This window comes from Zingiber officinale, chromosome 6B, assembly GCF_018446385.1.
Source record: "Zingiber officinale cultivar Zhangliang chromosome 6B, Zo_v1.1, whole genome shotgun sequence".
NCBI lineage: Eukaryota > Viridiplantae > Streptophyta > Magnoliopsida > Zingiberales > Zingiberaceae > Zingiber > Zingiber officinale.
The window spans coordinates 7,809,147-7,881,235 of NC_055996.1; the positions used below are offsets into that span (position 1 = coordinate 7,809,147).

Genomic DNA, 72,089 nt, shown 5'->3' on the forward strand with positions numbered 1-72,089 from the left:
CAGGGCGCCCCAACCAAGGCTATAAATATAGCCTTGGTTCAGAAGCTTTTTCAACAACTCAATCAATTCATTCTTTCTACACGTGTACGCTTTCTCTGTAGTTAAACTTCTGTTTTCTGCGCTTCATCGTTGTAAGAGGTTTCTCCGCCTGAAGGAGTTTTTAGTACGATCATTCTCCTTGGATTAACAACCTCCTCAGTTGTAACTAAGTCAACTCTGGTGCCTCATATTTTTTGTTTTAAGTTATTGCTTTTCGATTTTATGCAAGTGTTAGTTTTAGAGTTTGAGAAGGGTTTGCGTTTTATTTTTAGGCTATTCAACCCACCTTCTAGCCGGCCGCCACGATCCAACAACTATCACAAAACTCAGCAATGCTATCATAAAATTCAGCATAACAATCATCCCTAAAGTAATTTCCACAAAATCCAACATCATTATCTACATATTTGAGGAGGGGATGAGCAGTCTAATCACATAGTTCCTTCACAACTCTGAAAGAAGATTGAACAACACATCAATCTTGTCCTTATCTATAATGAATATATTAGCTGCTTTGAATACATCACCAATAGGAAGGCTAAGATTCATTAGCTCAGCAATCATATCTTTTATTTTTTTCTGAAGTCATTTTTTCCCATAACTTCTCTTCTGCCATGACGTTTGTAATGATTGTAAAATTTGCATTAAAACCATCCACAAAAGTATGAAATCCATTATTTATGTCTTGTAGTTGTGTCCCAATATCCAAGTGTACTACTGTTGGTTTTTTTTTCTTTGCAATTTTATCTCCCATTGTTAATTGTTATTTTCATTTTGTAGTTGACTTTGTCACATCAATGTTGTGTAAAGTAGTTGGGGTTGATTCTGATTTAAAATACACATTATTGTCTTCTTCATATTCATTTGAAGAATAATAGAATGTGCCCAGATTTTCACCTCCACTTTCATCATTTTGATCAACTTTCAAATTGCGAATAACATCTATATACCCTTGGACAACAACATCAGTAGCTCTATCCCTTCCATAGACTAATTCTAGTTGATTCAAATATGGAAATTTGAAATCCCACATTCCTTTTGCCTCCTTGTGAGTTTGCAAAATAGAAAATATAAGTGATTGAAAACTTAAGAAAATATGAAATGAAAGATTTGAGAGAGTAAAAAATTTTAGACACTAATATATAAAATTACCTGACAGTAGCTATCAAATCATTATTTTTCACATGCTATTTTTTTCTCCACATCATTCCATTAACATTCACTTTGCCTACACATGTCATTAATAATATGAAGTCTTATCTTTAACCACTTGATCTTTGATTTAAGATGAGGTGTAACTTGTTTTGTAAGAGTAGAGATCTTGCTTAGACATCTCTCCTATGCACCTCAGCCATGTAATTACTTTTAAAACCACCATCTGTCATCCACAAAGGATCACAAGTCATATCTTGAAGAGTTGCAATTAATATTTGGACCTCATTTACTATCCAGAAGTATTTATTTCTCCCACATCCTTGAACTCTTTGTCTTGTTCCATCCTAACATATAATAATGTGATACCAAATTTACAAGTCAAATCATTAAAGGTAATGAGTAAAAAGGACCATAGTTACAAAAAACTATAATATGTGATACCAAATTTATCAAGAAATAAATTTTATTTGATCATAAATAATATATAAGTCAAAATAAAATAATTATTGAAATAAATGAATAACAATTAAGTTCACAGAACAGACGTCTTCTTAAACATGACAAATATGTTGAAACATTTATAAAAATACAATAATAAAATCATTAATATACCCCTTGCCTATAAATGGTCAAGGATATGATTTTTCTCTCCAATGATTAAACATTTCAAGTGTCAATGTATTTCTAAAGTTGGTCCATTCTTCTGTTGGGGTGATACTTGTCACATATTCATCGTAGTTCCAACTCTTGTGGATTAAAACTCCTGTACTTTAGAATTAGACTATGTAAAAGGCAACATGCTAAAATAATACACGCTTGAGTTTTAATTTGGAAAAATGAGGGGGGTGCTAATATTTTCTATCTCCCTTTTAGCAACCCAAAGCATCTCTCAATCACATTTCTGGCCTTAGAATGTTTCATATTAAAATACTCTTCGGCTGTATGCGGTCGGTGATCATGAAACTCATTTAGATGATACCGTTGCCCTCGAAAAGGAGCTAAAAATCTATTTGCATTATAATATCTAGAATCCACAAAATAATAACAACTTTCAAGAATAAAAAAAATATTTCTCATTAATTATGAATTTGAATGAAAGTTTATATTAAAAATCTAACTAGCTAGCGCATGACCAATTATACCTCGAGGAACTTTAAGACCATCAGGCCTAATTATAGCATCTCTAAGCACACGACCATCATGTGTAGAACTCTCCCATGCAAGTAAAACATATATAAACTGCATGTTTGGACAGCTAACACCCAATACATTTGAAGCTATATTTGTTTTTCTAGTGTGATATCGAGGTTTTTGATCAAAAGGAGGTGTGACTTTGATTAATGTATTATCCAAAGCACCTAAACAACCCTGACATTTAAATATTTGAAAAACCAATAAATAAGGTGGTTTATTTGTTTCCATTAAGTTATAATTTTAAGAAATACAAATGCAAAGTACCTTGAAACACCGCTAACGATCATCTTAACAATCTTCAGTAATATGAACTGGGTTTTAAGCAAAATGGAATGCAATTTCAAGATTGCTAGAAGATAACTATTAAAATGACGGTTAATAGTTTCTCTACTTCGTAAAAATAATAGACTCATTGCCATATTTTTTTGTGGTGAGCCAAAACATACACAAAAATAGCAACTACTTCTTATAGAGACATATTTTTGGTGTCTTTTAAATCTCCAATATCTCTTACTTTGTCACATAATATTTCAAAAGTGCATCTATCCATTCAAAGCTCAGTAATACAAGAAATATCAGATTCTTGAATGAGTCTAAACACCCAATTTATTCTCTCAATTTTTTTGTCTTCTTTGGTTTTAAGTGGAGGCCTCATGATATCCAAATGTAGCAATAACAATTGGTACCATATAACATATACAACACTAAACACATTCACCATGATGTTATAATCCGAATATTTTGAATGATTTTGTGTCTTCTACTAGCAATAGAAATACATAACATTATCTTCTACATAGCAATAAAGAGAAATTAACATAAGAGGTTACATACATAATAAGAAAACTCACTTAATTCAACCCCAATCTCACTCATCTTGAATCCATCCATTATGTATAAGATAAAATCATAAAAAATATATATATAATCTGTAATGACAGTATCATAATAGAAAGTCTTTTAACTTAAATAAGATAAGAAAAAAAAGAAATCAACCTGAGATTTTGCTGAAGCAAAACTCAAATATAAACCTTTAGAAATTACACAACAATCAATTAACACTGAGAATGCAAGAAGGGATAAACAATCCCACTTTTATAATGATTTTAGACAAGGACCTTCAGCATTATCACAAAAATTTTATCCCAAGCCAAATAAAATAGCAACTCAAGCATATCATCACATCTCAACACCACATTCCTATCATATTTCAATGACAAGTTATTATAACTCAAGGTACAAAACTCTTGTTTACCTGAGTCTATCGAATTTAGGTATCAAGAAGCTCCAAGAAACAATTTTAAATTTTATTATCAACTAATATATTGTTTTCTAAAGTTTTGATGATGGATAAATTCCAAATCTAAATGCCAACACCAATGATTCAATACTAACACACAATTGAAGGAAAAAACTTCATGCCTCTTGACACAACAAGGCATTTAAAAAGAAAGAAATAATCCGTGCTGATAATCATCTTATCTAAAACTGCTTCGAACAAATAACCAAAGACCCTTTTTCTTTAGTGAATCGATTCAACAAACGGAGTAAAAGGCATCTGAGAGTTGACTGCCCATAGGGAAATGAAGAATCATCTAGAAATTCTTTGAAACAACATCTATTCACTAACTATGATCAATCAAGGAAACTCAACACAATCCATAAGGAACAAAACTTTCCTCAAGGCGACAAGATTCATGGGTAATGAATCAAGAATTCAAAAAAAAAATAGTGAAACAAATAGCAAGTGAATCATCAGAGGGTTTAGGGTGAGCTTCCTAGCTTATTGTGGAGTGTGGTGGCAAGGGAGGAAGGCGATGTCAAAGAGGAGGAGACGACGGACGCACTCGAAGAGCCTAAGATGACTTGCATCGGAGAGGATGTTGTTGTCGCACGAAGTTGGGGATGCTATTGTCGCACAAAGTCGGGGACGCTATTGTCGCACGAAGTTGAGCTTAGGGCAAAAAAATGGAACGTAAAAAAAAAAAATCTTTTATCGAGAAAAAAAATCGCTCGAATGGGAATGAATTCTAAACCCACCTATTTCATTGTGTTTTGTCCATTCCAAATTATTTAGGAATTATTCCAAAATTTTTATTCTCAAACATATTAACTAAACACCATGTATTTCTATTATTTCATTCCCTGATTCTCAAACCCCTAAACTAAACGTCACCTTAGAAACTAGTAGAACATCTTGTCATTGCCCAAGAGCATGTAAAGACTTTTCGTGAGCAATAATAAAATTGTCTTTTTAAGAAAAAAGAACTTGAAAGAAGAGAGTGTTGAGGATCAGTGGCCGGCTAGAAAGGAGTTAAATAGCTTGATCACCCCAAATCATTAGTTTCTCTACAAATCGTTAGTTTCATAAGCGGAATAATAATGAATACAAAGTAAAAGAGAAAACAATCAAACTCTAACACGTTTCCTTTTACGTGGTTCTGAGATTGCTTGCTCCTACTCTATGACTTGTCCTTGAGATGGACGAACACTCAATTCTTTAGTGGATTAGTCCTTGGCGATCTCTAGCTAAATGAGCTCCTTCTCGGTAGAGCAAAAACCTTCCACAAAGAAACTCTTCTTCTTTACAAGACTGGGAATTAGGTGTAGGAAGAAGAGTGTAAGCCTAGGAAGTTTGAATGAAAAGACTAGAAGTATATCAATTAAAACAGTAACCTCCTTCAATGCCCTAAGATCCCTATATATAAAGAGGAAAGAATTGATTACACATCAACTCATTTCCTACGCGCCAGTCGACTAACAAACTCATCAGTTGACTGGTGTTGTCGTTAGATGTAGCTAACAGCTACTTCATAGAATCAAAGATTCTACCAAAGGTCACCGACGGTCACTTACCAATCGATTAGTAAAGATATCAATTGACTGGTTGCTACTGGCTGAGCGAACAGAACACCTCTATTCACCCTGAGTCGATTGTTCAGTTGACTGGCAAACCCATTAGTTGACTAGTCTCAGTTACATACTCAACTCTCATATTCTCTAGAGTCGTCCTTTGAAGCTCTCTTCCTCGGCCTTCATCCCTCAGATGCACTCAAGCCTTTGGCTCTTCTCCATGCATCCTTCGTGTTGCCTTGAAGTCTGCTTCCCTCAGCTCCACTCTATTACTCCTCATCCAGCAATCCCTCAGATGCACTATCCTTCACCGATCACAAAGACCCGAACTATAGGATGAACTTTCCCCAAACTTGGCCACACCAAGTTAACCATCAAGTCATGCATGACTCAAACACATAGGAAATCAATATGAAACCTAATTTAAACTCTTTGACACACACATCAAAACCATGATCATTCCTGATCAAACCTAGGTCGATTGTACCCAAAATCTTTCCCTTTTTGATGTGTGACAATATATTTAAGTTAAGCATAAATAGCAACTTGAAAATTACAAGCATAATGTAAAATATGAAGCATAAAACCAAGCTCCCCCTTAACGTATGCTCTAATACTTTAATTTTCAATTTTTTTCAAAAATATGGAGAAATAAGTTTCTAACTTAAACCTTCCCAATTCTCCCCCTTTGACACCATCAAAAAGATTCTACCCAAACAACCATGCACAACATAGTATCAATTTTGACTTAATTTGAACCAAGTTTAATTTCTAAAAATACAAGAAAAATGATGAAAAATACAGTCATCAGTCGACTGCTATCTGATGTAATCGATTAGCACAAAGAAATCCAATTTTTTTTTATTTTTGAAGTCAACTTTAGAAATGCATAAAAAAATTTAAAAAATTAAAAAAATCATGAAATTTTAAAAATATATTTCTTTTAATGTTCTTTAACCAGGAAAGACATATTTTCATAAAAAGTTAATATATTTTTGAAGTTTTGACAAAAACTCAAAAACCTTGAAAGCATTCAATTATGTATCAATTTGAAACCTAGTTTTGAATTCATATATTTCAAAAAAACTATACCACAATAAATAAGATATAGAATTTTTTTAAAAATATTTAAAATTTTTAACTATGATCTATGGGCAAGATGCCCATTAATTAAACATTTGCTTTCCTCATAGTTGGTCTATGATCACTATTTTCATACATTTCATTATTCAACAATATGTCATAAGCATAAGTAAATTATGAGTATCATCCTATCATCTTACATCCATGTTTAGAAATATAATATAAGTCATTGTAAGATGAAATAAAGGTAATATCTACTTAGCCCTTCTTATCATAAATTTCTATCAAGGCTTCAATAATATGTCACAAGTATAAGTTAATTATGAGTATCATCCTATCATCTCACATTTATATTTAGAAATATAATGTAAGTCATTGTGAGAAGAAATAAAGGTAATCTCTACTTAGCCCTTCTTATCATAAATTTCTATCTACCAAGACTAAGTGTTCCCTCTTAATGTCTTAAGTCAACCATTTTCAAAAAATTTAAATATGACTTCAATGGTTGACTAACCCAAAAATCCTCTAACCCTTGAAAATTGACTTTGGTACCCAATAGAAGTTCTTCCTAATTGGGTTAATTATAAGATCATTTTTGTCATGAAATGATATCAAAAGAATTTAAGTACTGAGCCCCTCTAATTACACTAATGCAGTATAGAAATGACTTAGGTCATCTCCCAACGAATACAATGATGAAATGATAAATATAGGATTATTTGTTATTATGTTTTTGGATTTTTGATATGGAAATAGGGGTTTGGGTTTTGATTCTAAGCCTAACAAAAGAGTTTAAGCTAAACAAACTATGAATTTGAACTAATTGATAGTTAATAAATGACTAAACTACTTAACAAAAATTCAAACACAACTAAACAAACAAAATACTAAGTCTATGGAATTAAACTCAACAACTAGAAAAGAAATCTGTTCTACAATTGAAGTGCAGGAAACTAAACAACAAATGCAAGAAATGAAGTGAACCAATCCCTCAATCGTAACCAAACATTACAAGTAAACCCTCTTGTGGTCGCACAAAAGGTCGGAGACGAAACCCTTAACTTCGGTCGTCAGGGAAGAAACAGAAGTAAGCTCTAAACTCTGGAATCAATCTAAAAATTGCAATCTCCCTCAAAGCAACCCTCTCCAATGAAGCTTACAAGAACAAACCAAAACTGAAAATTCAGATATAGAATTTGAAATTCTAAACTGACCGAATGAAATGGGATGCTGCGAATGAATGGAGAGCTACCAAGAATCACCAGAGAACCCCTCTGATGATCACTAATGAAGGAATGTAGAAGATGCTGAGATGCAGCGGAAAATGCAGGGACGATCTAGAATTCAGCAAACTCACCGCCAAAACCCTCTTCGGTGAGTTTCCAACTAATCGAAGATGATCTAGTAGCTGCCTTTAGCCTCCACTCCAAAGTTGTAGCTTGAGAGGGAGGAAGGAAGAAGAGATCGGGGGTTGCGGAGAAGAAAATCGTGGATGAACAGTAACCTGAGTCGTTGTTCATCCGTGAAAATTTTGCATTTTATACCTAGATTTTTGAACAGGATTGAAATATGGTTTAGCACTTGGTCAGTGGAGATTTTAGGGTTTTGTTGAGGAGGATTTGACTTGGGTTAAGTTTGATAGGTAAACTCCTTGAGATGGATTGAATCAATTTGGTTGAGCTTCTTCATCAAGTTGGTTAAACCAAACTTGTTTGTGCTTTGGCCATGTACCAATTTGGATCCACTTAAATGTCCTACAAGACCAAATGCAAATCATGAGAAATAATATCATGAATTAAGAGAAGAGATATAATTTAGCTCAAAACAATTCTCAATTTGTAAACAGTCTATTTTGTGTCAATTAACAAATCCAATTAGCTCAAAATCATCCAATATCAAGCAAAAAAATGTGTCAAATAAATGAGTTATCAGTTAACTAAATACTCCTTGGAAATCTATTTTCTATCTATAATTTTTGTCTTTAATTACTCTTAACAATTAGACAATGATAGGACTTTTCATTGTTGGATTCCTTATACCGTAAACCCTTTTTGTTAAAATTTACCCTTTGGCTCCCAATGATCATGTTTAGGGGTTTAGAGCCAATTTCAAAATTTTCAAGTACTTTGATAAGGTATTCTACCTTTTCCCTTAAATCTTTATTTTCTTTTTCTAAGCATGATACATTTAAACTAGAAGAAGAAGCATGCATATTATTATCCTTAAGAGTCATGGATTCTAATTTTTCTTCAAGCCCGCTAATCTCATTTTTCAAGGATTTTTCTTTTTATCTTTAAATAAATCTTCATTTATACTTGAAATAATTTTAACTAAAGTATGAGTGGGTAGATTGTATACCTCACTTATCGAGAAGTCTGAATCTGATGTTTTCCCTCAACCTTCACTTGAGCTCCTTTCCTTTTCTCTTTCAGATGAAGTGTAGGTTAAATCATCAACTCTCATTAAGGTAAAATGAGAGACATGGTGTTTTTCTTCTTCCGAAGATGATGGATTATCCCATGTTGCCTTTAGATTTTTGACCTTCTTCCCTTTTTCTTTTGTTTTCTTCTTTTCTTCCTTTTTCTTCAAAAGAGGACATTGATCCCTCATGTGTCCTTCTTCTTGGCGATTATAGTAAATAATCCTCCTAGTTCTACTCTTGCTTCTTGAATTTTTCCTAGCATGAGATTTGTTAGTAGAAAAATTCTTAAATGTTTTTCTCATTTTTCTTACCATGTACGCCTCTTGATCACTATCCATTGAGGCGCTTGATCCTTCGGAGTCGGAAGATGGTGGGGATGAGAACTTTCTCTTCTTACCCTTTTCTTTGTTTGCTATGAAAGCTATCCCTTTGATCTATAAGTTTCTCCTTCTAACCCTTCAACTCTGGTTTCATGAAGCACCATTATTGAGAAGAATTCATCTAGAGAAGATTTCTCTAGGTATTTTGAAATGTAGAATGAATTTAAAATTGAGCTCCAAGTTGTGGTTCTTAAGAAAGCATTGATGGCTTTCATCATAATATCACGATTGAAGAGTTTCTTGCCTACACTTGTTAGTCCACTCAATATTTCTTTAATTTTAGCACGAAGTGAAAATACTTTTTCTCATTTTTCAAGTTTGATGTTATTGAGTTGAGTTCAAAGAAGGTCTTTTCTTGCTAATTTTGCATCCAATGTACCTTCATGAAGCTCTACTAGCTTTTCCCACAAATCCTTGACACTCGAGTAGTTTCCAATCTAGGTTACTTCTTGCTGGGGAAGAATACTTAGGAGGTAGTGCATTGCTCTTGAGTTTACTACGTGCACTTCCATTTGCTTCTTAGTCCATCTTGTTTTGTGGATTATCTCATTATTTTCATTCCTAGGTATCTCAAAACCACTTTTCATGATTAGCATTGTATTGAAATCAGTTTCGAAAAATACATCCATTCTCTTTTTCCAATAAGAGAATTCTCCTTCGAATTTGGGTGGATGAATGCTTGAATCAACCATTTTGTTGAAAGTGCTCTTCTCGGCGATTAGCCCATTGAAGGGCGTCCTCACACTGATACCACTCATTGAGGATCAGTGGTCGACTAGAAGGGGGTTGAATAGCTTGGTCACCCCAAATCGTTAGTTTCTCTACAAATCGTTAGTTTCTTTAGCGGAATAATAATAAATACAAAGTAAAAGAGAAAATAATCAAACTCTAACACGTTTTCTTTTACATGGTTATGAGATTGTTTGCTCCTATTCCACGGCTTGTCCTTGAGGTGGAGGAACCCTTAATTCTTAAGTGGATTAGTCTCCGACCATCTCCGACTAAATGATCTCCTTCTCGATGGAGAAAAATCTCCCATAAAGAAACTCTTCTTCTTTACAAGATTGGGAATTAGGTGTAGGAAGAAGTGTGTAGGCTTAGGAAGCTTGGAGGTAAAGACTATGAGTATATCAATTAAAATAGAAACCTCCTTCAATGCCCCAAGCTCCCTATAAATAGAGAGGAAAGAGTTGATCACACATCAACTCATTCCCTGCGCACCAGTCGACTGGCAAACTCATCAGTCGACTGGTGCTACCGTTGGATATAGCTAACGGCTACTTCGCAGAATTAGGAATTCTGCCAACGGTCACTTATCAGTCGACTGGTCACTGCTGGTTGAGCGAATAGAATGTCTCTGTTCACCCCTAGTTGATTGGTCCCAATTATACACTTAACTCTCATCCTCTCTGGAGTCACCCTTTGAGGCCCTCTTCCTCGGCCTTTGTCCCTCAATACACTCAAGCTCGCAGCTCCTCTCCATGCATCCTTTGCGTTGCCTTGACAAAGTCTGCTTCCCTCAGCTCCACTTCATTGCTCCTCGTCTAACGATCCCTCAGATGCACCATCCTTCACCAATCACAAGGACCCGAGCCATATGATGAACTTTCCCCAAACTTGGCCACACCAAGTTAACCATCAAGTCCTGCATGACTCAAATACATATCAAACCAATATGAAACCTAACTTAAAATATTTGACACACACATCAAAACTATGATCGTTCTCGATCAAATGTAGGTCTATTGTACCCATAGAGAGGACCATAAATATTCATGAATCAAATGTGATATTTATACTCCAAAGGATGATCTCGAAGATCACATGAACTTGGTTGAAAGTTTTTCAAAGTGTCTCTTTTTTAACAAATCGTCTAAGGGCACCCTAGGTTAATTTATTATCAAAAAGATGTCTAACCCCTTGTAAAATAACACAATTGTTCTCTATTATAAAGTAATAGCTTATTCTCATTATTATCTCTCTCATATTTTTTCGTCTAAATTAACGTGTTATAGCAACTACGCACCCATAGCTGCAGCACAGTTATAACAGCTATGGTATCGTAGCTGCTACAACTTAGCTACCATAGAGTTGTAGCAACTATGATTTTATAGCTGCTATAACATAAAAAAAAATTTAGGACTAAAATTGTTCGGAGCCTTTAAAAAGGATTTAAACGATATTTTTTAGTAAAAAATCTGGTCGTTACAGATTTCACCCCATAGTAAGTTGTAGATATCTTAATGAGTTTTGATTTGATATATTATGTGTCCTGTAGTTCAACCTGAGTGAAAAGGTATGATCTTTCAAATTTTAAAATTTAATATTCGCATTGTAACATCTATAAAACCGTAGCTTAGATTGATATATTGTGTGTCCCATGGTTTAATCCGAATCAAGAGTTATGGATTCTTAAATTTAATTTGTAAGTGTAACAAGTATGATTTTGTAGTTATTACTGTTGGAACCCTAAGGTTGTTTTGGTGTGATCAATAAATTAAGTTAGGTCCTGTGTGTTTTTAACCTTTTGTCTAAGTGTGCAGGAGCTTAGGAGCACAGGTAGTCGAGTGGAAGACGCGACTAGTGAGAAGGACGGCACGCGGTGCGTCCGAGGGACGAGGTGCTGCGGAAGAGTACACCGTCAGACGAGAAGGAAGCGTGCGGTGATTCCGAGGGACGAGAAGCCAGAGCGGAAGACTGCTCGAGGAGCAAGAGACGCAACTAGCGAGAAGGTTAGCACGGGGTGCGACCGAGGGACGAAGACTGCGGATGAGTACGCTGGTGGACAAGAAGGAAGCACACGACGATTCCGAGGGACAAGAAGCCGGAGCGGAAGCCTGCTCGAGAAGACCGGAAGTTAGGTTCGGGTGAGCCCTATTCCAGATGGTAGAGAACACCCAAGCGAGCGAAAAACTCGGCCTGAGGCAAACGGAGCCGGAGAAGAAGACCCCGGTTGGAAAAAGTCAACGAGGTTGACTTTTCCAACTGGGGCGCTCGGAGTTGTCTGGGGCGCCCGAAACCCTCCGGGGCGCCCGGAACCCTTTCAGGCGCCCGGAGTTGACTTTTTCACAGGATCGAGTTTTGACTCGATCTAAACATTGGGGGTTAAAGTTTATCCCCCCCCCCCCCCCCAAGGGCACTCGGAACCCTCAGGGCGTCCCGACCATAGCCTTGGTCCAAAAACTTTTTAAACAATCAGAACTCAAGCAATTCTTTCAACACTTGTGTACTTCGTCTGTAGTTTAGCTTCTTTTTGTGCGCTTCATCGTTGTACAAGGTTTCTCCGCCCGAAGGAATGTTTAGTGCGATCATCTTCCTTGGATTAACAACCTCCCCGGTTATAACCAAGTCAATCCCGGTGTGCCTTGTCTTTTCTGATTTATTTTCTTTTAGCTAATTTATGCAAGTGTTAGTTTAAGAGTTCGAGAAAAGTTTTGCGTTTTATTTTCAGGCTATCCAACCCCCCCTTCTAGCCGATGGTCGCGGTCCAACAAGTGGTATCAGAGCCAAGGCACTTCAGGAGGACTGACTGCCAATTGAAGCAAATATAATGGCCGGACCAAGCATCTATCCGCCGAAATTCGAAGGGGATTTCGCTACCTGCAAAAAGCGAATGCAGGTATTCTTTACAACTAATTTTGAATTAATTTTAATAATGGAATTTGACTTTGTAGCTCCAGAGGGCAAAGAAAAATATCCATGGACGAAAAAAGAACAGGTCGACTACGTGGTGAACGGCAAAGCAAAATACCATCTGCTAAGCATTCTTCCGCCACAAGAAGTCAACCGGATCGGGAACTACAACTCGGCAAAGGAATTTTGGGAGAAATTCCTTGAGCTGCATGAAGGAACGTCCGAAGCCAAGCTTACGAGATGGGATCTACTTCGCAATCAGCTCACCAGCCTGCGACTTGGGGAAGACGAGACAGTTGCGCATCTGTACTCGAGAATCAAAGAGATCATCACCGGATTGTCGAATCTCGGAGAAAAGGTAAGTAACCGAGATTCGCTAAGGTACGCTTTAAATTCTTTTTCGAGAAATCCAAAATGGACATCACTAGTAGATGTCTTTTACATTTCGAAAGATTTAGAAAAAATTACACTAGAAGAATTTTTCTCGACATTTGAAGTGCACGAATCAAGATGTGCAGGTACGAAGGAGCCCAAGAACAACGTCGCCCTCAAAACATCGAGAGACGAACCTGAGTCAGAATCTTCTCTCGACGACGAGGAAATGGTAATGATGGTAAGACGGTTTAAAAAGCTTTGTAAAACTAGAACTACTAACCATCCGCATGGCAGAAAGAAAAGAACCATCCGCTGCTACCACTGCGATGAAGAAGGGCACGCCAAGGACAACTGCCCCAAGATGAGGAACAAGGACAAGGATAAAGGTAAGAAGCCTGTCCAAAAGCGCAAGGTCCTAAAGGCGACATGGGACGATACGTCGTCCGAATCGAACGTCGAGGCATTCTATGAACTCACATTAATGGCGAGTCATCAAGACGACGACTGCGATTCAAGCTCTTCGGAGATGAGCATCGATGAAGGGGGAGCTACGTCAGAAGAAAGAAGCAGTTCAGGGGGAAACAAGGACAACGAGATCGACAAGGTAAGTGAAGTATGATCTCTTCCTCCCGATAAACTTTTTAAGTTTGTTAAGTTACTAACTAGAGACTGCAACAAGTTAGAAAAAGGAATTAAGAATTTAAAAATAATATTAGCTAAATCTTACCCTTTAGAAGAATTAGATAAAGTTAAATTAGAAAATAAAAATCTGAAAATTCAAGTAATAACTTGAAAAATCGTGCATGCCTATCTAATACAAATTTTAGAAAGTTTAATAATTTAAATTGGTATTATAAATATCACTAGGGACAAATTAGGAATATTTCAAGAAAATATGTCCCTAAGAAATTTTTGGTTAATCCAATAGGCTGGCACCTATATTGGGTTCCTAAATCTTGCTTAGCCTAAATTTTAATTGAAATTAGTGCTTTTAGTGAGAAAATTAAACAATAAATTTCTTTATGAGGCTTTATCTAAGGAAGTGGTTGTTGCTCCAATAACCAAGAAGGTCTAGTGTCACGCCACGACCTGGAAGCTAAAATATTGAAATAAAAATGTTTAATTAACTTTCTGATAAAAATATTAAGGTGAAAATTTAATAATGCTTTAAAAAATTTTCTTTAACATTTTTAAAAAATTTTAAAAAAATTTTTTACTTAGAAAAATTTTCAAATTTTTTTTTTTCAAAATTTCTTAAAATCAGAATTTTTTTACTTAAATTTTTTTTAAGTTAGAATTTTTTTTTTCAAAGAATATTTTTTTGCAAATTCTCTAACTTAAAGTTTATTCATACTTAGAATTTTTTTAAGAAAGTCAGAAATTTTTACCCTTAGATTCTTTTCGGAACTCCAATTTTTATGTGATCAAAGGGGGAGAAGGAAAAGTATAAGTCTAGGGGGAGGTTGACAATTTTCTATCCTTTTGCATTTAATTCCAAATTTAGTTAGTTTATTTTCATGTCTATTTAACCCTAGCTTAACTTGGGTTGCTCACATTAAAAAGGGGGAGATTGTTGGAACCCCAAGGTGGTTTTAGTGTGATCAACAAGTTAAGTTAGGTTCTGTGTATTTCTAACCTTGTGTCTAAGTGTGCAGGAGCTTAGGAGCACAGGTAGTCGAGCGGAAGACGCAGTTAGCGAAAAGGACGACACGCAGTGCGTCCGAGGGACGAGACGCTGCGGAAGAGTACGCCGGCAGACGAGAAGGAAGCGTGCGATGGTTCCGAGGGACGAGAAGCCGGAGCGGAAGACGGAGCGGAAGACTGCTCAAGGAGCAAGAGACGCAGCTAGCGAGAAGGTCGACACGGGGTGCGACCAAGGGATGAAGACTGCGGATGAGTACGCTGGCGGATGAGAAGGAAGCACGCGGCAATTCCGAGGGACGAGAAGTTGAGCGAAAACCTGCTCGAGAAGACCGGAAGTTGAGTTCGGGTGAGCCCTATTCCGGATGGCAGAGATCACCCAAGCGAGAGGCTGGAAAAAGTCAATGGGGTTGACTTTTCCAACCGAGGCGCCCGGAACAGTCCAGGGCGCCCGGACCCCTCTGGGGCTCCCGGAACTCTTCTGGACATCCGAAGTTGACTTTTTCACAGGATCGAGTTTTGACTCAATCTGAATGTTGGGTATAAAGTTTATCCACCCTAGGGCACCCGGAACCCTCAAGGCGCCCCGACCAAGGCTATAAATATAGCCTTGGTCCCGAAGCTTTTTAAACAATCAGAACTCAAGCAATTCTTTCAACACTTGTGTACTTCGTCTGTAGTTTAGTTTCTTTTTGTGCGCTTCATCGTTGTACGAGGCTTCTCCGCCCGAAGGAGTTTTTAGTGCGATCATCTTCCTTGGATTAACAACCTCCCCGGTTGTAACCAAGTCAATCCCGGTGTGCCTTGTCTTTTCTGATTTATTTTCTTTTAGCTAATTTATGCAAGTGTTAGTTTAAGAGTTCGAGAAATATTTTGTGTTTTATTTTCAGGCTATATATCCAACCCCCCCCCCTCTTCTAGCCGAGCACGGATCCTCTGGTCCGCAAATTGCGGACCAGAGGATGGTCCATTTTTTTACACCGTTGATTTGGATGGACCCCACCTTTAAATAGGCGGGGTCCATCCAAATCAAAGGTTCCCATGCAGTGGGTCATCCCCTTGTCCGCAATTTACGGACCAGAGGATCCCTATTGCTTCTAGCCGGCCGCCACGGCCCAACAATTATAGCATGTATGTATGCTTGGTAAACTTTGAGAGATCATACATTTTAACTTGGGTTGTATCACGAGGCACACAATATATCAAATTGAAGTTTGCTCAGACATCTACAACTTATTATGAGGTGAAACCAGTAATAGCTAAGTTTCAGTCTAAAAAAATATTGTTTAAATTATTTTTAGAGGTTTAAACGATTTTAATCTTAATTTTTTTTATATTATAGCAACTACAATAAGGTGGTGGCTAAAACTATATAAAAACTACATATTTTGTAGCTACTACAACACATTGATTTAAGTGGAAAAAGATAAAAGAGATAATAATAACAATAAACATTACTTGGCTGTGTTATTTAATAAAAGAATGGAGTACATTTTTATAATAAATTAATATAGGACAGAAAAAATAGAGGCATCATTTTGTTTTTTTCCCAAAAATTTATGATTTTTTTTGGTCCATCTTGTATGCCCATCTTATTGAAATTGTTCATAAAAATATCATCTTTACAAAATATTAAAAATTTTACATAAATGGAAAATTTAAGTGATATTTGGATAATAAAATAAATAATTCATGAGATATTTTAAGGGCAAGTTGTCCTAAAATCTCTATGTAAAGTTTCAACTGTACTATCAATCCCTATGTTAGAGAATAATTGTTTCCACTTTTTAATCCACATTAATTCACCTAATTATTACTTGTACATAAATTTCGAGGGGTTGTTATAAAATATAGGTACAAAAAATTCAAAAGAATATATTATTGTTCAAAAAAATAAGATATAATTTATCTTAAATTCAATATCATTTAAACTCAAATATAATACACTACCTATATATATAATTTTTAGGATCATGGTAAAATATAGATACAAGAAGCCTATAACAAAGATAATTTCTTTTAAATTCATCATAATTTCTATGTACATATTTTTTTTTTTAATACGTGATAATATATATGTACAAAAAGTTTATAATGAAGTATGATTCTTCTTAATTTAATATTATTTAAATTAAAATCTAATATATATATATATATATATATATATATATATATATATATATATATATATATATATATATATATTTTAATTAAGTGTAATTATATAAGATTGTATACAGATAACGAATTAAGTGAATTGATATATATATATATTTTCAGACGCAATGACGGATTATAATGTTGAAATTTGCCGTGAGATTTTAGGATAATTTATTGATATTTTTAACAGAAAAATAAAAGTATTGCGGAATATTTTAATATCAACAAAACACGTCGGGTGTCATTACGAAAAGACGGTTAAACTTCAGCGGTATTTTTTAATATTTCCCTTTTAAATAAAAAAAGAAATATCAGGCATTGACGTGTCATTAATGCGGACAGTTGACTTTTACCCAATTGATCAATCTGCGGCCGTGCATTAGCGATCACGTTACCCGACGATGTGTCGTGACGAAACTACCCTCTACATGACCACGGAATGGATGGTAGATTTGGAAAATTGGACCAGAACCAGATTCGGATACCGAAACTACCCCTCAATAATGGAGCTGGTGCCGGCTTCGACGATCGCTGCTTTTATTTTTTCCACGCAAAATCGAGACGTGGAAATTGATTTAATCGCCTCACGTCACGCATCTCTCAATTTAGAAAAAACCCGAACTACGCACGCAGCTACCGGTTGGAAGAAAAGGAAGAAAAAGCGTCGACAGGAAAATAAAAAATAAAAATAAAAATCCCCGATCCATTCACACCAACCATCCGCCGAAGACGAACCCTAATCGGCCAGGATCCGATCGTGGAATTTGATCGCCGTCGGCGCGGGGGATCTGCCATGACCTCTCCCTTCGCTTACCTCTCCGTGCGCCGCCGTCGGTTCCCCCTCGCCGGCGCGTTCTTCTCCCCGAGCGGCCTTTCTGGAGCCGCCCTGATCAACTCCCTCGCCGCCCTCTGCTCGGATGTCGTGGCCGCCTCCGCCCGCTGCAGCTTTCGGCTCCAGGGCTGCAACGCCCGATCCCTCGTCCGCAGGCTCCGGGTTCTCGTCTTCCTCTTCGAGTCGCTCAAGGAATCCTTCGCTCCGGTGGCTTCCTCTTCCCTCCCTCCCTCCACGGTACTCTGTCTCCGCGAGCTATACATCTTTGTCTACCGCGCCAAGCTCTTGCTGGAATACTGCTCCCAGTCGAGCCGGCTCTGGCTTTTGCTGCGGAATCTTCAGATCTCCGGGAATTTCCACGACATCTTACAGGAATTAGCCACTGCGCTTGACGTCCTCCCGCTCTACAGTCTTCGGCTCGCCGCTGACGTCCGGGAGCAAATTAATCTCCTCCGTGTGCAGTGTAGGCGATCCAAGTTCTTCGTCGACCCCGAGGCGGAAGAGCTACGGCACAAGATCCACTCTTTCTTGGCTCGGTTCGAGACTGGCGATGTGCCGGATCCGGAGGAGCTACGGAACACGTTCGTCGATCTTTTGGGGATCCAGGATACTGGGGTTTGCCGGACGGAAATCGAGTTTTTGGAGGAGCGGATGCTTAGTCAAGATGAAGACATCGATCTTTCCGTCGTGAGCGGGGCCATCGCGCTTACCCGGTATTGTAGATTCTTTCTGTTTGGATTCCACGAAGTGGAAGTCGATAAGCCCTTCATCGATGTGTATAAGTTCTCGAGGAAAAGATTGTTGAGTCAGGGGAGTAGCTTGCGTGAAGGAAGTAGTGATTTCTCCTTGGCAATCCCGAAGGACTTTTGCTGCACGATTTCATTTGACCTGATGAAAGATCCGGTTGTCGTTTCCACTGGACAGACCTATGATCGCACTTCCATTAGCCAATGGATAGAAGAGGGACATCGGACTTGCCCTAATTCGGGCCAGACTCTTACAGATAGCAGGCTTGTGCCAAACCGAGGCCTCAGAAACTTGATTTCTCAATGGTGTGCTGCTTACAGCCTTCCATACGAAACCCTTGAAGGCGCCGGAGTTTCAATTGATAGCATTGCTGCATCATGCGCCAGTGAGGCAGCAATCAAAGCTAACCGAATCACAGTGTTAATGCTGGTAGAACAATTATCAGCTGGTTCGCAGGAAGTGAAGGCTGTTGCAGCCCGTGAACTCCGATTAATGGCAAAAACCGGGAAGGAGAATAGGTCTTTCATTGCAGAGGCTGGAGCAATCCCAGCTCTCTACCGGCTTTTCCGGTCTACAAATCCAGTTGCTCAAGAGAATGCCCTGACTGCAATATTGAACATATCTATTCATGATGAAAACAAGAGAACGATTATGGAGGAGAATGGTTGTTTGGAATTAATAGTATATGTTCTGAGATATGGGTTAACTACTGAGGCAAGGGAGAATGCAGCTGCTACATTGTTCAGCCTCTCTGCTGTCCATGACTTCAAGAAGATGATTGTGGATGAGCATGGTGCTGTTGCAGCACTAGCTGATTTGCTGATGCAGGGAAGCCCAAGGGGAAAGAAAGATGCAGTGATGGCCTTGTTTAATCTTTCAACCCATCCTGAGAGCTGGTCCCAAATGTTGAATATGGGAGCAGTTTCAGCCCTGGCGGGAGCTTTGAGAGATGAAATTGTTGCTGAGGAGGCTGCTGGAGCTCTGACATTGCTTATGAGGCATCACATTCTAGCGCAGACAATTGCAAGTGACGATACTGCAATCACAAATCTGGTAGGGTTAATGAAAAGGGGAACCCCTAAGGCAAAGGAGAATGCAATTGCAGCTTTGCAAGAAATGTGCAGACGTGGAGGATTAAATGCGATACAGAATGTAGCTAAGATGCCAATGTTTAGTGGTTTAATTCAGACCATCTTGCTCACTGGCACAAAGAGAGCGAGAAGAAAGGCTGCATTGCTTGTTAGAATGTGCCAGAGATGCGAGTCATCAACAGCAACACATGGGAATGATTGGAGTATAAATAATACATTGGTGAGAAATAATGCCTTGAGGAGTTCAAATTACCAGAATGGAGATGTATCTGTCTCCATGCCCATGACAATTCAAGTACCTGTGCTATGACCTTGATGTTCATTTTGCTCTTGTCGTGCACATCACTCTTGCTAAGTTTATTGGGAAAAGATTCTTTTGTTTATGCTCGAGTGAATGAATTTGTTGGGTAAAGATGAGCCAATACTGTTTTACAGAACATGACGGGTGTAAATAATGGCGAAATTTCTTACATGTTTTGGTTTTGTAATGATTTAATATATGGTTTCAAGGATTGGTATCAGTATCTGCAGTGGAAGCTAAATCGCTATCTTCATGCAGTATATCTCAAGCCTAATTCCAATTGTATTCATCCTTTGCAAACACTTCTGTGACAGAATGTGAGTTTGGTTGTTATGTATACTGCTAAGTTGAACAATTGAATATACTTAGTCTTTGTCCTTTTAGAATTGCCAATCAGACATGACTTGTAACATATAGCATGATACAGTAATGTGACAGTAGAATCTCTTCCTAAAAAGTAATGAACGTTTCTTCGTGGCACATTTATTTGGATTCTCACCTTTTCTAGAGTAGAGACTATAAGGAGCAAATCATGTGCATGCAAAACCCAAGCAGTAGGCTGAGCTATTTTAGAGGATTTTTTTTTGGGTACAAAAAGCCATTTCCCAATTAATTTTGTGTATTTATCTTTGATGTTTATGATTGTTCAGGAGGGTGAGTCCTATTTGAACATGTGGGCCTAAAGGGGGGACTCTCTTTCACTCTTAACCGTGACAGTAAAAAGGAGGAAGATTGAATTTGTACTGTCTTTTTCTATGCTATATTACTTTCAATCCTGATATTTTCTCTTAATTTTTTTTCGTGTTATCAAACTTGAAGGTTTTTGTTAGTCAACTTCAGTTTGATGCTGATATTACTGTTTGTTAGATTAGCCATGCACACAAGGGCAGTGACCTATAATTAATATGTATTTCCAATAAGAGTGTTGTCTTAGTTCCGTAGGTTGTTCCAAATTTGCTATTCTTAGTAAAACTTAGGCTCTGGTTTGATTGAGATGAACTCTTGAAGACGTATGACATGTGATTCTGTGCGTGCTTGTTTAGTTTTGCTGTGTGCACTCACTAAATTTGTTGTCAAATTCATTGTTATCATCAAATTTTGTTGATGCTTTTTGAAGCATGGAGTAGAGGCAGGGCCAGTTGGGATTGTCCATGCTTGAACAGTCAGCAGCAGCCATACCAGTATCAGAGTCACACAGAACTTGTTAAATTTTCAATATATGGCAATGGAGGTAAAGGAGTTTAACCGTGCTGCTGTAGTTAAAATCACTTTTGATCTATAGGTTTGCCTTTACTTCCTAAATTGCGAGTTAAATCTTATAAATCTCTTGCAGTTTAAGATTGTTGGAAAAGAATGAAAGATACATTTTTATTTTATCTGTACATTTTTATTTTAGCTGGCAAGCTGGCAAATGGTTGTAGCTGTACATTTTTATTTTTTAGGCTTTAGATACTTGGACTCTTGATGAACTTCATTTGTATCCATGTCAGGTACCAACCGTAGTCATCAGAGTCTGGGAAAATTTTCTCCATTTGAATCTAGTGAGCTAAGTTGTGTGAGAATCTTGTCTGCAAAAGCCCAAAATTGATGAGGTTGATCAATGTCTAAATTTTTACCTTGATGAAGTTGGGATAGAATTGATCTGTTGGGTATTAAGCCCTTAAACTTATTCACATTTCAATGACTACATGAATAATTGGGCAAGATATGCTTTGTTACTCTTTACTTTCCATTCAAATAGACTCAATGACGATCCATGTCAATGGTGCAGTACTCTGAAGAATAATGAACATATTTAAGATTCGAGTCTTAGTTGTAGTGTACTAGATTTTTTTTTAGTAATTTTTTTTCAATGAGATATGGATCTAATGTTGGTCATCTGGATGGATTCTATGAGTACTTCTTAATTTATTCTGATGATTAATAAAAAAAAATTTATGGAACTGAGCCGATCATTTCAAGATTAGTCAATTTAAAGAGCTTGATACTCGGTATAAAAAAAAAAAAAATCCAATTGTGCTCTCAAGCTATGGTGCAATGGTAAGGAGCTTTCACAATTAACCAAATATCCATTGGTTAATTTCTGGTTACAATGCACTATGGATTAATTTTATGTGATAATCTTGGGACACTAGTCGCGGAGCGGCGTGTTGTTCACATCTTCAAATTTATCCTAATGATTAGTAGAAAATTTTTATAGGACCAAATTAGTTACGTTTAGGATTAGTAAATTTGAATAGTAAATTTGAAGAGTTAAATAGTGATGTATCATTAGCATCATAAATTTAGCATCATAAAAATTTATGATAATGGTTGATAAAAATTTTTTATTGAATACGATTAATTATCTAAGATTAGTCCGATTGAATAATCAAATTTATAGATTAATATAAAAAATAAAAAATAAAAACAAAGATGGCAGTACTTTACGGAGATTGAAAGTGCATCAAGAGTGTCTTGCATGTCTTGGAGTGAAATTCAAGGAGCTATTTTATGTAATTACTCAATTTTTGCTGACTTGCAGTTTTCGAACGAAATTGAGAAATCTAATTTTAACGAAATATATCTATTGCTTTGGAATGCTCGGCCGCGTACTTGTTGTGACGCGACGCTGTAGATCCCAATTATCTGGATTGAATATAGACTTCTGAATTTCATTCATGTGTCTGGATACAGTACCATATTTTTTTATTTTTTTAAATTTTTTTATTAGTATATTATATATATTAGACTTTAAAATTTTAAAATTTAGGAGTTGTATTATAATAAATTTGAGTTAATAAATTTTTTTTTTAAGATTTAGGTTTTCCTCTTCAATTATATATAGTATTTAAAATTAAAAATTTTAAATACTCGTAAGGTATATTAATGGTTTAAGATTTTAAAATTTAAGAGTTTGACTTATATTAGATCACACTTGCATTCCAATTTTTTTTTATATCAACATTTGCTTTTAAAAAAATAACAATAACATTACTCCTCAAAATAAAATTATATATTGTGAAATCTAATTTTTTTTTTCTTGAATACTATAAGTCCCAAGGGAAATCTAAATTCTAGAAGAAAAATTTTATTGGTTTAAACCCAGTATAACTCAGCTCATAAATTTTAAAATCTTAAAGATTAAATACATAGAATATACTTCGTGAGCATCTAAAATTTTTTATTTTGAACACTATAACTTGAGGGAAATCAGAACCCTATAGAAAAATTTTATTGGCTTAAACTCATGATAATCTAATTCTTACATTTTTTTTAAATTTTAAATATTAAATATATATAATATATCTTTAAAAAAATAAAAAAAAACTTTCTGCTTGAATTCCGACGCCCGAGGTCTGTAGAGACACGTGACATATATATATATATACAAAGATTTCATTTTATATTTAGATTAACAATTGAGATGGAATGATAGCTCATTTAATCCGGATCCCGTCTAAAATTGATAAGGATGATAAGGTAAGGATATGACTATAAGGTTAACGTAACGAAGATTCCAAGTAATCTTGTAATATGAAAATGTTAGTGTCGGGCCGGGAAGAGATTCTCGATATTAGCAATCTAATATTTAAGTCAGTTTTAGACGAGAAACAAAATGGATAATTATAGCTAAGAGATGTAGAAGATAAAGTTGCGCATGTATCTTTCCTTGTAGATGGGAACCTCTTTTATAATGTCACCGTAGGGTGTGTGTATGCCTTCCAAAGTGTAGGCACATTTTCTTAGATGTCCTAGTCAAAAAGTGTCCATAATATCATTCTTTAAGTAATCATGCATTCCTTTGATGTGACAGTCTGGAAGCTTCCAAAGTACGATTTACTTATGGGGCATACCCTGCTGTCAGCGACACAAACTCCTAAAAGGATATGATAAGATATTTAACGAGATCATGCACGGTCGACTGGCATTCGCCCGGCCGAGCTTATTCCACTCGGCAGTGTCCACTAGGCCTGCTGGCTTGTCTCTTTCCCTGTTTCCTTATTGTCCTCAATTATCTCAGTTTGACCGGCTGTGGTGCCTGGTTCGCGAGACCAATTGTTGCTTATCTTTCCTTGTGGTCAGAGGATAATTTTACCTGGCCAGGGAAGGCCTAGCTTATTTGTCTCTTAAGCTGGTACCATCCGCTCGACGGTACCTGGTCCACTCGGGCGTAGCTAGTCCGCTTGCTCGTAGCCGGTCCGCTCAGCCGTAGCCGGCCCGCTTAGACATAGCCGGTCCACTTGACAGACTTGGATACCCCATTTAACTTTGTCTTCTACATCAACCAATCTTCATTACTTTGACTTACTTTTGATGGGGCCCCTCGTCATTACCGGTCAAATCCATTTAAACTTTTTTTTAAAAAAAAATATTCCACCATTATCAATTATAAATCATTATTATTTTTAAAATTAAAATTTATTTAAATAAAACGAGGGAGCTAGATAGGATGTATCTGAACAAATTTAATGAGTTGATTAAGTTTATTGAATAGGTCAGGTCCTATGGACAAACGGGTCGATCAAGCTGGGTCTACTGAATAGACTGAATGAGTTGGATGGATTTAACATGTCACACTGGTACTCTAGACCAAGTGAATTGGGCAAGTCATGAGAGCTAGTCAAGTTGCTCAAAGCGAGTCGATTAGGTCAAACACATAGGTTAAATTGAGCTGATCGAGTGAGCTAAATAAATTGATTAGGCAAGTAGATTGGTAAGGCAGCCTAAGTAAGGTTCTTCTCTTATGTAAATCTCGCCCCTGAGACTATGGTAAAATGGTAACGGTGCTCAAATATTTTTTAGACATCTAAGTTCGATTTCCATTTACGATGTATTTGTGGGAATTTTTTCTTTCAAATATGACTTGTAACTAGGGGATGTTAGACTTTTGGACCGTCCGTCATAAATATTTCTTAATTTATCTTAGTAACCGATTAAAAATTTTTATAGGATAAAATTGATCATTCCAGACTTAACGTTACCTAAGTTAATTTTCTTTTCTCCTGTGTAAATCTCTTCTCATTCAACTATTTTCCTATTGAGGGCCCGTCCATCTTCTTTGACCTCAAATTGTAATAGATGTTTTCATTAAGTTGTCCTATCATATATTTATACATTCCAGCAGTATACTAAGAAATAAGGAGTCGATGGTGCAAAAACACTTGATCCTATTTGAAATCAGAGAAGACGGAGAGCAGGTTAGGCGATTTTGATATAAACCATAAGAAGATTTTAAGCTCAATGAAGAGGGCGTTGCACGATCTCGCATGATCTCGCATGTTAAAAGGGAACATAGAGGAAAGAAAAGATCAACAACCGGACTAGGAAGATGTCTTAACACAGGTATTCCGACGCTCAAGTTAAACAAGTGATCGAGAGGAAATAAAAGACAATGAGCAACAAAAAATGAACAGAGGGCTCTTAGTGCCTAATGTTGCGTACCTATGCCTTTTGGAGGAAATTCCTTATATAGTGTTATTTTTCCTCTATATACGAATATCGATGTATTTTCAAAAAAAGAATCAACCATTCTGACATTCTGATACCTTTTGAAAATAGACCCATCATTTTCTATGCTTTGTAGGTAGAAACTTTCATCGTATAGATTGCACAAGAAATATTCCCTTGATTATCTAACAACTATTATACAAAACATCAAAAAGAAATATTAGGTCGTTGGGTAATTAATGGACCATTAATATACTTTAATGGTAGGCTGACCAAGTCCCTTCTATCATCCGATCAAACCTCGTTAGCAGATGAGGTCGAGTTGGCTAAGGAATGATGACTCTGTTGAGAACTTGATCTTCGTTCGACCTCTCATCTCAGCTAAAGAGTCTGGTCGAGCCGTACGCCTAACATATCCTATAGAACCAAAAGACTTAGGTCTCCGCCCGGCCAAAGAGTCTGGTCGGATCCTACGCCTAGCATATCTGATTGGATCGAAAGGGCTCAGTCCCAAAATGCCCTACTACAACTTGGGGTTCCATCAATACTGAGGGACTCAGGATCCAATCGAACTAGAGATCCGATTAGCTAAATCACTCGGCCAAGATATATAACCGTACTAGCCTTAAGTGTTGATCCCTCCTTAACTTTAACCGTCACATCAATATGTTTTCTTGACTTCGATCCCAACTTCAGGTGTCCCACCGTATTCACCATATCAACACTAATTATAAAGTCTATTTTATTGTGATACCAATGTTTTAAGAAAATTAGACCCCAAATATTGAACTTTTATTAGTTTCATGAAGTTTTTAATGTTTCTTTAACAAGCTCTAAGAAAATTAGACCTTCATAAAGTTTTTAATGATTTTTTAACGAGTTTAGTTTCACGAAAATTTTCCACCGGTGACTAGGTAAATCAAAAAGCACTCGCAAAAGCTCATCCAAGCAATCACTATTCTTAGAGTCTCTATCTCACGAGAAAGAAATCCCTATAACATGTCGCAGTTAAAATTTGATCCTTAAATAACTGATTAATTGCCCGAGCAAAGTTTTAATGCTTTTAATTAAGGATTTTGTTGTGCATCAAATTGATTTTGCTTTAAATAGTTTTGGCTCAGGGTCGGCTTTAGGCATAGGCCATTAAAGTCTATGCCTAGGGTCCTAATTTTTATTGGGGTTCATTATTTCTAGTGTATTAATATATTTTTATATGTATTTTTTTAAAAGAGAATGGAAAAGAATAGGTCCACATTATAAAAGATTGCATAATTTTATTTTGTAAAAATTATGGTCATTATTTTTAATATATTAATTATATTTTTATGTATATGTTTTAAAGAGAATAGAATATGACTCAATGATTAAATATTTACATGATCTTAATCTTAATCAAAGGTTCAGATTTCACAAAGATCTCCAATGGATAGAATCATTAAGGGGTTTTTTTTTAACAAATTAAATTTATTTTTAATTATGGATTTTTTTTTATTTTGGGACCAAAAGTAGCTAGAGGGGGGGTGAATAGCTCGTCGCGTGCCCGTTGTTCGACGTTGCTTGTTTCTTCTAAGATGTGCAGCGGAAATACAAAGAAACAATCACACAACGCTAACACGGTTGGTTTACTTGGTATCCACCTCACAAGAGGTGACTAGTCCAAGGATCCACACCACGCACGCACCCTCCACTATGAAAACACTCCTTTTCGGTAACTACCGAGGGCGGAGAAGCCCTACAAGACTCTCAGTACAAGAAGAAAGAAAAGGGAAACAAAATACAAGCGCAAAGCTTACAATGAGTACAGAAAACCCTAACCCTAGCTTCTCTTCTTGCCTTTGATCCGCCTCTTGACTTGGAAAGCTTCCAAGATCCTTCAAGAATTGGCGATCTGATCTTTGAGAGCGCTGTGGAGGAGTTGGCGAGAGATCTGGAGTGAATCGGTGAAGATATGCCGAAGGAATCATGCGCCTACGGCCTTTATCGACGCCAACGGTCGGATCCTGATCGATTCGAATGTTCCCAATCGATCGGGGAGGCTTTGGATCGATCCACGGATCGATCCAGAGCGCCTCTGTGCTCTGGAAAAAACGCCTGGATCGATCCATGGATCGATCCAGCGCTTATCGTGCGAAGCAGCCGCGTCCCAATCGATCCACTGATCGATTGGGACATCTGGATCGATCCACGGATCGATCCAGAGGCTCTCTGTTCGCTAGGAAAGGCTTGGATCGATCCACTGATCGATCCAGTACTTGGTTTTTGCCCAAAACCAAGTCCCAAGCCTCTCAAACCAACATCCGGTCAACCTTGACCTGTTGGTACATCATGCCTAGCATCTGGTCACTCCTTTGACCTGCTAGGACTTCCCACCAAGTGTCTGGTCAATCCCTTTGACCCACTTGGACTTATCTATTCATGCCAAGTATCTGGTCACTCCCTTGACCTACTTGGACTTCCACCAGATGTCCGGTCAATCCCTTTGACCTATCTGTATTTCCTCGTGCCAAGTATCCAGTCAATCCTTTGACCTACTTGGACTTCCCAACACCAGATGTCCGATCGTCCTTGATCCATCTGGATTTTCCCTTGCCTGGCTTCACTCACCAGGACTTTCACCTAGCTTCACTCACTAGGGTTTTTCATCTGCCTAGCTTCACTCACTAGGGCTTTCACCTGGCTTCACTCACCAGAACTTTCACCTAGCTTCACTCACTAGGGTTTTCCATCTGCCTAGCTTCACTCACTAGGGCTTTCACCTGGCTTCACTCACCAGGACTTTCACCTAGCTTCACTTGGACTTCCCATCTGCCTAACATCCCAGTTAGGACTTCCCAGTCAAGTATCCGGTCAACCTTGACCTACTTGACTCTTCTTCAATCAATTTCTTATTGTCAAACATCTAAACTCAAACCAAAACTCAGCTTGGTCAACCAGGTCAACCTTGACCTGAGGGATGTTGCACCAACAATAAAATCTAATCTATTCCTCTTCAATATCTCTCAATTCTAGCTTACTTTTGTTGTGTTTCTCATTTGTTGCCTTGTTGGTGATATTTTCTCTTTTGATCCCTTTCCCAATTTCCCCTCTCTATGCTTCTCTTACTCATTGAGATTGGAGAAGAGAAATCACGCCTAACATTAACAGACTGATATGGTTGGTACTACTATGCTCCTTAATTAAATTCAAATATTGATGCATTCATCCATGTTATGTTTAATTAAAATGGAAGATTTAATTATTTTTTAGCAATAACGAGTTATATAACTCTACCATTTCACTTCTTTGATAGATCTTAAATTTAACTTTTATTTAGATATATTTACAGTCATAGATTGTTTGATTTTCTCTTTATCTCCGATCCATTCTATCATTTACAACTACTCTAGTTTAGGTAATGAAAAATACAGTTTGTTTTCTCTTTTGCTCTGTGCCTAAAAAGGTTCTCATTATAAATGATAATGGTTAGTTTAGTTTCATTGCGATCTTTATTTTTTAAGGATTATATTGAGTTTTATCATTTTGTATATGTATTTTTTATTTATTTATTTTTTTGTGCTTTGCCAATGATAAGTTGAGAATGGGAGCATGAATTTTTTTTCTATTGTTATCCTATTTCATTGTTTTTATTTCCTCAATTTTATTTCTTTTTTAAGGATTGTTCTTTCCCTCTTTCATTTAAGTAATTAGACATATTTTTATCTTTTTTAATTTTTAAATAATTTTGAATACAATTTTTTTTAGTTAAGTGAATTGTAAACTTATTATAGACTTGAGGTGTATTATTATATCTAATAATAATACTCTATTTAATATGGTAAAATTTATACTTCTCTAAATTAGGTTATCAAAATATGAATATAAAATTTTAATTAATAATTTTTACATTGCAACATAAAGTAAAAAAATTGAATTTTATAAAAAAAATATTTTTTAAAAATAATATTTTAATTTGTTAAAAATTTTAATCTATTATTCTCGATAAATCTGAATTAAAAAAAAAACAGGGAGAGGATTTTTTTAAACATATGGCCTAAATTTTTTTCTGTGACCTCAAATAAGCTTGAGCCTGCCCTGTTTTGGCTTCTTCCTCAATGAACGGGCATCCCCTCGGACATGGGACGTTCGCCATCCAATGCGTCTTTGAAATCCACCTCCACCGCCCGTTTCCCCTCCATATTCTTCTTCTTCTCCTCCTCCTCCTCCTCCTCTCCCTCCCTCCACCGGAAGGGAAAGCTACGGCCAACCTACAAATTCACTGCGCGCCCCTCTAGATCAAATCCCGCCACGGACCGCCGCGTACGTTCCGCGACCCGCATGGCTCTTCACCTTCGCCTCCCCTTCCTCCTCCTCCTCCTGGCCGCGGCCGCCGTGTCATCCGCGGGCCACCTGGCATCAGTCGCCTCCGTTGACTCCGGCGTCGGCCTTGCCCGCATCGGCGACGCGGCCGCCACGCGCACGTGCGACGCGTTCACGGGCGAGTGCGGCGGGGAGGAAGAGGACGACGACGAGATGGACGTAGAGGGAGAGGAGGACACCCGGAGATTCCTCTACGGCTACGCCGGCAGCCGCCGGCCCAAATTCATAAGCTATGCTGCCCTGATGCGGAACCGCGTCCCCTGCGACCGCCGCGGCAACTCCTACTACAACTGCCAGAGGAGCGGGAAGGCCAACCCCTACCGCCGTGGCTGCACCATCATTACCCACTGCGCCAGGATACTCCATTGATCAACTCAGAAGCAACAACATGTGTAACATTTAAATTTATGATAAATAAAAGAGACTTCCTTTGACAATTCCTTAATTATATTCAAATCCATAAAACCTGGCCATTATTAATTTTCTGTTTTGATGGTCCAGAAAATTATACAATAAATATTTATTGCTTTTTTACAATTAATTTATGACGGTCAACTTGCCCAAGTAGAACTGATCCTACCATAATAAATTTAGTAATAATAATAATATGTCAAATCCAATCTTCTCCTCCAACGATAATGATCCAATTGTATTTGTATTTCCATAGATGTTCGCTCTAAAGAGATCTTTAAAATTAATTTTCAACGGATTTAAAATAACTCATTAATTAAGTGTCTGATTTTTCTTACGACCGCTGTACTAGATAAGATAAAATACCCTATAATTTAGACTAAAATATTTTTAATTTCCTATATTTTCTATCTAATAGTATTTTACTCATGTGTAACAAAAAAATAATGTTTAACCCCTCCTATTATTTTCTATCCAATAGTATTTTACTCTTATGTATAAAAAATAATATTTAACCCTTTGACTAAAAGTCAAATGTAAGAAATTTTATAAAAGATAATTATTCCTTTATCTTTTGTTAATTACTTTTTAATAATAACATCAAGAGGGAAAAATAGATTAAATTGACCATTATATTTTTTGATAAAATTCTCACAAAATTTATACATGTACTAGTATAAATAATAGAAAATAACAAACTCTGAAAGGAATAATGAGTCAAAAACTCATTTCACCACCCTCACCAAATAAAAAAAAAAGGAACCAGAATTTTAAATTGATGAACTAAAATCAAATGGAGATGGAACAAAATTCATCATTAAAAATCTCCTTCTCATCATCAAATGTAACATACAATGAATAAAAGATAATTATGCCATTATTTTTTTTAATTATTTTTTGATAATAACCTCAAGAGGGGAAAATAGCACATTGAATTGACTAAACATTCATAAAATGTATACATGTACCAATATAAACAATAGAAAAGCAACAACTATAAAAGGAATAACTAGCAAAAAACGCATCCCACCATCCTCGTCAAACTAAAAAAATCAGAATTCTAAATTGATGAATTTTATTCCATCTTCATTTGATTTTAATTCATCAATTTAGAATTTTGTTTTTTATTTAGTGAGAGTGGTGGGATGACTTTTTGACTGATTATCTCTTTCAGAGTGTTGCTTTTCTATTATTTAACTGGTGCATGTATAAATTTTATGAGGATTTATATCGAAAGATACACTAATCAATTCAATATATTTTTCCCTCATCAGATATATTATTATTAAAACATGATTAAAAAGATAAGGATATACTTATCTTTTATAAATTTCTCCATTTGACTTTTGATGAAAGGGGATTAAATATTATTTTTAAAATATAGGAGGACAAAATACCATTAGATAAAAAATAGAAAGGGATTAAAAGTATTTTACCCTTTAATTTATCTATCCATATATGAGTCTATATATGTGTAGATGATACTTCTAGGGCTATGATGTAAAAATAAGATATTTAAATTATTATTCAGTTATTAATGATTCAATTTTTAACTATAATAAATTGGTAGGAATTTATCCGTATGGCTGATAGTCAATACGGTTAATTAGATTTATTATTATTTTTTATATATGGATCGATGATCATTCGTTGACACATTAGTGCGAATATTTTATCGTAACCCGTTTTAAAAAGGTCGGGGCAGTCCTGCAGGGCAGGGTTGAGGGTTATCACCTCCAGTAATGGTCAAAGTCGATTGTTTGAATGAGATTGTCATGGCCTAGCGCTTCTACTAATCGTCTCGTTCCGTCGTTCCCTTTCCGCAAGAACAGACGTGTAGGCGAGCGATGGACGACTTGACCAGTAGTAAAGCAACCTTCATCCCGATGTGGCAAATGACAGCAATAATGGATTGAATTTCAAAGAGGAAAGGGACGTATCGTGGGCGAATTCGCTTCCGCCTCCTGTTCGATGCCCTTCTACAACTTTGCCTTTCCGGGACGTCCTCCAACAGGTGGCGGCCGAGGCGTCGGCGGTTGTCGACTTGTACGCGCTGCCGTCGCTGATGAGTCGGTCTTTGCAGGTAGGTCAACCTTTTTTCCATTGTGTTATATATCTCATGGCCTCCGTGGTTCGAAGCTTTTCCCTTTCTTTTGTTTTAAAATACCCTAGCATACCTGCTTCAGTCGAGGATTAGGGAAAGACGGTTTTTTTTTTTTTTTTAATATTGTTCTCCTTTGTGAAAGGTGCGATTTTGATGCTCTATCCGACTTTGGTGTAAAATTTAGATGATGATTCGAGTTTTGTTCGTCCATTTTTTGGTTTTCAAACGGTTATTTGTTTAAACTTCTTTGTAAAAGATAGCTATTTGTTTGGATTTAGTCATGGATCGAAGCACCTTTGATTGCTTTACTTGTTCATACTTTTAGCTGACTCCAGTGTTCTTATTTTTCTTAATGGTTGAATGTAATAAAAATTTAAAGTTATTGTTTAATATCTGAGACCTATTGCTGATGACGCTGATTTGTTTGATTTTGCTCTAAATGAGGTGGCTTCTTTTCTTTTTCTTGTAAAATTATCACTTTGATTGGTTTAGCTTTTTTGTAAAATATGATTTGTGAAAGGTCTATGAGAGGTGGGGATTGCTTCCCTCTTTTTCATATTATTTTTTACTTTTGTCTCACTATGGTTGGATTCATCTGATGCAGGAATCGTCACAGATGCTGCTTTTATTTTATATTCTGAATCGGATTGGCTGGCAGAAAAGTTTGTTTAATTATTAGAAGAAACTGGCGATCTTGAACTGCTTCATTTCATGGTTTGATGAGATTTCTAAGCTTTGCTGCTGGAATTTGATTGATAAGGTGCTTTTCTTGCTGGGAAGTAATGGCAGAAGAGGAAAGCTCTTGGTTGAGGAGGGCAAATTTCTCTCACACTATTTACCACAGGTTAGCACTGGTTCACCTATCTTCAGTCCCTTTGCTCATGCCACCTGAAAGCTGTCTGGAATTGAAAACGAAAAGGACTGCAGAAGTGTTACAATCGGCATCATTCTCACTGCCTGCCCGTCGAAGAACTGAATCAAAAGCAGCAAGCTCCTTGTCTCATTCTACTAGTTTGCCATCATTGAGGTCATTGTTGCAAGATAGCCGTGAGCTAGAACTTAAATCAGAAGTGTCAAATTCGATTCCTTCAGCTTCTTGCTCTCCTCTGAAGATTGATAATCATATTGGTTTCAAGTCAAAGGGATCGTGTAATGTAGAATCCTCTGGCCTTTCTGTTAGTACTGATCGACAAACTCTACTCGGTATGAAGAACATAAGTTTAGGTTTCAAGCCAGGGACCTTAAACCGCAGCATGAATAAACCTTCAGTTCGGTTTCACTTGGATTCTGATTCTCAGAGTTTTACCCCATTTTCTTTTAGGGAAGGACACAATTCTAAACCAAAGCAGAGGTCTGCTTCTCCTCTTCCTACAACCCGCCTTTCAGACACCTTTAAGGAAGCAATGGCTAACAAGAAGCGGTTCTCGACCCCACCGCCTAGGAGGAAAGGGTCAGACAAGAATGTCTTAAGCAAGTTGTTTTTGAAAGAAGGCCACACGAGAGTTCATTCATCAAGGCATGCAGCTGACCATCTGCACATCTTCCCAAGGAAGGGGAGAGATAAGCATAATAAAAGTCACAGGGATACTTCATGGACTAGATACTTTGAACATGGTGTTAGGAAGGTAAATGCTATAGAAACTTCTGAAGAATGGATGGTCGATTTATCCCAATTGTACCTTGGGAATAGGTTTGCTTCAGGAGCTCATAGCAAGTTATATCATGGTATCTATAAAAATCAGCCTGTTGCAGTTAAGATCATCAGACAACCTGATGCTGATGATGATGACGACGAAAATGGCCTCATGGCTGCACGTTTGGAGAAACAGTTTACAAGGGAAGTCACACTCCTTGCCCATCTTTATCATCGAAATGTAATAAAGGTACTAACTGATCTTATGTTTAGCCTTACGAGAGGTTAGGTTTATTAAAAATGAGCCAATGCGCATCTTTCTTTGTATACAGAAATGTACACAATTGGAGTTAGTCATGAATATCATGCAAGATGAAACTGAAACAAACCATAGAAAAGTTGCTGACCGAGTTCCTAGTAATCCAAATTTTGTTTTCATAGGCTAGACGAACGATTCTCATCCCAAAACCCTGGATTGTTTTTCCTATGGCATTCTATTTACCATTCATGGTTGACCAAAGAACACTCTAGCTAACACAATGAAAACTGTATATTATTAGTGCTATAGCATTGCTTAGAGATCACTGACTAAATAAGATCACAGAGCTCTCCCAAATGGTTGAGACTAACATGATCTTCTTGTAGATGTCACAATGACTTCAATTTTAGTGATTATAATCATATGTTATGTTATTTCCTTTGATTTCACAGGCTAAAGTACTAGGAAAATACAAAGCTGAACTTAACACACTGCAATTGCAATCTAGTCATTCGTTTCTTTGATAGTGATCTTTCAGATTTACTTATCACAGTATTCAGCATTTTCTACAGGAACGAATGGAGAAAAAATTACATGGTTCCTTAGGGAAAATTTTGTCAGTGAAGATTCTTTTATGATGTCAGTTAGTATCTTTTTCCTCTCAAACTTCATTACTTGCTATAGCATAGTTTCCTACTTTGATGCAGTTGATAGCAGCAAGCAAAAGGCCTCCCGTCTTTTGCATTATCACTGAATATCTGTCAGGAGGATCCTTGAGAGCTTTTCTTCACAAACTCGAACAAAAACCTCTCCCTCTGCAGAAACTTTTAGCATTTGCACTAGATATTGCCAAAGGAATGGAATATATTCACTCACAAGGGGTCATTCATAGGGATTTGAAGCCTGAGAATATTCTTTTTGATCAAGACTTTTGTATAAAAATTGCTGACTTTGGAATAGCCTGTGAGGTAGCATACTGCGATACTTTAGCGGAGGATGCTGGGACATTTAGATGGATGGCACCTGAGATGATTAAAGACAAACCTTATGGGCAAAAGGTTGATGTTTACAGTTTTGGACTAGTGATGTGGGAGATGCTAACTGGAAGGGTCCCTTACGAGGAAATGACACCTATTCAAGCTGCTTTTGCAGTAGTTGATAAGGTATGCCGAGAATTGATGCCATATACTAAATTCTTCTGTGAAATTTCAAATTTCTTTATGTTGTTTAAGATAGTATCAGATTTTCATGAAAGATTGTATCGATGTTTCTTGCTTTCGCTCTTCTATTTACCATATCATTCTCCAAAACTGAATCAAACCATGAATCCATCACAAAACTGAGTTTCTTTATAGGAAGCTGTATATTTGCTACTTGAACTTGCAGACTGTTATGTGATAAATTAGCATTTCGCAGAACTTGCGACCTGTTGTGCCTCCTGAGTGCCCTGCCGCCCTTCGAGCATTGATCGAGCAATGCTGGACACTCCATCCAGACAAGCGACCTGACTTTTGGCAAATAGTGAAGGTTTTGGAACAGTTTGAATCTGCTCTCGCACAAAATGGCACACTTGATACGGCCACAAACATGAACTGCCAAGATCACAAGAACCGACTTCTTCAATGGATCCAAAAGCTCAAGCCAACGCATGCCAACGACTCAAGTTCTCCGACAACTCCCAGACATTTGCATTCAATGCCCAAACTTCTGTAGCTCTCTCTGTGTTTTTGATCCTTATGGTTACTTTGCTCTGTAACTGTTTTGTATAAAGCTAGGAGTCGATAAGTTTATCCTTTTCCTCTGGTTCATTCTTTGTCCATATACAAGTAACTCTTCATATGCCCTCACCAGTAAACACAATAGATGCCATTGTTCATCCAAAGATTGATAAGCATAAGCATGCATGAAATTTTACTGAAGACTGCAATAGAATACAGAATCTTGAAGTACTCCTTTGATAATTAAGCTAGAGATGACAATCGAGCAGGGCCACCTGCGACTTAGCCCAGTTTAGGTCGGATTTAGCACCACTTGATAAGGGTCAGACTGGCTGAGCATGAGCCTGATTACAGGCTGTGCTAGCCCAAACCTACTGTCATGAGTTGCGCTAAATATGGTTTACAGAATCGCGATCTAAATTGTAGGATTGTACAATCTGAAAGCACCAAATCACTTCCGGATAGTTTGGAATTGTCTTTTTCGGTGGAGTCGGAAGGGAATCGTTGGGATCACTTAAGATCGGTAGAATTCGTATTTCTATTGGGGGTTGTTTTGTTGACCATTAAATTGAATTATCTTGTGGCCCATTTTTTATTAATCATGTATCCTAACCAATTAGACTATAACTATTGGTGTTGTAACATGAACCTAGGTTTCCCAAATGAGCATCAAGTATCCTAATCAACTAGACTACCACTATTAATATTTTATATGTTAGTTAATTATTTAATAACTAATCAATGGTATTCTTTTATTATATTATTCTTAAAAAGAGATATTCATTCATTTGTTAATTAATTTATAAATAAACAAATAATTTCATGTGTTAGTTAATTATTTAATAGCTTATTAATAGTTTTCTTTTATTATTTGATTATTCTTAATAATCATGGTGGCCAATGATTTTATGAATTTATAATTTTATTTTTTTTAAATATATATAATAATCTTAAATTGTCGTGAATCATGAATTGAATTGTGAACAGACAGTCTTGAACTATGAATTGTAACTAATCATGTCTGAAATCGAAGAAGATGGTGCGTTGGGCAAATGACTTCGATGATGATTATGAAAACACTTTGAGCTGAAAGCAGAGGGAGTCGAGTGATCTTGTGCTTTTAGGAGGAGATAAAATTAATTTTTCCTGATGCACGAATATCGATGCATTTTTAAAAAAAATGACTAACCCTTCTAACATTCTAATACTATTCTAGAAATAGACTCATAATCTCTGTGATTTACAAAGTAGAAGCTTTCCTCATAAAGACTGCACATAGAATATTTTTTTGTTTCTTTGACAATCGTTACACAAAATGCTAAAAGGAAATATTGATGGATCCTTAATATGCTTTACTGGCAGGCCGATCGAGTTCCTTTTGTAGCCCAATTGGATCTCATTTGTAGACGTGGTAGGGTTGGATTAAAGAATGATGTCACTCTCAAGGACTCGGCATCAGTTCGGCCTCTCCACTTAGCAAAGGGTCCGGTCTGGTTGGGCCTTGTGCCTAGCATGTCCGATCGAACTGATGGCCCAATCGCCCAGGCCACTCCACCGAGACACGTGACTACTTTAAATGACATTAATACAACTCGAGGTTTCATTGGTCCTGAGGGACTTAGGTTCTGATCGGACCATGGTCGGGTCCGATCAGACCATGGTCCAATCAGTTAGATCACTCGGTTGAGGCATGTGACCGTGTTAGTCCTGCGTGTTGCCCCTTCTTGACCTTGACTGTCATCTCAGCCTACTTTCTTGATTTTGACCCCGACCGTCAGGAGCCCAACATTATTCACGGTCCAATCGGCTAGACCACTCGGTTGAGACATGTGACCGTGCTAGCCCCAAGTGTTGACCTCTTCTTAACCTTGACTGCTATCTCAACTGACTTTCTTGACTTTGACCCTGACTTTGAGGGCCCTATATTGTTCGCCATATCAATAGTTATCTTGGACGATTAAGGTTAAATGTTGACCTGTCAGAAACTATCGAACTGACCGTTTCGAACCGTTGAACATTCAGTTCCGAACCAACCGTCAAACTGTTGATTATGAACTGTGGTCCGGTCTAGCCAAGTATAACCTATCGTGCTAGGTCTAGTCCGGTCTAGTTAGCCCTTTTTTCCTACTAATTTTCCGAACCAAATTTATGTGGTTTCATAACTGTCATTGCCCACGTTCTTTCGTAGGAAAATAACTACCAATTCAACGGACGCGATCCGCCGCTTCTTCTCCTCCGAATGAACCGCAGCGTCGCCTGATCGATCTCCTTCCTTAATTTAACGTCTCCCCTCCCTTCAATTCTGTTCCTACGCCGCTTAATATCGAGCGAAATGGCATCCCTTAACTCCCTGATACTCTGCGCGCTCCTCGTGACGGCCACCGTGAGTTCCCTCGCCGCGGCGGCCAACCTCTACAAGGTCGGCGACGCCGACGGCTGGCGAGTCCCGGGGCAGAACGACTCCGACATGTACGCAGCCTGGGCCGACAAGCACGTCTTTCACGTCGGCGACTCCATCGGTCAGTCCATTCGCTTGATTCTTCACTATTTATTCTCTAATCTGACGATCTCATATCCTTCCTGCGTGCGTAAATCGTTCAGTTTTCGAGTACAAGAACGACTCGGTGCTGAGATCGAGCAAAACAGAGTACTACCACTGCAACGAGACGGCCGGCGGGCCGACGCCGAAGGACGGGACCACCGTCTTCGTGCTTGACCAACCCGGGTTCTACTACTACGTCAGCAGCGACGTCGAGCACTGCAAGAGAGGGCAGAGGGTGATGATACGGGCCGTGGACGGCGGCATTAGTCCGGCCACTGATATCGCTGCGGCGCCTGCGCCGGCGCCGGATTCGAGTTCGACGGTGTCGTGGAGAATGGCACCGATTCATGAGTTGGCGGCACTAATTAGCGCCTTGATCTTCGTGGCTTGCTCGTAGATCTTGCAGTATCTTAATTTCTTTCTACAAACAGAATATTGTCTCATTGTCTCAGTCATCGAAGTATTTCCTTTTTTTATTTTATGAATGTTAATCATAGTTTTCTTTTGTTTTTCTTACAGATATTTTTTTTTTATTTTCTTTAACTTTGAGGTATTTAATTTTAAAAATTATAATTATAACGACTAATTTCGATAATTTTTTAATTTAAGAGACAGTGAGATGGGCTTTTACTGCCCTAGTCTACGAACCGACACTCACTCGATGATCCGATCTGGCCGCCTATGGCGGCGCTGCTTCGCGAGCGACGCTTTCGCCCACTCCTCCGCTCGCGGCATGCCTCCGACCCCAGTTGCCTCCGCGTCTCCGACGGCTGTAGTGTCGGATTCGATTGAACTCGACGCGGATGCCATCGCGGCCTCCGTGCGCAACTCGCTCTGGCCGTCCGTCGATCCCTTCCTGCCTCGCCTCTCCCATCCGCTCCTCCCCGCAGTCCTCCACCGCCTCCGATCCCATCCCGCTCTAATCCTAAGTTTGCTCGATCGCATCGGCTACCACCGCCTCGACCTCCGCTCCCTTGCCACCGCCACTGCGATACTCTCCCTATCCTCCCCGCGCCAGGCCGACCCCACTCTTCGCATTCTCAAGCAAGCCGTCATTACTTCCGGCTGCGCGGAATCTCCAGAGCATGTCTTCCATGCGCTCCTTGAAGCCCACCGGGAACTCGAGCACTCCCAGCCGCCGACCGTACTCGATCTCCTTCTCAGAGCCTACGCCGATTCTAGAAAACCGGATACAGCCCTCGAAGTGTTCTATCTCATGAAAGATGCATCTTTGGTCCCAAGGATCGATTCTTGCAACACTCTGTTGAGCGCGTTCTTGAAGTCGAACGAATTGGGGAAAGCTTGGATGTTGTATGCTGAAATGTTCCGGATGAGGATTCCATCAAATGTTGCGACCTTTAACATCATGATCAATCTGTTGTGCAAGGAAAAGAAGCTCAAAAAGGCGGAGACTTTCATACAATACATGGAGAGCTTTGGGATTAAGCCGACAGTCATAACCTACAACACCATTCTTCATGCCCATTGCTCGAGTGGCAAAGTCCAGTCTGCTTTACAGATTCTAAACTCGATGAGGGAGAAAGGAATTGAGCCCGATTCCTACAGCTACAGCACGCTTATGTCTGGGCTTTCTAAAGCAGGTAGAATCGAAGACGCCTCATTGATGCTCGTTGAAATGGCTAACAGAGGCTTGGTTCCAAATGCTGTAACCTACAACGCACTGATTGATGGACTCTGCAATAAGGGAGATTTGCAGGGTGCACTTGGATACCTAGATAAGATGGTGCAGGGTGGAATTGAGCCTACTGTGACAACCTACAATTTGCTTTTGCACGCTTTGTTCATGCAGGGGAAGAAAAAAGAGGTTGATGCTTTAATTGAGGAGATGGAGCAAAAAGGAGTGGTGCGTGATGCGATCACATTTAACATTCTGATCAATGGGCACTGCAAGGAAGGCAATGCACATCATGCGCTCAAACTGTTTGAAGAAATGTCAAGAAAAGGGCTTCAGCCAACTAAAATTACCTACACTTCATTGATCTATGGCCTCTGCAAGAGAAACCAGCTCAATGACGCAAACACATTATTTAGAGCTGCCATGGACAAGGGTTTATCGCCCGATCTCGTGATGTATAATGCATTGATCGATGGGCACTGTGGCTGTGGGAAAATTGAGCGAGCTCTTGAGCTTTTGAAGGAGATGAAGACGAAAAAGATATCCCCGGATGAAGTGACATACAATTCCTTGATGAGGGGCCTATGTTTGCAAGGGAAGGTAGATGAGGCTAGCCGACTAATTGACGTGATGAATAGAATGGGGCTCATGCCCGACCTTGTCAGTTATAATACATTGATCAGTGGTTATAGCAGGAGAGGCGATATCGAAGGCGCCTTAGGAATGCGAGATGAGATGTTGAATAAGGGTTTCAATCCAACACTGATAACATATAATGCCTTGATACAAGGTTTGTGCAAAAATGGAGAAGGCGAAAGTGCCGAAGGGCTCCTCAAAGAGATGGTGAGCAAAGGTATAACTCCTGATGATACTACTTACATTGCTCTAATTGAAGGACTCAATAACACTGAAACTCTGATAAAGGGTAAGGAATCATAGCTTAATGTGACAAAGCTGAATCGTATCATCACTATCTTTTTCCGATTTTAACAGTTTGGGCTTTGATATAGCTTAATGTGACAAAGCTTAATGTTTGAGATATGTCAAACATCAGTTTCTCCTCATTGTTAAATACTGCACTTTACCGAACCGCATGTATATTTCGAAATTTCTCATACCTAATTTTCATAATATCAAAATCACCTAATTTTCATAATATCAAAATCACAGAGTGCATTCCCGTTATAACCCATTTTCATTATATCAAAATTACATAGGGCATTCCCGTTATAACCCTTCTCTCACTGCTCTTAAAAGTGTCTCCTCTAAATTTTTGCTCCGTATGTTAAAAAACTCATTGTTCTCTATTTACGTTATTGAATTGAGATATAAGGATATTGTTCTCCATTTACGTTACTGAATTCATATATAAGGATATAATAAATATATGAAGGAGATATTATATATTAATTTTAGTTTGAAATGATCGGGAGTTTTTAAATTTTTTTTTTAAGGTTTATCGACTAATTGCAACTTATACTATTTGAAAATTTAAAAGTTTGATATTTTTTAAATTAGGAGAGTTCTAGGAATGTATTGGAGGTGTTGCTTAGTGAGTATCATTATCTTATATTTTATAATGAGATTGTAACAAATTTTATTAAGTCTTTGTCAGTGTAAAATTGACTATTCTTAAGTTACATTATCAAATTCAGTTTTAAGGGTATAGATATAACTTTCAATTTAGATTATCATATTCATATTTGAGAGTATAAATATATTAAAAAGACTTCCAATGTACTTAGAGAATTATGAATCACTTTAAATTAAAATTAATATGTTTTTGGAAGTTTTCTTAGTGTATCCATTTCTCGAATTTTATCGTATAAATTGAGAATAATAAATTTTTAAATGAATAAAGTAAAATTTTAAAATGTAAAAACTTAGAGAGAATTAAAACTTTGAAGATTTTGATAACAAAATCTGATGTCTTGCCCGAGTTACAATTTGGATGTTTGGGCTACTTCTTTTGGGATTGTAGTTGCATCAATTTCTCCAATATAATACTCATCCATCATTGCCTTGGCAGAGGTGTTTTTTTTCCCGTCAAGATGGTGCGGTAGTTGAGGCATGAAATGTTATCATATGAGGTCTTGGAGTCGAAACTCGACACGTCCGAGCAAACCTTCCCCCATGTCTTGGTCACCAGCACTAATAGCTAGTAATCACCTGTGATTTACCTCCTCCATGTTGGCCTAGGGATGGGTTGGTGGGGGCATTGACGGCAAGCAACTCGCCTTTTGCCACATGAGTTGCATCTTTTCAGTCTCCTCGGGGCGGTGCAGTGGTTAAGGCATGAGGTGTTGCCACATGAGATCTTAGGGTCGAAACTCGGCGTGTTCGAGCATGTCTTCCCTCATGCCTTGTGATCCTGTCCGAAAGCTGAGTCGGACGAAGGCTGGTCGCGACGGCCTGGTTGTTGACGGAAAGTCGTGGGTGATTCGGCTCCAACGGGCGGCTGACGATGCTGCAGGATCCTGCACACACTCAGACGATCTCCCTCATCACGTTAGAGACCAGAACCCAGGGAAAAAGTCCTCGGATCAGGCCCTCCGACGCTCAAGTCAGGTCCTTTTTCCCCAGAAAAAGCAGAGAGCCGGAAAAAAATGACTGAAAATGAAAAGTTGTGGAAAAGTAACCAGAGAGCGTACCCGCGTACGAGGAATCCCCTCATTTTTATGCACCCGCCTCGCTTCCAGAACCTGCAACCCTCTCCGAAAACGTTAGACGCTGGACTTTATCGTATATCCCGGACACCTGTCGTGCTGCTATTGGTCGTGAAGGCATCTTCTTGTTTAGGAACCTCCGCCTTTACACATGGGTTTTGTCTTATAGCGAAGGACCTCTGTCAGGCTACTATTGGTTATGAGGGCATCTTTTCGTTTAGGAACCTCCGCCTTCGCACATCTCACTGGTATGTAATGATTACCCTTGACGGACAATTGTGATCCTCCGACTCCTGCACAGCTTAACTCATCCTATTTATCGCGGTCTGCATCTACCTCACACCCCTCGACCAGATCTCGCCTCTAAGCGTTACTTGTCAGTCGGGCTAACCCTGAACAACCCTGTCGATCACAGTCTGTACTCTGTACCCTGTATTTCCTGGCGCTCGACCATAAGCCTATAGATCGGGCTGTCTTTACACAGCTCTGCCACTTCTGACATGTGATTTGTGACTTGCACTTCCGGGCCTTCGAATCGCAGGCCTGTAGATCGAGCTGCCTCTACCCAGCTCTGCCGATTCCGATCTGTGATTTGTGACTTGCACTTCCGGGCCTTCGAATCGCAGACCTGTAGATCGAGCTGCCTCTACCCAGCTCTGCCGATTCCGATCTGTGATTTGTGACTTGCACTTTCGGGCCTTCGAATCGCAGGCCTGTAGATCGAGCTGCCTCTACCCAGCTCTGCCGATTCCGATCTGTGATTTGTGACTTGCACTTCCGGGCCTTCGAATCGCAGGCCTGTAGATCGAGCTGCCTCTACCCAGCTCTGCCGATTCCGATCTGTGATTTGTGACTTGCACTTCCGGGCCTTCGAATCGCAGGCCTGTAGATCGAGCTGCCTCTACCCAGCTCTGCCGATTCCGATCTGTGATTTGTGACTTGCACTTCCGGGCCTTCGAATCGCAGGCCTGTAGATCGAGCTGCCTCTACCCAGCTCTGCCGATCCCGACCTGCGCCCGGTGTTCCGCTTGTCGTCTACCTTTGTCTTTCAACTACTTTGCCCCTTTGATCGACAAGTCTGCCTGACCTCTGACCACCCCATATGCTTGCCTGTGACTGCCTAGTCAGCTTGACTATTGACTGCCGAGTCACCTTGACTATTGACTGCCAAGTCACCTTGACTATTGACCGCCACGTCCTCTTGACTTTTGACCGCTATATGGCCTTGACCCTTCTCACCCTTTCCTCTTGGGCCCCTCCATTGCCAACCGTATCACCTTGCTACCTGTACTAATGGCTAGTACTCACCCGTGATTTCTCTCCTCTATGTTGACCTAGGGACGAGTTGATGAGTGCGCTAGGGGCAAGCGAATTACCTTTGCCACATGAGCTGCATCTTTCCCAATGGATATGTGTAAAACTTCATCTCCTCCAAGGTGATCTTCTAAGAATTTGGTAACATCATACACTTTGCCATCGATGATAAGCCAACAATCCTTGGAGTAGTTGTGCATGGAGACCTTGGCTAGGGTGTAGACCTTCACGTGATCGGCCATCTCCTCCTACCACTCTCGTTCTCTACCAACCTCATCAAAGAAAATTGGAATCGACTAATGGAAAGGCAATGAAACTCGATATTCTGCTTTAGTACTGGAGTGGGATACAACAGTTTGTTTCTTGCTACGCCATGAAATGAAAGATGTATCAAGAAAGAAATAATATGCAGTGGTGGATCGACAATCAATTGGGTTATCAACTCAATTAACATCAAAATATGCTCGCAACTCCAAAGAAGATGAGAGACAAGTGTAGCCCATGAAATAAAGTTCCTCAAACGTATCGTATTATGCTAAGAACATTTGAAAATGAGTGGTATGAGGGGCTAACATGAAGTGACTCATAATATGAATGACATAGGCAAATCTAACCGAGAGACGGTGAGATATATAATACTTTCAACTAGTTGCTGATAAAGCATACCATCACCGAGAGGAGTACCATCAGTAGTGGATAAATGTTTAGTTGAGTCAAATGACTTAATAGCGGTTTTTGTGTTAGTGATACTAGCCCAAGATATGAGATCCGTGGTATACTTTGCTTGTGACAAGTAATAGCCTGATGCATCAGAGGATCCTTCAATGCCTAAAAATAACCTGAGTTTCTAAGATCTTTCATTTTAAATTGCTTATGAAGAAAGGATTTGAGATTATTGATGTTATTTTTGTCATCACTAGTGATTATTATGTCATCAACATATAGTAAAAGTAGAGTACTCCCTTGATCTATTTTGTATAAGAACAAGGCATGATCATCAGAGTTAGACTGGATGCCAAAATGTCCAATAGCAAAACTAAATTTGACAAACCATGCTCAAGGAGCCTATTTGAGACCATATAGTGCTTTTCAAAGTTTACACACCTTATTAGAAGGATTATCATAGTCAAGTGAAGGTTGGATATATACTTCCTCTATTAATTAAGGGCTGAGGAATATTTTTTTGACATCCATTTGAAATAACAACTAACTTTTACTAGCAGCCACTGCAATAAGGCTATGTACTGAAGTCAAGCGGGCAATAGGGGCAAATGTCCACTCATAATCAATGTCATATTCTTGAGTATAACCCTTAGCAACAAGTCTGACTTTATATCATTCAATTAAACCATTAGCTCGAGTCTTGATTTTAAAGGCTCATTTGCAACCAACAATAAATTTATTGGAAGGTTTATCAACTAAGTCCCAAGTATTTATTTTGGTAAGTGCCTATAATACTTCCATCATTGCTTGCTACCATAAAAGGTTAGAGCTAACCTCACTGTTATATGATTTTGCAAAAGAGATGTCAGGGAACGAAGACAGAGTAGGATCATAAAAGAATTGTCAAGGGGGTTCATGGACTCAAAATTTGGAGAGAGTTGAGAACATCTTATGTTCCCAGAAGGTTACATGATGAGTTTGTTGTTAGGATCCTCCAAGTTTTAATTCTCTTTAAGTTTTTACATGGTATTAGAGCAAGCAATTCCACCGCCATAGTGCGCCAATATGCAACAACTGATGAATCTGCTGTGATCAAGAGGCTTTGCCATTATCGTTGCCTTTAGATGATACTAATGTTATTTGCAACGTCAAGGACATCATAGCCAGGTCCTTGATCTTCTTCTTGTCCACTCTAAGGTCAACAATGAAGACAAGAGTGTTGTTGTCTTCAATTTTCTTCATAGCAGATTTAGTGGTCAAGGGATATTTGAGAATTTGATAGTGGTCCAACTTGTTTCTAATTGGTGGAGCACTAATTCTAGGGCATTTTGGGTTTCTGGGCTTTATAAGGTCTTTGGCCGATGAAAAGTCACAAAGGTCCAAATCGTCTTGGTCTTCTTCTTCAGAGTTGATCTCGTCTTCACTGCCTTCGCAATTTTCTCAACTTTTCATGAGGGTTTCTTTCTCACGCTATGCGTAATCAGATTTTTTTTTTTTTTCAACAGTTGTCATCCATTAACAGCAGCAACAACAAATCTCTGTTGACACAACAACTCCTTTCCATCTTCATTATCAATGGTCACAATTCAAATTGAGTTTGTTATCAATTTTGTTTTAAAATAGGGGGTTGATTACTTCAATGGAAGCTTCTAAATTTCTCAATACATCCCTCATCCTATAAATATTATATTTGATGGAACAAACTACATTTCTGGGATGAAGAGATGTGCAACTTTCTTAAAGGAAGATTTCTTTGGTGCTTTGTTACCAGTGAAATACCTAAACCCACATGAAAGCCATAAGAAGTAAAAGACATGTTTACAGAATGTTTGATTAGTTGGGATGACATGAACCATCACATTTTGATATGGTTTCAAAATACTGGCGGTAAGGGATTCAAGCTTTACTTTTGATGTTTTGATACTGCTCAAGAGGTATGGAATTTCTTAAAGAAATGTTATTCTATATTTGATGATATCAACCAATTTTAGCTATATAGGAGACTTCATTGAATACAACAATGACCAAAACAAACAATTCATAGATATGTCTCAGAATTATAAAAAAATTAGGATTATATTGTACTTGATGATCCTGTATAGCCAAGTATTGACACAACTACCATCTATGCTAATCTCCGCGATCGTCAACATAGCTGACACTTGTTGATGACTCTTCGAAATGATGTTGAGTCTATTAGAAGTTATCTTTTTCATCGAGAGTCCTTGCCAAACCTCGATACTGTGATTAAGGAGTTAATCACTGAACAAACTCGTCTACATGCTTTGCATATAAAAAAGTATATATGTTTAGTTAGTGTTGTCTTGGCTGTTCAAACACCTGAGCGATCTATCAAAAAGTCATATATATAGAGGCTCTTGCAATTATTATAAAAAGTTTAGACATCATATTTTTGAATGTAGAAAACTGATCTACAAAAATGTTACACAAGGTCAATCATCCAAAGTTCCTCACTCTCCATCTTCTTCTGCTGGTGTCACAGATGGTCCAATTGAGAGTATCTCCTCAAAATTCTCCTTCAAAAGTATAGACACTGTTCAAACCTCTACATTGTCTTTATCTTATACTTTTCTGTTCTAAAATTTTCCCTAAATCTTATATTGTTGGACAATTATGTGTCCATGTCTTTAACTTGTCATTTTCAAGTCAAGGTTGTATTGTGCAGGATCCACTGACAGACAAGATCCTTGGAACAGGGCGTAAGGTTGGGCAACTATTTGAACTGATTTCTTTATGCTTTCTATCACAAACTCTTATTGGAGCTGTCCCCTCTCAAATTTGACATTCTTGTCTAGGTCATTCATCTATTAATCACTTGGGATTTTTAATTTCTAGTGGTTCTCTAAGAAAGATAATTTTGATTGTATTTCTTATCAATTATTTATAGGTCATGTATTACCTTTTTTGCCAAATGATTTTATTTATTTAACTTTTTTTGAAATGATTCATTCCGATATATAGGATCCTACATCACATGACACTATGGGTGGTTTGAAATATTATGTGATATTTATTGATGATTTTTCTCATTACACGTGGACTTGTTTTATGCATTATAGATCTGAATTGTCCTCTATATACATTTGTTTTGCTCACGTTATTCAGATAGTTTTCCACTAAAATTAAAACGTTGCTCACTAATAATGCCATGAAGTACATAGACTCAAAATTCACTTAGTTTCTAGCACATCAAGGTACTATTATTCAAAGATTTTCCCTGAAATCTCTCAACAAAATGACCCGGTAAAACACAAACACAGACATATCCTCATTGTTGTTCGAGATCTTCTCATTTCTTCCTCTTGTCTTGAAACCTTTTGGAGGGAAACAACATTCACAATCGTCTATATTATCAATTGTATCTTTTCTCCTATCATATAACCTCGGCAAGACATTTGAGTTTTTTGTCAAGATCTTCTCAATTTTAATTCTCTAAGTTTTTATATATAAAAAAAAGAGAAATTGTTTAGAATAGTGAAGGGGAATATAATGCGAATGTACTATGTGATTTTAATATTACGATGATAAAAGGTGATCGACTCGCTTCCAATGCCTTTGTCAGTTTGTTTTTAGATTAATATACTAAAATACGGGTGACTACTAGCTTTAAACAGTTGAATAGCGTATAGAAAAAAATAGACACCTAGCTATTAGTCGAGATTTGACTCTTAATCTATAATGATAACACCACTGTATACTAACTTACCTGGACTGAGAAATTTTGAAATTGACATACAAGTAACTTTAATATTGTGAAAGTTAAATATATCAAATGAAAATTTCTAAATTTGTACGCACGGTTCAATAAAATGTCGCGTTGCCTAATACCATTTCCAACCCATAACATCATATTTGATGTAGTTTTCACACAAAAAAAAATTGTACAATTTCAACACCAAACACTATTTCTATTTTAATCCATCCACACCATATCACATCAAAAAGAAATATTCTATTTTTCTTATTCATAATTTAATTATCAACTGGTACATTTAAATTTATTAATATTTTTATATGATAATTATTATATTTAAAATTAATACTCCATTAATATTAGATAGGTTAAATTTTTTAAAATTTAACATCTAACTAATATATATAAAAAAATATGATTTTTAGTTTTAATATTTTATTGTATTTTTTATGAAATTAGTGATATAATTTATAAATATAATTATAATTAAAATATATTAAAAATAATAACTTTAATAAATCAAATCTTTATAAATATACATAATGAATTTTAAATATGCTACTAAATACACTTAATTTAAATTTATAATAAATAATAATTACATTTAAATATCTAATATATAAAGATAATGAAAATAGTAATTACAAATTAATTACATTTAATTTTATTAATCATATAATAAAATTTAAAAATAAAAATATCTCCCACACCAAATATGGTATGGTGAATCGTGCAAGTGTGGAATTTGATGTATGAATTGAAACAATTTGATATTAATTTTACATTAAATTTAATATTTTAGTGATGAATTGGAGATGCTCTAAGACTACGGTCTTTTTTTCCTTTTTCTATAAACCATTGAGAAGCAGACCAGACCGGTTCAGCAACACCGATTCAACGTTTGAAAGTCGTCCATTGACGTCGTCATCTTCGGGTTTTACTTGTTCAAAGAGTTGGCTCTCTCGCAGCTGGTCAACGCTTCCGCACATCCTTATAAATAGATTTCATCCATCTCTCGTCGTAGCACACAAACAAAATCCGACATCTTTGAAGTATCAAATCTAGCTTCGTGATTCAGGAAGATCGACGAGAATATAACAGAAAAGAGAGAGAGGTTGCAGAATTTATAAATGGCAGCCCTGCAAGCCCGAGGCCTAATTTTCCCCTCATCCTCTTCTTCGAGCCACGGCTACCAGAGGGTCCGTGCTCTTCTCAGAGTTCCTGTCGATCTTGGAAGACTTGGAGTCTCCCTGCCCAAGTTTCCACAGATCGCCAAGCGGCAAGAAGGTCGAATTAGCCTCGGAGAACTCGATAAGATTGACGCCGACAGCAGCCGATCGCTGGCACCTGCAATGGCCGACGAGCTCGTGCTCTCGAAGATGTACGCCGTACTGGAAGCGATCGCCGACCGAGCCGAGATGCACGCCATCATCGGAGAGCAGAGGAACAACTGGAACCACCTCTTCACCAGCTCCGTCAACTCCATCACCCTCGCCGCCTCCTTGATGGCGGGTGTAGCATCCATCTCTGCCGCCGGCGACCCCTTGGCCTTCAAGGTGTCGTCGGCCATCCTGTTCGCGGCCGCAGCCGGGATCATGATGATCACGAGCAAGATTCAGCCCTCACAGTTGGCGGAGGAACAAAGAAATGCGACGCGGTTGTGGAGGCAGCTCGGGAGGTCCATCGAAACAAGTCTCGGCCACCGATTCCCGACCGATCGCGACGTCTCGGAGGCAGTAGAGAAGATGCTGGCGCTTGAGAAGGCCTACCCGCTTCCCCTGGTCCCGGGGATGCTAGAGAAGTTCCCGGCGGTAGTGGAGCCCACTCGGTGGTGGCCTAAAATTCAACCGAAGAGATCACGAGCAACGCGCGCCGGCAATGGCTGGAGCAAAGATCTCGAAGAGGAGATGAAGGGAGCGCTCAGAGTGCTCAAAGTAAAAGACGAGGAAGAGTACATTAAGCTGAGTAACTTGGCACTGAACGTCAACAAGGCCTTGGCCACGGCCGGACCACTTCTAGCATGCGCCGCCGCGATGAGCACCGGTTTGATAGGTTCTCCTGCGCTCGGTCCGTTCCCGGCATTTGTGACCGTCGTCGGCGGCGTGCTTGCGGCGACAGTTAACACGTTGGAGCACGGTGGGCAAGTGGGGATGGTGTTGGAGCTGTTCCGCAACTGCGCAGGGTTCTACCGGAGGTTGCAGGAGGAGATCGAGAGCAACCTGGAGGAGGAGGAGGCCGATAGGAGGGAGAACGGCGAGGTGTTTGAGATGAAGATAGCGCTGCAATTGGGGAGAAGCGTGTCTGAGCTCAGAGAACTCGCAGCCTATGCGTCTCCTTCGCGCGAAGACGAAGACATCAAGGAGTGCGCTGGGAAGCTGTTTTGAGTATTGATTGTAGCAATTATTGTGCATAGCTAACGCTAATTTGTACACACAAACTATAAATTCATTCGTTAGTTCATACAACAGAAATGGTGTTGGCACGAGCATCAACCCCGTTCACAAAAACTCCAAGTATCATTATGATCTTCAATAGCGATTATGGCGCATGAGCACGCCTATAAGCTGTAGATCTCATATTTCGGACAAATATCAATATTTTGGAATTTGTTATCTGGGCAACAGATGACTGCTGTTCTCTCAGGGCTGCACGGAGTCTAGCTTTGCAGTAAGTCACCTCTTCTTAGCCATCGAGATTACTCTTCTTCTTTAAAACTTTTCACCATTTAGGGGATTCATTTTCTCAGAATTTCCGTCAAACATTTGATCATCCTTGATTTACTTATACTTTTTACCACCTAGGATTCATATCTCAAGATTTTAGTCAAGCATCCAATTCCCCTTGACCTACTTGAATTTTTTTACTTAGAGTTCACTCCTTTGGAAGCACCCACCTCCTTCGTTCAAAACCTAGTATTTCACTCACATGGCACAATCTTGACCATGACTCTGATATCATTATTAGGATCAAAAGAATTCACATATCTCAATAATGGTATGATACGGTTTGATCCGATGATGACATGAGGACATATGGAGAAGAAGGGCAAGTTAGTCTTTTCACAAGGGGAGGATTTGATCTTGATAGGGGGCACTGTTCCTCATGCGAGGAGGAGGTCTTTTGGCTGGTTTCTGCGCCGCCACCACAAGGACGCACGCTTGGGCCATCTCGCCGCCTCTCCTCTCATTGGAAGCACACGGGCCGCCTCTCCTCTCGCCGGTAGCCCCCTCCAGGGTTGCCTTCCTCGCACCTGGCCACCATAGTGGGGGTACACGTCGATGTTACCTTCACCGCCTTCGACGTCGGTCACATCCACTGTCGGCAGCCCCTCGCCCTCACCCATGAGGGCTCTCGTGAGCACGCGAACTTCCCCTCCTCCCCCTTTTCTCCTCTCCATGCCATCGTCAGCGACGCTTCTCCCTCCTGTTGACGTCGGCGACCGCTGGTCTCATTTCTAGTGCCGCAGTATCTCTCTTCTCCCTCACGATCGCCGTCCATGACCTTCGTCGTCATCGATCGCACCTCTCCTCGCCCTCACCGCTGTTACCGTTGTTTTCAGTACTGGTCCAGCAGCTGTCGCTGCCTCTCTAACCGTTACCGCTCTCTCCAGCCACCGCCATCCTTAGAGTCGCCTCCAGCAGTTGTCGTCGTCACCTCCAGCGACCGCCGCCTCCAGCGGCTACCTCCGCCGCCTCCGGTGGCTATCACCACCGCCCCACAATCGTCACCCTTTGGGTAGCCGTCGCCTGGGTTCTTAGACCTACCCGCCGTTCTCATTCCGTTCCGGTGCTATATCACCGGTTCCATTTTGGCTTTGTGTCACAGGTTCATGCTTTGGGTAGTTTATTTGCTTTGGCCTTCGAGTCGATATAGTGTTCGGCCTATGAGCCGATATAGTTCCTGTTGGGATGTATACTATAAGCCTAGTTTTTGTATGAACATCTGTTTTGAAATATTTTGAAATGAGAATCACTTTGGTCAAATGTTTGCATTTTATATTTATATATATGTCAATACAGTTGTCCATTTAATTTATATTGTAGATAACATGGTGTGTGGTTAGGGCTGAGCATTCGGTTAAAACCGAACCGACCGAACCAAATAAACCGAATACCGAATAAACCGAAATTTTTAAAACGAACCGAACCGACCGATTTTCACAAAAAAAACCGAGAAAACCGAACCAAAAAAAATCGGTTTATTCGGTTTTTTACCGAATAAACCGATTTAGCCGAATAAGGCCTTTTGGATTGAATTTGTAACGTTTGCTATTGGATCACCATGTTCTTGAAAACCTTTCCATTTGTAACCACTATGCTAGTAAAATAGTGCATATGCCTCTTTCACAGATGTGCAAAAAGTGGTTAACTTTGCTCTTTGCGTTTTATATACCGATCTCAAGTTTGCATTGATAGCATGTTCTTATTATGTCATTCTTCAGATAGCAACCTTCTTTGAGGCTTCATTCTCGCTGATCAGTGAATTCAATTTGCTTCTCTTTTTATTGCTGCAGAGTGAAATCACATTGTGGAAGCTCAAATTCTTCATGAAGAGGGTATTAGAGAATCAAGCAAAGAACTCTGTGGTAAAAGCTAACGACAACTTGAAGAGAAAGAGAGAGATTATTTGCAAAGCTTTGGTGAAGAGTGCAGCGAAGAAGAGAAACAAATAACTTTCGACGTTATGATGTTGCTCGATATCATACATGTATATGCAACTAACTTCTGTTGCTTAAGAAATTTAGTAGGAACTTCTGAAACAAGTTGCTTTTTTTGTTGCCCAAGATGTTTGAAATAAGTTTTTGCCTTTAAACAGCTTTTGCTAGTGGTACTTCTGGCATACTGAAAAAAGTACGAATCAAGTTTAGCAATGCGATCATGTATGTTGGTTGTGTTTGCTCTGATGGCAGTGCAAATTGTTTAGATGAAACCAACACATATTCTCAGTTTAGATGAAACCAAACATACAAAGTTTACATATCCTCAGTTTAGATGAAACCAAACATACAAGGTTTAGAAGAAACCAACACATATCCTCACTCGATCACATAATTGAGGTCACAAAAGAAAGCTCTAAAGAAAACTGTTAATAAGAAAACACCACAAAACTTCACACAAAAACACCACAAAAACAGCAAAGTTTACTTGTTTGAGACATACAAGAAACTTCACACAATTGTTTGGTTACATCAAGATAAAAATTCATAATTTGGATAGCAGGCAGCAAGCTGGCAGCTTTCACATTTACAGCATAACAGCAGAGAGCAACATCAAAACAGAAAACAGCAAGGTCAACCCAACATAGCTATGTGTCCTTACTCCTTAGCAATCCTTTCCAAATAAACCTGCATTATCAAAGTATCAAACTGCACAAATTCAACTAGATCAAAGTATCAAACTGCACAAATTCAACTATTTCACAGGACTACTATTAAGAAAATTATAAATTTTTAAGATCAAACTGCATGCTACTATTAAGAAAATTTGTGTGTGTTTTTTTTTTAAATTTGATGACCACTGAAATTACTAATGTACCAACGTGGAGAACTAAACTGAACACAGACCAATAAATAAAGAAAACTTATTAGCAAAGTCAAGTCCATCCAAAATTTACAAGAACTCATTTCCAGTAGCATTCATAAAATATAATGCAGATATATGTATACAAATTTTCTACATGAGCATTTATCCAGCAAGTTCATAAAAACTGTCCTAGCAAAAGGCAGAATAATGAAATCGTTCCTGTGAACTCTAAATGTGTTTTGTTATTAGAACTAAGGATACAGGAATGGGGATTAAAGAACATTATGGGGTTTGAATATTTTGAATCTATAGTGATAGATGAATGGAGCTGCAAACACCAAAAAATTGAGGAATAACAACATCATATAAAGTGAGCAAATTAGAAAGTGAGCAAATTAGAAACAACAACACTTATATCATCATATAGCTTCATGTTCTTAGTATCGAGGTCAATTTAAATAAAATACTATATTTAAACATACCATTGATCATTGTGTCACCGGTGTTGTCGAAGAAGACGAGTCCATTATGATTTTTGAGAAATCTGATAAAAACATGCAAGTTAAGTAAATAAAGTTTATAATTATAAACAAAAATTTAATTATATTTCTTTAAAAAAAATAAAAACTTACCATTTTCAAGTTTTTCCATATCCTCTAAAATTTCTTCAACATTGAGTGATTGCAAACTTAACCGAAGTCAATCTTGAGTACAAATAAGACTTTCTACCATCTTAGGAGTCAATGAACTCCTAAAACAATCAAGTACCCGACCACTAGTACTGAAAGCGGATTCTGAAGCAACTGTCGATATCGGAATAGCTAATACATTACGAGCAATTTGAGAAAGAATAGGAAATCTGTGACAATTTTGCTTCCACCATCCCAAAATGTCAAAAGTATCACAATATTCTTCAACTATTTCATTAAGATACTTGTCTAATTCTGACATATTGCCATCACCAAAAACTTGTGCCTTTTGTTTCTTATACTTCGCTATGATTGATTGTCTTTTCAAATCACTCATATTTGTTGAAGTATTATCATTGTCAACTGATTTTGGAATAGATGAAACTATTGAAGTACCACATTGAGGCTCCATTTTTTCCTTATAATTCTTGTACAAAGCAAATAAAGTGTCCTTTATTATCTTTCCTACTTTTGCACCCTTCTCATCTCCATATAATTCAATCAACATAAATTCTACGAAATCTAATTTATGCCTTGGATCAAGCACCACCGCAATATAAAGCAACTTATTCATTTTCTCCGGATCTCCCCAATACTTGTCAAATTTGTTTTTCATTCTAATTCCCATTGAATACACATCAATATCATCACTTTGTTGCCACTCCTTCAAGATGGTATGGATATAACTAATCTCGTGTGCAAAAGTATTGGATGTGACATACAAAGATCCTGAAACTTTTAATGTTAGTTCATAAAAAACTTGCAGTAGAGATGCAAAAAGTCTAACATTATTCCAATATGCACTTGTTGGTTTCCCATCAAAAGTCTTCAATTCTCTTTTAGGTTTACCATCTGATTCAAGTATCATCTCTTCATTCTCATTCAAAAGAATATGCCATTCTGTATATTGAAGATCTAATTTAAAACATGGATCTTGTTCATCAAACCTATCAAAAGCTCTTTCAAATTTTTGAGCTGTGTTCAACATCAAGAAAGTTGAGTTCCATCTGGTTGGTACATCTAAACATAATGAGTTCTTGCTTTCAATTTTTTCAATCTCTACACATTCTTTGAACTTGCTTAATCTAGAGGGGGATTGCTTAACATATTTGATTGCATTCCTTACCTTCATCACAGATTGATTTATATCTTTTAAGCCATCAGTAACAATCAAATTGATTATATGAGCTACGCATCTCATATGGACATATTCTCCCTTTAGAATAGTGGAATCCCAATTAGTCATCTTTTTTTTGAAACTATTGATAGCAACATCATTTGAACTTGCATTATCAACTGTAATAGTAAAAATTTTGTTAATTCCCCAACCCCTCAAGCGATTTTCAATGGCTAAACTAATAGCCTCACCTTTATGACTTGTAATTGGACAAAAATTGATAATTCTTTTCTGTAAATTCCAATTTTTATCAATGAAATGGGCTGTTAGACACATATAATTGATTTTCTGAATTGATGTCCATGTATCAGTGGTCAAACAAACTCTTTGTGCTGAATCATGCAACAATTTTTTCAATTTTTCCCTTTCAACTACATATAATTCAACACAATCACGTGCAACCGTCCATCTTGAAGGAATTCGAAACTTTGGACAAACCATAGCCATAAATGTTTTAAATCCTTCTCTTTCTACAAATTTGAAAGGGAGTTCATCCATTATGATCATTCTAGACAATGCTTTTCTGGATGCATCTTGATCAAATTTCCAAGAAGTTAAACACACCTCACCCTCTTTTGAACTTTGTTGTAAACTTAGCTGTGCTTGAGTTGTTTCAATAACATGAGGATGTTTTTTACATGAGGTAATATGAGATCTCAAGCTTGTTGTCCCATTTTTATATGGATCACAAAAAAATTCTTTATCACAATATTTGCATTTGGCTTTCATATCTGATGCATCATTAGTAAACTTTATAAAATGATCCCATACTTCACTTCTTGGTTTCATTGCTTTTCTCTTAGTTACCTTTCCTTTACAATCTACCGTAGTTTTTGTTCCCACTGAAGGACCAATTTCAGATTCTTGTACTGAACAACTATTATTAACATCCATATTTGATAAATCTCCTTGCATTGATACCAGATAAATACTGATCATAGTCTTCACAGATCACAGACACTGTTCAAAATTGCAAGTGTAATAACACTGTTTAAAATATAATTAACTAAAACTAAAAGACAAATATGAAACTCAACTATAACTAAGCATGATAATACTTATCAGGATATCTAGACACTGTTAACTACTTGAGTTCAATAAAAATTCATACAAGATCAATGCAAAGATTACTAACTAAAGTTATCAAGACCCAAGATGTGACTGAGACTGAAAAAGAAAAGGGAAGAATTAAAACTAATAATTTGCATATTCTGAAAAAAAAAAACAAAAAACTTATACCTCTAATTTATGCAGGCCGCAGACAGTCCTAGCGAGACTTCCCTTGGAGCAATGAGCACTCGTGACTGGTGAGAGTGACGAGAGGAGGGAGGGTTTGAACAGGGAGGATAGACGGAGTCAGAGATGCTGAGTCGCAGCCAGCAGCCTCGCAGGTGCTCGGCTAGCCAAGGGAGGACCGACGGAGAGAAGTTGCAGCGTCAGACAGGCGACAGAAGGAGAGACGAGAGAGGGCTGACTGCTGAGCAAGGCGGAGATGCGGAGTTGCAGCGTCGCACAGCAGCGCAGGTGATCAACTGCGAGAGACGGCTAGAGTTAGGGATCGAGCAGGATTTTAGGTAACGCGGTCACCGTGGGGAAGGGCCGAAGGGGGAGAGTCGCGAGTGGGCAGTGGCGGCGAGTGAATGAGAAGTTTAGGGATTTAGTGATTTAGATTGAAACTTGACCAGGTTGAAAACCCTAGCCACTCATCCGGTCCAGCCGTCCAGCCCACCTGAGTCCGTAATTACATTAACCAGGTTTTAAATCTGGTGTGGAATTGGAGACTTGGAGTAATTTAGCAAACTGTAAAATTAATAAATAATTCGGTTTTTTCGGTTTAACCGAATAGGCAACTTTAAAACCGAACCCGAACCGAAAAAACCGAATTATTTAACCGAATTAACCGAAATATCAAAATAACCGAACCGAATTTAAAAAATCGGTCGGTTCAGTCGGTTTATTCGGTTTGACCGAACTTTTGCTCACCCCTATGTGTGGTCACACAGAAGATCATGTTATCGGTTCCTTATAAATTATAAATAGTAGCTCACAACCAAGATAGATAGGGGCAAACCACTGGAACGATTATAGTGTAATTTGGTATTAGTTTATCTTGACTATAAAATTACACTAGTACACTATGTGTGTACTGACTATATAAAAGAGTAGAACCTCTGTTATTATGGATATGCGTCCTCTTAATCCCTATATAATAACAAGCACGTATACTTAGTATTTATTTATTTAACTTATCAAATGGGTGAAATTTATTCGTTAAATCAATATGTCGGATGAGTTGGGAGATAATATTATTTATATGGTGTATTGTTGATTATAGAAGGAATCTGTGTCCTAATTATTTAGATTGATGATGTCCCCTCGAAGAGCTCATAAGGATTATCATGTAAACCCCTGCAGGTGGACTTAGTCCGGCATGATAATAAAGTTGATTGATACTACTCTTGGAATCATATGTTAATTAATTGAGTTGTTAGTAACTTATTTAATTAACGGATATACGATATCTTAAACACAGGGAGTTTAATGCACTCATGATAAGAAGGAGCCCATATTGTAATATGAGATTGGTGCAGTAGTTCAATAATAACCCTTTAGTGGTATGAGTTATTATTGATGGACTTGGGTTGGATGTTCGGGTCGAACACAGAAAGCCTAAGCCCATCAGGAGGCCTAAACCAATTGCTCCTCTAGGTCTCTGTTGTAGCCTCTATATAAAGCTTCGCATCCACCCATCCAGTTTGGTTTTGGTTTTTGGTTTTCTCTTCCTTACCTAGGGCCAACGGTAAGCTTATAAAAGGGAGTAGGTGATGCCTCCAAAACCTAATTCTCCATAATTCTCTTCTCCTCCATGTAGCCGGCGCCCCTTCTTCACTTGCTAGGGCCAGCCACATCTCCACCTAGGGTCGACCACATCTCTTCCTTGTGGTCGGCGCCCCTCCTCCTCCATAACAAGGGCCGACGCCTCCTCCTCCATAACAAGAGTCGGCGCCCCCCTCCTCCTTGCTAGGGTCGGCGAATTGGAGAAGAGGAAGAAGAGGAGAAGGAAGAAGGTGCCTCATCCTAGAGCTTTCCTTAGTGGCCGTCGGGTTTGGAAGAAATGAAAGGAAGGGTGGTTGTTGTCTTGGTACATCGTCGCCCACACGACGTCCAAAAAGAGGAGAGGAATACGACAGAAGATCAAGAGGTCTTTAGCTACAAAGGAAAAAGTACAACTAGTTCTTTAATTCCGCTGCGTAATTAGTCGAGTTTTCTTTTTATCGATTTTGAATACCAACACAAGAGGCCAGTGATCTTGTACTTCGATCAATGTATGTTTTGATCCGTCAAGAACTTGCTTGATTGATCAAACACATGTTTGATCGAACATGCGGGTTGCTAGGAAAAGTTCTATAGTTGTACAATTTTTGTACAGGGAAATTTAAACAGAACAGAATTCCAGCGCCCTTCAAGTGTTATTAGAGCGAGTTTTCTGACTCTGTGTGATTGGTTTTCGGTTAAATTATGCATTGCTCGTTTATAAGTTTAGGCAGGATAATAGTAGGATGTCCTAGAAAGATTAACTCTGTGGTTGCAGACATCCTATGTCCAATTATTATGGCTTTTTGTGTTTATGTTGTTGGGATGTATATTATAAGCCTAGCTTTTGTATGAACATCTGTTTTGAAATATTTTGAAATGAGAATCACTTTGGTCAAATGTTTGCATTTTATATTTATATATATGTCAATGCAGTTGTCCATTTAATTTATATTGTAGATAACATGGTGTGTAGTGCCACACAGAAGATCATGTTATCGGTTCCTTATAAATTATAAATAGTAGCTCACAACCAAGATGGATTGGGACAAACCATTGGAACGGTTGTAGTGTAATTTGGTATTAGTTTGTCTTGACTATAAAATTATACTAGTACACTATGTGTATATTGAGCAGGAGCATTTGAGGTTGTTCAATTTATACTAACTTCATAAAAGAACAGAACATCTATTATTATAGATGTGCGCCCTCTTAATCCTTATATAATAACAAGCACGTATATTTAGTATTTATTTCTTTAACTTATCAATGAGTGAGATTTATTCGTTAAATCAATAGGCCCAATGAGTTGGGAGATAATATTATTTATATAGTGTGTTGTTAATTATAGAAGGAAACTGTGCCCTAATTATTTAGGCTGATGATGCCCCCTTGAGGAGCTCATAAGGATTATCATGTAAACCCTGCAGGTGGACTTAGTCCGGCATGATAATAAAGTTAAGTGGTACTACTCTGGGAATCAGATGTTAATTATTTAGGTTGTCAGTAACTCAATTAATTAACGGACATACGATATCTTAAATACGGGGAGATTAACACACTCATGATAAGAAGGAGCTCATATTGTAATATGGGATTGGTGTAGTAGTTCAATAATAACCCTTTAGTGGTATGAGTTATTATTGATGGACTTGGGTTGGGTGTTCGGACCGAACACAGGAAGCCCAAGCCCATTAAGAGGTCTAAACCAATTTCTCCTCTAGATCCCTGTTGTAGCATCTATATAAAGCCTCGCATCCACCCATCCATAACTTGGTTTAGTTTAACTGGGTTTGACTTAACTTGGTTTGGTTTAACTTGGTTATAGAAAGAAAGATTTTTTCTAAACAGAATTCGGTTATAGAAAGAGAGATTTTTTCTAAACAAAATTCTATTATTTTTTCTTTCTTTGTAACCTACGGCAAGCCTATAAAAAGGAGTAGGTGGTGGCTCCTAAAACCTAATTTTCTAATTTTCCATAAGCCCCTTCTTTCCTTTTGGTCGGCACCCCTTTTCTCCCTTGCTTAGGGTCAGAGGCACAATCCCCCTCCTCCTCCTTGCTTAGGGGTCGGCACCCCTTTCTCCTCCTTGTGGGTGGCGGCTTGGAGAAGAGGAAGAAGAGGAAGAAAAGGAAGAAGATTAGAAGGTGCCCTATCCTAGAGCCTCCTTTTGTAGCCAGTGGTTTGGATCCAAAGAGAAGGAGGGTGGTGCTGTCTTGGTAGATCATCATCCACACGACATCCAAGAAGAGGAGAGGAATACAACAGAAGATCAAGAGGTCTTTAGTTACAAAGAAAATGTACAACTAGTTCTTAATTCCACTGCATAATTAGTTTATTTTCTTTGTATCATTTTTGGAATACCAACACAAAAGGTCAACGATCTTATATTTCGATCAAGGTGTGCTTTGATCATTTAAGAACTTGTTTGATTGATCAAACACATGATTGATCGAACATGCGGGTTGCTAGGAAAAGTTATGTTCTTGTACAATTTTTATACCGGGAAATTTAAACAGAACGGAATTCCAACACTTTCATATGTGTGATTTGAACCCTCGGACATGTTAAGGTTGTTTTGTGTTGTGCATGATTATAATAATTAAACACAGTCAGTTATTGTATTATTTTTTACATTTTGTTCGATCTAGATTGCATGTAAATTTCTTTATGGAATATAGGATCGATAAATATAAATTTTTATTTCTTTTTGTTGTGGCTTGTATCCTTGTTATGCATGATGCTATTTTGAGGACCGGAGGCGCGACGAAGAAGGAAGCAAGATAGACGTGACAACTTGATCCATTGGCGGCATATTGGAGGACAGCGATGGATGAGGCCATAATAGTTGGAAATTTTATTTTCATATTTATTGCCTTTATATGCTGTTTTATATGCTGTGATACTGTGTGTTGTGATGTGTGTGCATGTTAAAATTCCTCGATTTAAATAACTAAGTAGGAGAGGGATTATTTAAATAAATCTCACGATCTCCATTACTGGTTTGTAAGTGATGCATTCAATTTGCGCATTGGCTTTAAATGCCTTCCTCCATATCGGATGAGTTTGTTTGCAGATCACTAGATCAAACTTTCTCTATGGATAATTATAGGAAATTATTTAGGTATGTGTGATCTTCTCCATCTGAAGGGGCACAATCCTAATTAATGGACTAAGTATCAAGTAATGGTATATACTTAGGCGCATTTAATAGTATCCTCCCTATCGGAGTTACTGCTATTATTTGTGTGGCCGAAGATGAACCAACTCTTAATTTTATTTGTCATAAAGTTAGATTGACAAGATAATAAAATTAATGAGTAAAATATCCTCTTACAAATGTTTAAATTAGTATACGTCCACATTATCGTGGCATACGAAATTCATGGTGTTTTGAGGTGTTGGTGAATTTAAATTATATTGTTTGAGGAATCAATATTATTTTAAATTCTAAAGTTTTGACCAAATATTTTATTTTGTGATTCTCAGGATTTCAAAATGATTTTCAATCCTCTTGCTGTTATTTTAAAAGAAAACAAACTTACTGGTCCAAATTATATTGATTGGAAATGAAACTTGGACATTGTCTTAACTGCTGAAGAATACAAGTTCATACTTCTTGAGGTCTGTCCTAGCGTACCTGATAAGGATTCTAGTGAAGAGGATATATAGAGACATAGGAGATGGGTCAAGGCAGATGAGATGGCGCGGTATTACATTTTGGCTTCTATATCAAATGTGCTGCAATATTAGCATCAGACCCTACCCACTGCCTATGACATGATGCTCAATCTCAAAGAACTCTTCGGACACCAGAATCGAGCTGCCAGGCAGGAGTCCATGAGAAACTTAATGACGACCACCATGACTGAGGGGACACCCGTAAGGGATCATATCCTCAGGATGATGGATCATTTGAATGAGATGGAAGTCCTTGGAGCTAAAATCGATGGGGAAACTCAGGTCGATATTATTCTCCAAACGCTGCCCAAGAGTTTTGAGCAGTTCCGCCTAAACTACAACATGAACAAACGCTGCCCATTGATCGATTCAGATGCCTTTCGTGGAAAATCGACGAGCGTCTCAATCGATCCATTGATCGATCGAGGTACTCTGAATCGATCCATTGATCGATTCAGATGCCTTCTGTGGCCAAGTGCGAGCCTCCCAATCGATTGACCAATCGATTGGGAAGCCTGATAGTTCTGCATGTCTGAAAAACTTTCAGAACCAAGATTTGGAAAAGCACAACTAATTGTACACGACTCCAAAAATCACGAAATTTTGCGTAGACACTATATATGTCCCATATTATCAAGGAAAAATAAAGTTTAATAAAAATAAACTCGTCTTAATGAAAACTTACACAAAACCACAAATTATTGAAAACTTCAAAAATATGAGGAAGTTTGTATCTATCTTTTTCATAATAATCCCCATCCAATAACACACTTCAACCAATGTTTCAGAAGTGAGTTGTGACATGATCAATTGGAAATTTCCAATCATAATCGTAGGGCAACGGGCACATGAGTTGTACACTTGCTTTCCCTATGATTGGACAAATGAATGTTTCATGTGAAAATCATTTTTCTTGGCCAACTTAATGCATCATAACAAGCATTATGACCAAGATAAATGTTCCTAACCTCTCACCCCCATCTAAATCACACAAAGAAGATAACCCTATGTGTTTGTGAGAGGCAAAAATTAAGGTGAAAAACCCAAAGGCTCTACCTATAAAGTGACCATGGAGGATTTGATTTAATCAATACAACACATTCCCAATTCTCTTCTAAGAAAGCTAAATTCAACTTCGGGAAGAGGTTTGGTGAAGATATCGGCTAAGTTAGATTTTGATCCAACATAATTTAAAATGATATCACCTCGAGTTACATGATCACGGATAAAATGATGTTTAACCTCTATGTGTTTCGTTCTTGAATGATGAACGGGATTTTTTGTTAAGTTGATTGTGCTCACATTATCACAAAGTACTTGAACATTGTTATAGGTAAGTTTATAGTCTTCTAGAGTATGAGTCATCCACAATAATTGCGATACACACTCTCCCATGGCAATATATTCCGCTTCGGTTGTGGAGAGAGCTACACAATGTTGTTTTCTACTTGACCAACTTACTAAAGAGGACCCTAGAAATTGACAACTACCACTAGTGCTTTTGCGATCCAACTTGCATCCGGCATAATCGGAATCGGTATAGCCCACTAGGTCAAAAGTTTCGGTTTTAGGATACCAAAGACCAACATTTTGAGTCCCCTTGAGATAACGAAGAATTCGCTTAACGGCACTTAAATGTGACTCCTTGGCACAAGATTGATACCTAGCACATATACCTACGGCGAAAAGTATATCCGGTCTACTAGCCGTGAGATAGAGAAGACTTCCTATAGCACTACGATACACTTTGGAGTCAACTTCTTTCCCCTCAATGTCTTTATCCAACTTAGTATTTGTGGCCATGGGGGTAGATATTTCCTTTGCATTTTCCATTCCAAATTTCTTAAATAGCTCTTTGACATATTTGGATTGATGAATGTAAATGCCCTCTTTTGTTTGCTTAATTTGTAATCCTAGGAAAAATGTCAACTCACCAACCAAACTCATTTCGAATTCACTCTCCATGTGATTAATGAATTCATTTAAAAAATCTTTATTTGTGGAACCACAAATAATGTCATCTACATATACTTGGGCCACAAACAAATCATTACCATTAACTTTCAAGAATAAAGTAGGATCAATTTTTCCTCTATGAAACCCTTTTGATACTAGAAATGTTGACAATCGTTCATACCAAGCCCGAGGAGCTTGTTTTAGTCCATATAAGGCCTTTTTAAGTTTATATACATGGGTTGGACACTCCAAATTTTCAAATCCCGGTGGTTGCTCAACATATACTTCTTCCTTTATTACACCATTTAAAAATGCTGATTTTACATCCATTTGGTACAATTTGAAGCCCTTGTGGGCGGCAAAGGCCAACATCATTCTAATTGACTCCAATCTTGCTACGGGTGCATAAGTTTCATCATAGTCCAACCCTTCTACTTGATTGAAACCCCTAGCGACCAATCTAGCTTTGTTTCTCACCACTATCCCTTTATCATCAAGTTTGTTCCTAAAAACCCATTTTGTATCAATAATTGATTTGTTGTTAGGCCTAGGAACTAAATCCCAAACTTGACTTCTCTCAAATTGAGATAATTCATCTTGCATTGCTAAAATCCAATCCGGATCAAACAAGGCATCATCAATGGTTTTTGGTTCTATTTGAGATATTAGGGCAACTTGACTTCCTTCATTTCTAAAGTAAGATCGAGTTCTCACTCCTTGAGTAATGTCTCCTACTACTTGATCTAAGGGATGATTTACATGAGTCCTAATAGGTCTTGAGTCTTGATTTGTTATAATTTCGGGTTCAAGTGGCAAAGGTTCATTTTTCTCACCATCACTTTCTTGATTTTCTTCTCCTTGATGATTTACCTCATTTAGTGTTAGTTTCTCTAACTCAAATTGTAATTCTTCATTGTTTGTTCTTATAGCGTTTAAAGAGGGATTTTCTTCAAATACAACATTTAGTGATTCTTCAACTAGTTTTGATCTTTTGTTGTAAATTCGGTATGCCTTGCTATGACTTGAGTATCCTACAAGAATCCCCTCATCCGCCTTAGCGGAAAACTTTCCCAAGTGATCCTTGGTGTTTAGAATATAGACCTTACACCCAAATACTCTAAGATGCTTAATTGTAGGTTGTTTACCAAACCACAATTCATGAGGTGTTTTTCCTAGAAACCTATGTATTAAAGTTCGATTTTGGACATAACAAGCCGTATTGATTGCTTCGGCCCATAGGAAACTATGTAGTGAATATTCATTTAACATGCTCCTAGCGGCCTCTTGTAACACCCTATTTTTCCTCTCAACAACTCCATTTTGTTGAGGTGTTCTAGGGGTTGAAAACTCATGTTTGTAGCCTTTTTCCATACAAAAACTTGTGAATCTATCATTTTCAAACTCACCTCCATGATCACTTCTTATTTTGTTTATCTTATGAGCCTTTTCATTTTCTACTCTATTACAAAAAGCAATCAAGGTATCTAGAGTTTGATCCTTATGTTTCAAGAAAAACACCCATGTATATCTAGTGTAATCATCCACAATTACAAAGCAATATCTACTACCATTTAAAGAACTATATTTGCTACTATCAAATAAATCCATGTGAATGAGCTCTAAAGCATTTGAAGTACTTACAACATTTTTACCTTTATGAGTAGCTTTGGTTTGCTTACCCATTTGACATGCATCACATATTTTGTCCTTTTGAAACTTCAACTTTGGCAATCCGTGCACCAACTCCTTCCTTGAGAGATTTTTGATATTCTTCATGTTGGTGTGAGCGAGTCTCCGGTGCCAAAGCCACGTCTCCTCTTCTTTGGACATGAGACACTTAGCAAACACATTAGTAGCACCAAATAGTTCAACTTGATAAATATTTTCTTTTCTATGGCCTATGAGAACATTGGTGTTTAGTTCACTATGTTTGACTAGGCATTGAGATGAGTTGAACTCAACTCTATACCCGAGTCACATAGTTGACTAACACTCAAGAGATTAAAAGCCATGCCTTTTACTAGTAACACATTTTTTATTACAAATTTCTCGGAAATTCTAATATCTCCAATTCCTATAACTTTTAGCTCACCACTATTACCAAAAGAAACGGTACCTTTACTTTTGTGTCTAAATGATGAAAATTTTGATGAGTCTCCCGTCATATGCTTAGAGCATCCACTATCTACGAACCATGTTGTTGGATGCTCCCCCTTTGCGCATGCCTGTTTAAACACGATGAACCAAATGTTTTGGTACCCACACTTTGGGTCCGGTAGCATCAATAACAAATTGCTTGGGTACCCAAGCTTGAACAACCTTAACCCTTGAAGCATGGTTTCTACTAATTAGGGACATGAATTTAACTTCCTTATCTTGAGATTTGAAACCTAGTCCCGCTTTATTGTACACGCCTCTTTGAGCTCCTAGAATCATGTCTAAGTATTTTGAGCTTGAAGTAAATTTTACTAGAGCACATCTAAGATCATCAACTTGTGATTTCAATGATACATTTTCTTTTTCAAGATCATCAACATCATTTTTGTCATTTTCATGAAGCATGCAACTTTCACATGGCACAATTTCATTTTTGAGTGATTTCAATTCATTTTGCAATCTTTTGACCTTCCCTTTTGATTTAGCTAGTGCATTGGTTAAGCATGCAATGGTGGCATACATCTTATCAAGCTTGGGAGAAATTACCTCATCATCACTAGAAGATGACTCACTTGAAGACTCCACATCTTCTTCATGACTATCTTCATCTTCACTATCTTCTACATGACTTAAGGCCATGAGAGCCATGTGCTTTGAGCTCTTCCTTTCATCTTCTTCCGATGAGCTTGATGATGAGTCATCCCATGTGGCTTTCAACGCCTTCTTCTTTTTCTTGATCTTTTCCTCTTGCTTCTTCAACTTTGGACACTCCGTTTTGTAGTGCCCCTTTTTCTTACATTCATAGCAAATTACATCAGTTTTATTCTTAGAATCCACAAGAGATTTACCTTTTCTTTTCTCATCATTGAAGATTTTCTTAACATCCTTTTTGTCAAACTTCCTTGAATGTCTCATCATTCTTCGAACGAAGTTTGCCATTTCACTTGATGATAGCTCTTCATCACTATCACTATCACTATCTTGTTCGGATTCTGAAGATGACTCCTTCTTCTCCTTTTTCTTTTCCTTGTGCTTCTTTTTGCTCTTTTCACCTGCAACCAATGCTATACCTTTCTCCTTATGGCTTGTGTTAGCTTGCTCATGCAATTCAAGTTCACAAAATAATTCATCCAATTTCACTATTGACAAATCCCTTGAAACCTTATAAGCATCCACCATGGATGACCATAAAGAGTTTCTTGGGAAAAATTTTAAAGCATACCTTATGAGATCTCGGTTCTCCACACTCTCTCCAACTGAATGAAGACCATTTAGGAGTTCCTTGAATCTCCCATGTAGTGAGCTTACCGTTTCTCCATCCTTCATGGTGAAGTTTTGAAGTTGATTTATCAACAAATCCCTCTTTGCAATTCTTGAATCCTTGGTGCCTTCATTTAGTTCAATAAGATTATCCCACAAATCCTTGGCACTCTTAAAGGGTCCAACTTTGTTGAGTTGTTCCGAGCTTAATCCACATTGAAGAGTCACAATCGCCTTTGCATTTGCTTGAGCCTTCATTTTTTGTTCAACAGTCCACTTGGATGACTCAAGCATTTTTCCATTTTCAGTTGGCGCCATGAATCCCTCCGTGATTGAGAACCACATATCAATTTCGGTCATGAGATAGTGTTCCATGCGGCTCTTCCAATAAGCAAAATTGCTGCCTTCATAGAATGGTGGTCGTGAAGTACTATGTCCCTCCTTCATTGACATCTTGTAGCTCTTTAACTTGTGCTTTCTTGACGATGAATCCTCAAAAGCAAACCAATGCTCTGATACCACTTGTTAGGATCGGTTGAGCTAGAGGGGGGGTGAATGGCTCACTTCTTTTGCTGACCAACTTTGTTTTGCACAGCGGAAATCTGAAGGCAATGCTAACACCGGTATTTACTTGGTATCCACCTCCTCAAGGAGGTGACTAATCCAAGGATCCACACCACTCACACTCTTTCACTATCGAAAACCCTCCTTCTCGGAATCACACCGAAGGTGGAGAAACCTTAACAGAAATACACCTCTCCCTTTTCTTCAAAATAAATATCACAAACGCTACAAAGAAGAAGTAGAGAAAGATTACAAGATTTAACCAACTTCTTCTTTGCAGGTGAGATTTCAGTACGTAGTAGAGAGGAGCTTGAACCCTTTGCTTTGAATCTTTATCACTTGAGAGCTTTTAAAAAGGCTTGGAGAGCAATGGAACAGTATATGTTTTTGTTGTGCTTGTTGTCCCGTTTCTTTCCGTGTTTTATACGTTGAGAAAACTAGCCGTTTCTCACGCCGCCGTCGCCGTGGATCGATTGAAGTCATATTCCAATCGATTCACAACTATCCGTTGGAGGTCATCGCGTCAAGATCAACGGTGCAGATTCTTTTATTTGACTTGGATCGATTGGAGGCAGCGTTTGAATCGATTCAGCCGCTTGCTCATGAAATCGCAGCTTCTTGAATCGATCGGCTGATCGATTCAGAGTGATTCTGTGCTTCGCACAGAATGTTCACGGATCGATCGGCCGATCGATTCAATCCCTTGAATCGATCGGCTGATCGATTCAGAACGATTCTGTGCTTCGCACAGAATGTTCACGGATCGATCGGCCGATCGATTCAGTACCTTGAATCGATCGGCTGATCGATCCAGACGCATTCTGTGCTGCGCAGAACTTTACCAATCGATCAGCCAATCGATTGCCTTACCTTCAATCGATCGGCTGATCGATTCAGAGGCAATTTGCCGCACAGCCATGTCTGAATCGATTTTCCAGTCGATCTCTGACAGTGAGCCTATCACACACATAATCTTGTGACTTGCAGGAGCTTCTCTTGCCAAGAATCCGGTCCCCGACCTTCTTGGACTTCTCTTGCCTTGCATCTGGTCTTCTGACCTGCAAGAACTCTTTTTGCCAAGAATCCAGTCCTCGACCTTCTTGGTCTTCTCTTGCATCTGGTCTTCTGACCTGCAAGAAACTCCTCCTGCAAACTCACAATGCATGTTAGTTCCACCGTATTAACCTAAACTTAAATAATTGTCAACACATTGAAACTTCCAGGACATGATTGCACCAACAGATGACATCGTGAGAGTCGGACCCTTGGATTAGTCACCTCATGGAGGTCGAGACCAAGTAAATTAAGGTATTAGCATTGCTTCAAAGAAGGAAATTATGTACATGCTCTCAAATATTAATTTGACTAGTGCAATAATTTTTTTAATATGAATTCGATTTTTTGGATATATTCATGTTAAAAAAATCATTGCTCTTAATATCTTATGTTAAATTGATGTTTGATGGCATATATATAATTAGGAGAACTAGACGAGCACATAAAACTTTGTTCCATGTCATTCCTATCTCTTTAGGTCCGTCAGTCGATTTTGGTCGAAACCGGCAAATGGATCTAGAGAGCTCGAAATGACATAGAACCAAGTTATGTATTTGTCTAATTCTCCTTATTATATATATACACTCAAACATTAATTTGGTATAATATATTAAGAGTATTAATTTTTTTAATACGAATTAAATTTTTAATCATTTTAAAAAAAGAAAGGCGGGTTTAATCGATTGCTACAATGTAGCAATCGATTAAAGTTGTTTATGTAATCATTAACATTAACTTTAATCGATTGCTACACAATAGTAGTTGATTAAAAAAAATTTTAACGATTAAAAATTTGATTTATGTTCAAAAAATTACTGATCTTAATATATTGTGTCAAATTGATATAAAATAGCATATATATAACCAAGAGAACTAGATGATGTAACGTCCAAAAATTCTCAAACTATATTAGAAATATTGTATGATTTTTCTGGAATTTTTAGATATTTTTTCGAAATTTTTAGAGTAGCGGAAGTAGCAAAAATAAATATAAGCGTAAAACAACCTTCGCAGGAATTGAACCCATGACCTCTAGCCGAGCCGAGACTTAAGTGAATCCGGCTAGCCAGGAGCCCCAGCAGGGGTGTGCTGAAAGAAGAGGGAATCAATAATATTTATATTTAAGTTGGGCCGAGTTATCCACTTGATATAAATAGAAAATTTAAGAGGGGTTTGGTTTATTTTTCTTTGGTTCGAGAATTCTCCACCGAGACCTCACCTTACACGCCGCCCCTCTCCTTCTCCTTCTTCCTCTCGGCGCCAACCCTAGGGTTCTCTCCCTAGGACCCTAAGAGCACCTTCCGGCAGCGATTTCAGCACAAGAACGTTCCCCTCCGCGAGAAGAACGCGTTGGAGCGAGGAGATTGTCGAAAGGATCGTCTCCACCAGAATTCTAGCGAATAGAGTTGTAAGAAAATTAGCGTACGAGGTAAGAAACCCCTCACCTGCAGTATAAGTAGCTTTTCGTACGATTGAATGTTTTTAAATTAGCTATACGTAGACTTTTCGACGCATAGGGTGTATTTAACCCTCCTTTTCAGGTTTAGGGATCTAGTTGAGCACCTCTAGATGGGCCAGACACGTTTTCTCCTTTCAGTTGGAGATTCTAGACGTTGTCGGGTGCCTAGAGGTGGTCTCCCTAATAGAGAGGAGAGTTGGAGCACACCAAGTGTTCGATAAAATGCTTAGCTCAGTAAAATGCTACAGTAGACATTTCTAATAGCTCAGTAAATGCAATAGAAGCATTTAAATAGTTTAGTTAGTCTTGCTACAGCTTATATGGGGCTACGGTCCAATGGGTGGGCACCCACAGTCGCCTCTAGGTTCAGATAACATAGTAAAAGCAAGATAAATTAATTAGCTATGATTCAGTATTTTATTTTCAGTAGGGGCACTGTACAGGATTAGATATCCATTGGGCTGGGCTCCCATAGTCGGTCCCTAGGTTTAGATAACCTAGTAAACCCTACTAAATGCGGGACTTGCAAACCCGGGTCTAGCTAGGGATGTGCGCACAGCAAGTATAGTTGTCGGGCCCAAACAGCAGCATGATTACTATTTTCACTTATTATGATAATAGCTTTCAAACTCGTAATCTAGTTATGTGAATATAGTTTTAGCTCAGTTTTAGTTTCAGTTTCAGTTTAGTTCTTCTAGTTGATACCATGAGATAGCTCCATGCTTAGATTTTATTATGCATGCCATGTTTCAGTATTTATGCCATGTAACTTCAGTATACCATGCTTTAACAAATTCAGTGCATGTTTTTAAATAGCATTCTTTAAAAATATGTTTGCATCGTTGCATGTTTTAATGAGGTAGTTGGTTTCTTACTAAGCTTAAAGCTTACAGATACTATTTTCCCTTATACTGCAGATAAAGGTAAAGGGAAGATGGACTAGCAGAGGAAGCTGGAGGTCAATGCAGAGATGGTGTGTGTGGCATGAACCTGGAACGAAGATCCTTAGGGAGTTTAGCAAATTAAGAACTTAGTTTCTTTTCTTAAGATACCTTTATGCATTTCTAGTGGCTTAAATGCTATAAATTAATAAACCTCGTACTATATCATGTTAGAATGCTAGTTGATAGATATTAGAACGTTTTCCATGCATTATATAATTGTTGTGTGAGATTCTGGCACGAACAAGTGCTGAAATCAGGGGTTCTGATTTGAAATCAGAAACTGTAGGATCAAAAAGAATTTAGATATCTCCACAATGACATGATATTGTCCACTTTGGGCCTAAGCCCTCATGGTTTTGCTCTTGGGCTCTACCCAAAAGGCCTCATGCCAATGGAGATATCTTTTTCTCTTATAAACCCATGATCTTTCCCATGTGTTTCCAATATGGGACTATGTT

The 72,089-nt window shown here is 38.1% G+C and overlaps 5 protein-coding genes and 1 long non-coding RNA gene across 6 annotated transcripts; 5 read left to right on the forward strand and 1 right to left on the reverse strand.

Annotated features, from left to right (window-relative positions):
- The first annotated feature begins 17,559 nt into the window (after positions 1-17,559).
- On the forward strand, positions 17,560-20,293 carry LOC121991847 (U-box domain-containing protein 17-like). Its single transcript, XM_042545906.1, has one exon. It carries the CDS (start codon positions 17,729-17,731, stop codon positions 19,913-19,915), a length of 2,187 nt encoding a protein of 728 aa, XP_042401840.1. The 5' UTR covers positions 17,560-17,728; the 3' UTR covers positions 19,916-20,293.
- Positions 20,294-31,815: 11,522 nt separating this feature from the next.
- On the forward strand, positions 31,816-35,895 carry LOC121991848 (serine/threonine/tyrosine-protein kinase HT1-like). Its single transcript, XM_042545907.1, has 4 exons — positions 31,816-32,186; positions 32,812-34,090; positions 34,807-35,262; positions 35,516-35,895. Exons 2-4 carry the CDS (start codon positions 32,990-32,992, stop codon positions 35,810-35,812), a joined length of 1,854 nt encoding a protein of 617 aa, XP_042401841.1. The 5' UTR covers positions 31,816-32,186; positions 32,812-32,989; the 3' UTR covers positions 35,813-35,895.
- A 2,254-nt stretch (positions 35,896-38,149) lies between these two features.
- Positions 38,150-38,756, forward strand: LOC121990728 (mavicyanin-like). The gene is made up of 2 exons (XM_042544806.1): positions 38,150-38,336; positions 38,419-38,756. The coding sequence occupies exons 1-2, from the start codon at positions 38,150-38,152 to the stop codon at positions 38,754-38,756; spliced, it is 525 nt and encodes a 174-aa protein (XP_042400740.1).
- A 241-nt stretch (positions 38,757-38,997) lies between these two features.
- LOC121991850 (pentatricopeptide repeat-containing protein At2g15630, mitochondrial-like) lies at positions 38,998-41,059 on the forward strand. The gene has a single exon (XM_042545908.1). It carries the CDS (start codon positions 39,021-39,023, stop codon positions 40,932-40,934), a length of 1,914 nt encoding a protein of 637 aa, XP_042401842.1. The 5' UTR covers positions 38,998-39,020; the 3' UTR covers positions 40,935-41,059.
- An 8,424-nt stretch (positions 41,060-49,483) lies between these two features.
- Positions 49,484-50,737, forward strand: LOC121990729 (probable F-box protein At4g22030). The gene has a single exon (XM_042544807.1). It carries the CDS (start codon positions 49,484-49,486, stop codon positions 50,735-50,737), a length of 1,254 nt encoding a protein of 417 aa, XP_042400741.1.
- A 2,915-nt stretch (positions 50,738-53,652) lies between these two features.
- Positions 53,653-54,523, reverse strand: LOC121990717. The gene is made up of 3 exons (XR_006114677.1): positions 54,508-54,523; positions 54,358-54,419; positions 53,653-53,697 (listed from the first exon to the last, which is right to left on the reverse strand). It is a non-coding gene; the product is annotated as an uncharacterized LOC121990717 (long non-coding RNA).
- Between the last annotated feature and the right edge of the window lie 17,566 nt (positions 54,524-72,089).

Excerpts from the sequence above, each read along its gene's own strand:
- LOC121991847 (XM_042545906.1), top strand. The coding sequence starts at position 17,729 with ATGACCTCTCCCTTCGCTTACCTCTCCGTGCGCCGCCGTCGGTTCCCC.
- LOC121991848 (XM_042545907.1), top strand. The coding sequence starts at position 32,990 with ATGGCAGAAGAGGAAAGCTCTTGGTTGAGGAGGGCAAATTTCTCTCAC. Across the intron at positions 34,091-34,806 it reads ATCATCGAAATGTAATAAAG|TTGATAGCAGCAAGCAAAAG; the intron begins GTACTAACTGAT and ends ACTTTGATGCAG. Across the intron at positions 35,263-35,515 it reads CTTTTGCAGTAGTTGATAAG|AACTTGCGACCTGTTGTGCC; the intron begins GTATGCCGAGAA and ends AGCATTTCGCAG.
- LOC121990728 (XM_042544806.1), top strand. The coding sequence starts at position 38,150 with ATGGCATCCCTTAACTCCCTGATACTCTGCGCGCTCCTCGTGACGGCC. Across the intron at positions 38,337-38,418 it reads TCACGTCGGCGACTCCATCG|TTTTCGAGTACAAGAACGAC; the intron begins GTCAGTCCATTC and ends TAAATCGTTCAG.
- LOC121991850 (XM_042545908.1), top strand. The coding sequence starts at position 39,021 with ATGATCCGATCTGGCCGCCTATGGCGGCGCTGCTTCGCGAGCGACGCT.
- LOC121990729 (XM_042544807.1), top strand. The coding sequence starts at position 49,484 with ATGGCAGCCCTGCAAGCCCGAGGCCTAATTTTCCCCTCATCCTCTTCT.